The 72,089-nt window shown below is 38.6% G+C and overlaps 3 protein-coding genes and 3 long non-coding RNA genes across 6 annotated transcripts; 2 read left to right on the forward strand and 4 right to left on the reverse strand.

Moving 5' to 3' along the window:
* Positions 1–9,992: 9,992 nt before the first annotated feature.
* Positions 9,993–15,459, reverse strand: LOC148791354 (uncharacterized). Its single transcript, XR_016076611.1, has 3 exons — positions 14,960–15,459; positions 10,560–10,918; positions 9,993–10,477 (listed from the first exon to the last, which is right to left on the reverse strand). It is a non-coding gene; the product is annotated as an uncharacterized LOC148791354 (long non-coding RNA).
* Positions 15,460–24,330: 8,871 nt separating this feature from the next.
* LOC104600085 (low affinity sulfate transporter 3-like) lies at positions 24,331–28,601 on the forward strand. The gene is made up of 12 exons (XM_010262909.3): positions 24,331–24,940; positions 25,041–25,089; positions 25,270–25,477; positions 25,570–25,744; positions 25,830–25,895; positions 25,994–26,224; positions 26,617–26,743; positions 26,830–27,116; positions 27,544–27,737; positions 27,846–27,937; positions 28,059–28,135; positions 28,228–28,601. Exons 1-12 carry the CDS (start codon positions 24,614–24,616, stop codon positions 28,369–28,371), a joined length of 1,977 nt encoding a protein of 658 aa, XP_010261211.1. The 5' UTR covers positions 24,331–24,613; the 3' UTR covers positions 28,372–28,601.
* A 2,866-nt stretch (positions 28,602–31,467) lies between these two features.
* Positions 31,468–33,966, reverse strand: LOC104600084 (protein NEN4-like). Its single transcript, XM_010262908.3, has 5 exons — positions 32,988–33,966; positions 32,619–32,665; positions 32,452–32,515; positions 32,149–32,322; positions 31,468–32,048 (listed from the first exon to the last, which is right to left on the reverse strand). The coding sequence occupies exons 1-5, from the start codon at positions 33,435–33,437 to the stop codon at positions 31,953–31,955; spliced, it is 831 nt and encodes a 276-aa protein (XP_010261210.1). The 5' UTR covers positions 33,438–33,966; the 3' UTR covers positions 31,468–31,952.
* A 136-nt stretch (positions 33,967–34,102) lies between these two features.
* On the reverse strand, positions 34,103–44,170 carry LOC104600083 (bifunctional aspartate aminotransferase and glutamate/aspartate-prephenate aminotransferase-like). Its single transcript, XM_010262907.3, has 10 exons — positions 42,148–44,170; positions 41,378–41,615; positions 41,154–41,247; positions 40,936–41,039; positions 37,187–37,435; positions 36,964–37,077; positions 36,662–36,745; positions 35,173–35,343; positions 34,980–35,093; positions 34,103–34,420 (listed from the first exon to the last, which is right to left on the reverse strand). Exons 1-10 carry the CDS (start codon positions 42,297–42,299, stop codon positions 34,280–34,282), a joined length of 1,461 nt encoding a protein of 486 aa, XP_010261209.1. The 5' UTR covers positions 42,300–44,170; the 3' UTR covers positions 34,103–34,279.
* A 1,360-nt stretch (positions 44,171–45,530) lies between these two features.
* On the forward strand, positions 45,531–49,317 carry LOC148791355 (uncharacterized). Its single transcript, XR_016076416.1, has 2 exons — positions 45,531–47,903; positions 48,088–49,317. It is a non-coding gene; the product is annotated as an uncharacterized LOC148791355 (long non-coding RNA).
* Positions 49,318–56,825: 7,508 nt separating this feature from the next.
* LOC104600082 (uncharacterized) lies at positions 56,826–58,714 on the reverse strand. The gene is made up of 3 exons (XR_016076480.1): positions 58,254–58,714; positions 57,397–57,472; positions 56,826–57,283 (listed from the first exon to the last, which is right to left on the reverse strand). It is a non-coding gene; the product is annotated as an uncharacterized LOC104600082 (long non-coding RNA).
* Positions 58,715–72,089: the final 13,375 nt, after the last annotated feature.

Genomic DNA, 72,089 nt, shown 5'->3' on the forward strand with positions numbered 1-72,089 from the left:
CCAACCTCTTCATCTCAAGCTAAGCTAAGCAACCAATGGCACTACTGCCATTATCTTTTGGGGAGGCAACAAAATTTGTTTTTAACCCGGAGGGAGATGCACTTACTCCAATTTCTTAAACCATAGGATTACTTTAAGAAATTTGCCCTTGTTTTTTCTTTTATCTAATTAGGGGTGCTCACAGTTCAGTTAGCCGAACCATGGGCATTATTTAGAAATTGAACTGGTCCTATCGGTTTTTGTGTTTCTTCAAACCAAAACTGAACCGATAGCATCAGTTGACTGGTTTCAGTTTTTGATCAGTTCAGTTCTTTGATTTTTCAGTTTTTTATATTTATAACATATATTATATAAATATGTAAAACTATATTATAAATAATAAATGATATATAATATATTATAAATAGATAGTTATAAATATTATATATGTATATTTATTTGTATAATGCATATACATTTATATATAATATATAGATAATACGTGATATATATTAAAAATATATAATATACATGTAAATATATATGCCGGTCGGTTTGGTAAACTGCTGGTTTTTTTCTTGGTTAATCGTAAAAAAAACAGTCCATTGGTTTTTCAAAAAGACCAAACCGATCGATTCAACTAACCACATTTTTCGGTTCAGTTTTCTTGGTTTGATTTTATTCGATTTTTTTATTTTTTTTTATGAGCAGCCCTGAAAAAACACTTTTTGAAATCAAGTTTTTGGCCTAGTGCTCTAACGAAAGTTTTCATAGTTTTCTTTAAAATTGGCTGACAAAAAGGCTATGTTTGGTTTGAAGGAAAATGTAGGAAAAAAAGAAAAGATAGGAAAGCCTATACAAGATTTGCAAAAGTTTCCATACTTTCTTTTCCTTTCCTTACCTTTTCCTTCGAATCAAATATAGCCTAAATTTTCTTTCTTTCTTTCTTTCTTTCTTTCTTTCATATTGTGGGGGCTCCATAGGTCTGCACACGGGGAAAGACCATAACCCCCACAATCCTGGTACAGGTGCGATTCAAACGGAAGTCAAATAAATTTCTTTTGTAGGTAGTGAGGAAGACTTTTACTTGGGAAAGTGCACAATTAGACTTTTACGTCAAAAAGTTTAAATTTTATTTAACTTGGCCAATCTAAAACAAAGAAAGCGGAGCAGGTAGTGAGGAGGATGACTAATTGAACGAGTAGATTACACACAATCAGTTAATTTGGATGGAAAACGCATAAGATGTTGGTTAATTATTCCAGGTTAAAACTCCTCTTGACATGCAAATATTTTATTGCGGATCGGAACTATATTTTCTCTTCAAGTTTCAACTATATATATTTGCTTGTCATTTTTGTGCTTTGTCTCAATCAATGAATGTGTGAGTGTCCACTGTCCACTTCAATCATTGATTTAAAATTATATAGATGTATGTTTGGTCAAGTCAACATTCATAACAATTAAACAACTAAAATACCACCAGTAGTAGTTGAGATGGTCACTACGCATTCCTCTAGACAATGGACACTTGGGATCAAATTGTATGAATGCAAGCTTTCCTTAGTAAGGTCAGTGGATTAATTATATGCACATGTAATACGAATGTTCAGACAACGGGATCGAGTATAGAGTTGGAAGAAGGGAGAGGTTCGATTGGGGTCAAATCGGAGGTTGAACCATGACGATATGGTATATATATATATATATATATATATATATATATTAGGAGTCATATAAATATTATATAATATATTTTGTAATTCTTAATATATTTAAATATGGTGAATAGATGGTAAGTTTCTTAATTTTTAAAACGAAGGATTAGGGTTTAAGCCTTTTAACTTACATTTTCTTTAAAATATATGTATAATAATGTAATATGTATAATAAATAATAAAGAGGTGGATTAGTGGTACTTAAGTAATTTGTGAAAATAAGAGGTTTTGGGTTCAAATCTTGTTAATAACATTTTAAAATTTCACTTATGTATAGACTTGGGCAGTTTCATGAAATCGGGACCAGTTCATTGGTTTTCTGATTCAACCGGCTAGTCAGTGGGTTTTGAGCAAATCCGGTACTTATTGGGTACCGAACTGGTCAGAGTCTCGGGTCATTGTTCAACCAGCCAGTCCGGTTGGTTGAACCCGAGGAAAACAACTATAACATTGTTCATGTCAACAGCATTCTTTTTATTTTGAGTTTTTTCTATTTTTGTTCTTTTTAAAATTGAATAAAATAACTCAAATAACCACTTATTTTTAGGATTTCTCTTATCATCTCTTCTTATTGACTCGCCACAAATTTTCTCTCCTATTTCCCATCGACTCTTCCAATTATCTCTCATTAATCACATCATTACTCTCTCTCTCTCTCTCTATTATTCCATTAAATGAGCATGGATCCCATGACCACAACATATTGCTCAATGCTTTTGAACCATCGTTGACCCGGACGGTCAGACCGTTTGGCCCGGAAGCCATTTAAGCAATTGGTTCCACTTAACCCTTAACCCATTGACTTGGTCTGAGAACTATTGACCCAGACGGTTGAATCGTCAATTCATTCGACCCGAACAACAATTCGTGGGTAAACATAGAAAGAGAAGAACATCTCAGATCTAAGACAAGAACAACCTCAGATCCGATATCTAGGTATAGCAGGGAGAAGAAGAAAAAAAAAAGAAAAAGAAGATTGCAGAGGTTGGAGACTGGAGAGAAATCAGATCTGAGATCTACATTTCTGTTGTCGTCACAATCGCCGTCACCATTGTCATCACCGTCGCCATCATCATTGCCAGTGAAAGTTGAATCCTCCTCCTCTTCTTCCCTCCTTCCTTCCTTCCTTCCTTCCTTCCTTTCTTTCCTTTCTCTCATTCCTTTCATTTTTTTTCTTTTTTCTTCCACCTTTCTTTCTTTCTTTCTTTCTTTCTTTCTTTCTCAGCTACAACCACAACCTCTTTCTCATAAAAACTAAAATTCTAAAAGACTAGTACCAACATTTGCCCTAATAATGTAAACCGTTTGAACCATTCAACCCGGACGGTTGAACCGCTGACCTAAAACCAGTGGCCACAGCAGTTACATTTCCGATATATATTATCCATATATTATACATAAATATATATTTATAATATATAATATATTATTTATTATCTATAATATAATATATTATATATTTTTCAAGTATTTGTATTATATATTTGTAGAATTGTTTGTAATACATATTAGAAATATCAAAACAACTAAAAAATCAAAGAATCAAACCAGTCATTTAACCAATCAATTGGTACGTTGACTGATTGGTTTTGGTTTTTCAAAAGCCAATGGTACTGGTTCGGTTTAGAAAATGGGTCCATGCTTCAGTTAATAGAACTATGAGCATCTCTATGTCAATTAGATGAGGGAGGCCACCTAAAATTTTATTAAAACAATGATCCAATATGGTTCAAGAACAAAGGGGAGGACATAGCCCACCTTGCCCCTACCAAAAATAGAGGAAACACTCCCTCAAACTCTCAAGCTCACCCAGAAAAAAAATGACAAAATTATACTACTCTGGGAATAGGGATACCCAAAAATTCATCCTGGATAAGGGATTTTGTTTTACTAGGTAATTGGGGAATTTCAGTAAAAATCACTTGACACCTAAGGTGGTATTTGGCATCAATGTCATTGCTCCAGAAAATGGTGAGACATCAGTGCCACGTTAGAAAAATTGGTGCTTCAGAAAATGGTAATATGTTTGGAACCGTTTTCCATAAAAAATGGTGCTCCAAACCATGTCTTTGAAATTGGGAAGGCGTAGTCTAAGGAAATGCCGAATTCTACGTTTTTTCAATTTGGAGCTCATTGCTGCCAACGAAGACCTGACGTGGCAGTGACATGGACTTCCTATAATGAGTACCAATGCTGAAAACAGATATACAGCACTGGTACCAAATAGAAGGCATTGATTGTTGTTGCCCCAGGAAACGTTCTACTTGGCAGCAATATTTCCAAACAAAGAAAAAACACCATTTTCTCAAAAAACAATGCTCCCAACCCACAAAAAAACGGTGATATATATGCAGCATTGAGCCAAGCATATACTAAATCAATTCCCCAATTAGCTAGTGAGAGAATCCACATGTGAAATGACAACACATACACATTTGTGTGCCTCAAAAATAAAGATATTTCCCGCATGTGATGGTGGATAGTCCAAAGGAGCCTAGCTTTTTATTTGTTTGTTTGTTTGTTTTTTTTCTTTTGTTAGTGGATCCCAATAGTTTCAGCCATTAGTAACCCCTTGAAGTATCTTGGAAGCTTCTCACAATATTAAAAAATAATCAACCGACATCAGAATCTCAAGTTTAAATCCATCCACATAAATCTCCAAATCCATGTTTGAAGTGTTCCATTACTTCATTATCCACTTTTTGTCCACAAAGCATTCTATCTTTTCAAGCCTTATATTTCCATTTTCGTCTCTTTTACTTAATGGAAAAATCATCAACTCCCCTGATATTAACCTTCTAATACATTATGAGACATCTTTAGGACTGTTTTCTATTCATATCTGTTTTTCTCATTCATAATTCAATACACATTATGACTAGCTTCGATGAACTTTTTTTTCTCTTTTATAATTTCATCTTTATCCACTTTCCCAAAACCAATTCATCTATTGATCTTTTATTTATTTTTTATTAAATTTCTTCCATCCATTGCAGGGAAAAACGAAATCGGTACTGGACCTGTTGTCTACAGAACAATTGGTGCACACAGAGAGATGTGAATATACATACTAATTAGTGAGAGAATCTATGATGCATGGAAGATGTTTGGAGTTTGCATATGCACCCCACATACACATCTTCCGTAGTTGTTGATTAAGGAAGATTTGGCCCAACCTCGTAACCACTCAACACGTGGCAAAGGCAACAGTTCGGCACAACAGCTCGCCAAGGCGTGAACTCCGAGAGGAGGAACCAATGGTCCGAACTCCCCACAAGGAGCCCGAGCTCTCCCTTAGGCCCCGAGCCTTACGAACACAAAGGGCAACAAGCCGAACTGGCCTGCCCCACAGCAATTCGGGTCACACTCCTATCCGAACTCAAGACTTAACCTCGCACACCACTCCAGCACTTCGCCCCCGGAACACCGAACTGAACAAACCGTACCTGACACCGAAGGAGTCCGTATCTAGGGGCGGCGCGCACCTGACTAACTTGGGATCTGACGCTTGATAGCCGCATTCCAATGGCCACCTGCCACCGCCATCTCCAGTTACAGAGACGGCTCCAACAAGGAGCAGTGGCGGTTCTGTCCCAGCAGAGGTGATGACACCCGAACTGGCAGAAGCACAGGAGTAATCATACCCGACCTGACAGAGGCCTCAGAGTGAGTGCGCAAGGTGGTTATAAAAAGGGTCTCTACCCCCCGATGAAGGTATGTGAACTTTGCGCCATCGTTTTATCTTGCCTTTGAGAGAATACTAACTTGAGCTTCGGAGTGATCTCGGCGGGTTCCTCCCCGGAGATTCCCCACCTTCTTCGTTTCAGGCCCCCCTATTGCTCCAATTAGAGGCAAGATCATTGACAGCTAGGATCGGCCGGATTGCGCTCCATCAATTGGCGCCGTCTGTGGGATACGCTTCTAAAAGCCTCCCTCTAAAACTCTCATAACCTCTTTTCTCCAGAAACCCCAACACTCATGGCTTCTTCCAGCAACGCCGGGCGTGGCACGGAGACGAACACCACCGGGGAACAACTTCAAGTCCCCGTGGTGTGCGTCAGACAGTTCACCATCCCCCTTCCGGTGGATGGGATCCCCAGCTTGAATGCGCCACAAGCAGTGGCGCCCGCAAACCTTCCTGCCATGAGCATCCCCTTTCCTCTCCCTATCGTAACAACCTTTACTGAACCAACTGCTATCTCCCTGGCAACTAGCCAGAAGCAGTTGGACGACCTGATGCAATGCATGCGGGCAATGCAAGCCCAAATATAACAATTCCAGCAACATCAGCTCCAGCAACACCAAGTACTGCACAACATCTCCCAGTATCCCTATCAGCAGCAGTTCCCCCAACTGCCTCCGAACCAACCACTACTTCCACCTCGGCACCCTGCCCCAAAGCCGGTTAAGCCCTCCCCTTAGGGTGGACGCCGTCACCGAGGAGAGGCCTCCCAACCTCAGAACACCCACAAGAGCCAGGCCTCATCCCCGGGCCGAGGGCAAAGAAAGATCACCCCCGCCCTGCAGCTCGCCGACGGGTCGGGCACCTCGCCCGCCAAGTCAATATCCCGGCACTCCAAGCCTGAGCTCCCGCTGACAGAGAATCAGTTCAGCGTCCTGGCGGCAGACTACCAACAGTCCGGGCCCATTGAGCTCGGCAACACAGAGGCCAGCAGTGCCAGCACTAGACCCACTCAGCAACGAAGGCGCCGACGAAGTAGCCGAACTGCCACCCGTGTGTTGCCCGAGCTCAGAGGTAAGGAAGAGACGAGCTCGGACGAGGTAAAAGCTGCCCCAATTCTCTCAGTTCCTTCCCCCCTCGCATCAGAACTCCTAGCAGTCCCCATGCCAAGAGATTTCAAGCTTCCACCTTTGGACAAGTATGATGGGTCCTTCGACCCCAACGACCACATTGATGCTTTCCAGTTCCAAATGCACCTTGCCAGGGCCAGTAAATCATGCATGTGCGTGGCCTTCACCACCACCTTCAGGGGGGTAGCCCGCACTTGGTACAGGAACCTGGCCCCTGGGTCGATAAGATGCTGGGCCCAGTTCGTGCAGGTCTTCACCGCACACTTTGTCACCAGCAAACAGTGCCCCAAAACCGAGGAAAGCATCTTCGGAGTAGTCCAGAGAGAAGGAGAATCCATCCGGGGCTACATCAAGTGGTTCAATGAAGCGTGCTTGCAAATACCGCGGTGCAACTCGTGGTGGCCAAGAGAGGAGTAATGCACAAAGATTTCAAATGGCACATGGTAGCAAACCAGCCCACAACCGTGGCCGAATTCCTCAAGCTCGCGGATAAGTTCTTGAGAATAGAGGAAGAAATCAACCAACAAACCGAAAGCGAGAACGAGAAAAGAAAGAGGGAAGGCAAGCCCTCCAACCCAGTCGACAGAAAAAACTCAGCCCGGGAGCCGAAGCCGAACCAGCCGTTTCGAGCTCCCGTAGCAGTTCGGACGGATTACACACCGTTAAACACGAGGCGGACCGAGATCTTGATGACGATCAAGGACGCCCCATACGTAAAGTGGCCACCTCGCCTAAAGGGGAATCCGAACGAGAGAAATAAAAATTTGTACTGTAGTTTCCATAAAGACCACAGTCATAGTACCGAACAGTGTAATAATCTCCAGGACGAGATAGAGGGACTCATCCGTCGCGGATACCTGAGGAATTTTGTACAGCATGATAATAATAATAACAATAAGGCAGGTCAGCAAGGGGAGCACGGAAAGGATGCCCCCGAATCTAGCAGCAGGCCAGCCGAACCATCGTAGCAACAGCCTCCGGAAGAGAGGCCAGTTCGGGGAACCATCCATGTAATAGTGGGAGGTTCGGTGATAACAAGGTGTACTTCGCCAGCGGCCCGGACGTCAGTTCGCGAAGCAGCCCGAGAGGAACAGAACCCTCCAAAGAGATCGAAGACTAAAGAACCAATCTTCTTCACGGAAGATGATGCACGAGGGGTCCACTACCCCCACGATGACGCGCTTGTCATAAAACTGAGGATCAGCGACTTCGAGGTCAGGCGCGTACTCATGGATTCGGGCAGCTCGGCGGGCATCCTCTTCAAGTCAGCATTTGACCAACTACAGTTGCAGAAGAAAGAGCTAAAGCCCGCGAACACTCCTCTGGTGGGCTTCAGCGGAGAGGAAGTTAGGCCCCTCGGAAAAATAACAGTACCTGTGGAAGTCAGCACATGGCCTTGTGTGGTCAGACTCAACCATGATTTCCTGGTGGTCGCGACCCCCTCCCCATACAATGCCATAATAGGGCAGCCGATTACGCATATCCTGTGGGTAGTGGTCTCCACATACTATTTGGCAATGAAGTTCCCTACAGAGGCGGAGTACGCATCCAACAACGAGGCGGAGTACGAGGCACTGATAGCCGGACTGAACCTAGCACAAAGAGTAAGGGCAAAACACATAGTTATCTGTAGCAATTCCCAGCTTGTAGTCAACCAAGTTACAGGCAAATACGAAGCACGCGAGTTGACCATGATCGCCTACTTGGCAAAGGTAAAGGAGGCTCTGCTCAACTTTCAGTCACACTTCATCAGGAAAATACCAAGGTCAGAGAACACTGAGGCCGACTCCTTGTCCCAGTTAGCCAGCACGAGTCACAACACCATGAGAACCGTGTACATAGAGGACTTACCTTGGCCTAGCATTCTCGGTGGGACAGAGGAGGTCGCTCCCGTTCTTGAAGCAGAGTCGAGCTGGATCGACCCACTCGCGAGCTTCTTGCTAGATGGAACCCTCCCTGCGGACCGCAATATAGCCAAGAGGGTGCAGCGCCAGGCAGCCAAATACGTCATAATAGACGAACGGCTGTACTGACGGTCCTACACGCTGCCCTACCTGCGCTGCTTGCGACCTACCGAAGCCGAGCTCGTGCTCCGCGACACTCATGAAGGTCTGTGCGGCGGACACTTGGGAGGCAGTGCCCTCGCTCAAAAGACACTTCGACAAGGATACTACTTGCCAACGATGAAGGCAGAGGCCATCGAGCTCGTCAGAAAATGCGACAAGTGTCAGAAGCATGCCAACATCCACCATCAGCCTGCTGCCGACCTCAAGTACCTCACCAGTCCATGGCCCTTCGCGCAATGGGGCATCGACCTCCTGGGGCCATTCCCGCCAGCAACAAGTGGGAGGAAATTCTTAGTGGTGGTGGTAGATTACTTTACAAAGTGGATAGAAGCTGAACCTCTGGCAACAGTTACAGCCCGAAACATACAGAACTTCTTTTGGAAGAACATAGTATGTCGCTTCGGTCTACCTCGGGTACTGATCTCCGACAACGGCAAGCAGTTTGAGGATATCAAGTTCCAAGAATGGTGCCAAGATATGGGAATTCGTCAGAACTTCACATCGGTCACACACCCGCAGGCAAACGGTCAGACAGAAGTAATGAACAGAGCCATCCTCTGCGGACTGAAAGTCCGACTAGACCAAGCTAAAGGGTTGTGGGTGGACGAGCTACAAAGTGTTCTATGGGCTCACCAGACTATGGAAAAAACCGCCACGGGAGAGACCCCCTTCAACCTCACCTATGGCACTGAAGCAGTAATCCCGACGGAGATCAAAATACCCACACTGTGACTATCAGCATATGACGATCAGACAAACGGAGACGGGTTACATACCAACCTCGACCTACTGAATGAGGTAAGACACCTCGCGCAAATCTGGACAGCAGCCTACCAGCAAAAAGTAGCTCGGTACTACAATGTCAGAGTAAAGAAGCGAAGCTTCCGCGTCGGCAACCTGGTTCTCCGTAAGATCATTGTACCCAAACCCGGCGTGGGCAAACTTGGACCAAATTGGGAAGAGCCATATAGAGTAAAGAGAGCGCTCGGGGGGGCATACGAGCTTGAAACCTTAGAGGGAAAACAAGTACCCCGAGCGTGGAACATCGTCAACTTAAGGCGATACTACCTATAACCACTAAGCGAAGTGGACAAAATCACTATCAGAGCCCAAGGGCTAGGATGCCGAGCTAACGAAGTGGTGACTACGAACTAATAAGGACATCGACATCTCAGAGACTAAGTATTTACACCAAAACAGGCCGTGCATATGCAGTAACCCGGGCAAGAAACAGATCAGGCATATGGTCAGTTCGGGAGAAAGGAAACAACCAACACTTAACCAAAAGAGATTCCATTCCAAAATAAGGGAGTGTACATTTCGAACAAAAAAAAAACAAGCATATCGAGCTCATAGGCCCGAAGGTGGTTATTCTTCACCAGAAGGCACTTCGACAACACCCGAAGGTCCTGCCTCACCCTCGGAATCTGGCTCACCATCAGCGGTGTCGGCCATCTCCTAAGTAATGCGCGAGGTGGATATCGCACTAATATCAAGCTCGGGGTATGTTTTCCGGATCATCCACCGGCTTAGTTTAAAGCCCTTTCTGTACGAGTCCACCATCAGGTCATCAAAGAGCGGCGAAGCAATGTACTCGTCAACAACCTTCTTCTTGGTGTCCTCAATGCCTTGGGAAAAAATCTGCGTCCTCTCCCTGATATCCTCTTGAAGATATTCAACCTAATGTTGCAAATCCAGCCTCAGGTCCGCCATATGCTTTACCACAACTCCCATGGCCTCAGCATCTCTCTGAGACCTCGCCTGCCTGGCCTGTGCAACGCGAGCAGCCACCTTAGCCGCTCGGGAAGCCGCCTCGGCAGCACGGAAGGCCTCTTCGGTAGCTCACGCCTGCCTCGACCTCCTTTCCACCTGGGCCGCCAAGGCGTGGATTGAAGAATTCACCTACCAAAAGGGGAAGAACAAAAATGATCAAAGCAATGACAGAAGGACAAAAGCGAAGAGTCGGACAAGAAATCTGACTTACCACCATGGCATGAGTGGCAGCACGACAAGCCTCCCTGCTCTTCTGCAGAGCGTAGTTCGGTGATAGCACGCTCCTGAACTCGCCTTGGGCCCCCAAGCCTGAGGGCCCAGCTTGCGTGTAAGCGGATTCAGAGTAAGCAGGAGCCCCCATATAAGTAGCTTCGGCATAAGGAGCCCCTGCCACCTTATGGACTGGAGGGGCCATCTCGCGTTCTCTAGGCGGATCCACAGACGGGTAGTCTGGTACTTCGGGCTCCACGTCTGTGGGCACCTCGGCACGAGTTCATTTTGCAACCCGCTTCCTCCTCTTCATGCCATGAAACAAGTACCCACCGCAAGTCCTCTCTAAGTCCATCACACCTGCAAAATGAGTTCGGCATCAGGAAAAAGCGAAAGAACAAAGCAAAACAAAAGATAAACCTGAGTAAGGAACCTACCCGAACTCAAACCGGCCTCAATGAGCTTGGCCTTCGACAGATAAAGATAGCATTTTAGCCCAAGTCGTGCCCATTGTTGGAGGCCCTTCGCCGTCTCTTTATCAAGTGTAACACCGGAGTTGGGGGCGACCATTCCCCACCCGGTTTGAAATGGCCACCCCAATACACTTCGCACCCCAAAATAATCCCGCTTCCACGCCAGGACCTTGTTGGGAAGTTCGTGTAAAAGCTTAAAACCCGGGCGAGGAGATAGGTAATACGCCCGCCTATGCCCGGGAAGGGGACCCGTTTGGTTCTTAAGCATTAAGATGGAAGAGAAGATCTCCAAGTCTAAAGGGAAGCCCTGTTCGCAAAATAGGGAGATTGTCCCCACCAAGTTATGAATGGAGTTCGGGTGAAGCTGGCCGACAATAACGCCAAAGTGGTTCATGACCTCGACAAGGAGGGGATGGAAAGGCAGTCGCAGCCCCGCAGTGAGCTACTCCCGGATTATCACGATCTCTTCAGGACCGTGTTCCCAAGGAAAGCTACCCGAAGGTATAAAATAGGCGTACTCCCCAGGCAAGTTGTAATAAGTAATAAGGGATTGGAGCCCCTTAGGTGTCATAGTCGAGGGACCGAACTTATCTAACATCCGACCTCAACGAGAGGTGGACGACAAGCTACCCGAGGCGGCTCGGCCTACGGGTTCGAACTCTTCCTCGAGCTCTACCTCCGGTTCGCTAGGACCATCAGGGGATGCAACTCGGTTCGTAGAACCTGCATCGGACCCCCTTGAAGAATCGTCTGAGCTATCCGAGCTAGACATCGGGGAGAGAAGATGGATCCCAGGAAAGTACTCACCCAGAAAAATGCTTGAATGGACTACGGGAACTTGAACACGAGCATAAGACCTTAAAGGCGAACTAAAGGCTTGGACGCGAGTTGAAAATTGGACGCGAGCTCAAGAAGCAAAGCGCAGAAGTGACAAGCAACTGGGGTCCCCCCCACTATTTATACCCACAGTAACCAAGAATCAACGGCTCAGATCAAAGCCAATCTGACGGCCCGCAGTCACGCTAGCCGCACGTCTCCTGAGACCAAGACGTGACTGGCCACACGTCTCTCGAAACTGACTGCACGTCTCCTCACATTAAAGGCGGCAATAGCACGTTTTCAAATTTGAAAAGACGCCCGCTGTCGCATCTCCCTGCGGCGCACTTTTTTGAATTTTGAAATAAAGCGCGCGCTGTCACGTCTCCCAGCAGCGCGCTTTTTGAATTTTGAAATAAGGCGCACGCTGTCACGTCCGTCAGCATGTGTAGGCAAATCGGCGCGTTTCCCGTCTTTTGGGTGCTCGAGAAACCCAAAAAGTCTTGACAACGCACCTCGCGCTATCAGTCAAACCGAAGTATGGGACAAATCCACCCGCCACCTTGCGAACTCCCCGTGCCAGGGCAAGACCCTTAGCACGAGGAGTAGGGGGCAATTGATGAAGGAAGATTTGGCCCAACCTCGTAACCACTCAACACGTGGCAAAGGCAACAGTTCAGCACAACAGCTCGCCAAGGCGCGAGCTCCGAGAGGAGGAACCAGTGGTTCGAATTCCCCACAAGGAGCCCGAGCTCTCCCTTAGGCCCCGAGCCTTACGAACACAAAGGGCAACAACCCGACTGGCCTCAGTTCGGGTCACACTCCTATCCGAACTCAAGACTTAACCTCGCACACCACTCCAGCACTTCGCCCCTGAAACACCGAACTGAACAAACCGTACCTGACACCGAAGGAGTCCGTATCCAGGGGCGGCGCGCACCTAACTGACTTGGGATCTGATGCTTGACAGCCGCATTCCAACGGCCACCTGCCACCGCCATCTCCAGTTACAGAGACGGCTCCGACAAGGAGCAGTGGCGGTTCTGTCCCAGCAGAGGTGATGACACCCGAACTGGCAGAAGCACAGGAGTAATCATACCCGACCTGACAGAGGCCTCGGAGTGAGTGTGCGAGGTGGTTATAAAAAGACTCTCTACCCCCCGAGGAAGGTATGTGAACTTTGCGCCATCTGGTTTTATTTTGCCTTTGAGAGAATACTAACTTGAGCTTCGGAGTGATCTCACTGGGTTCCTCCCCGGAGATTCCCCACCTTCTTCGTTTCAGGCCCCCATGTTGTTCCAATCAGATGTAAGATCGTTGATAACTAGGATCGGCCGGATTGCGCTCCATCAATTGTCATTGGGAGATGTTCCCCATATATGGTTGGGATGTATTGTAGGTTGCCCATGAAGCACGACGCTCTGTGGGGCGCAGATGCGAATTCAGACATTTGATGGTGAGAAATAAGACCTCTATTAATTAGATGTTTACATAAATGGGGAAGACGAAAGAAGATTATGTGGTTCAGAAGTCTATGGAATGAGATTATTCTCTCAAGAGTAATAGAATTGGATCCTAAGTCTATGGAATGAGACGAAATAAGACCTCTATTATTCTCATCCCAACTACATGGGTCAGCTACATGAATTCTATATCACTATTCTGTTTTATTTAATTTCATATCCATTGTTAAATTATGAACACTTAAAACATTTGAAAAGGGGATTATTAGTGGTGTTGTGCTACTCAAATGGCCATTACGAATATGATTCAGGTATTATCCCCAAAAACCAAAAAAGGGAAAAGCATTTCTTATTTACTTGGGGGCTTGCCCTTTTTATTCCATCCCTGGCCCCTTTTGTCCCTTCAACTTGCAACAGGTTATTTCTTCCTATAGGTGCTATCAATAATCTATTTTTTTCCATCTTATCATCTATTGAAACTATTCTTAGGTTCCTTCAATGATTTCATTGACTTTATCCTTTCTGATTTTCCACTGATTCATCTCAACACATACTCATTTTTGCACATACTGTTCTCGACCGTTCTATAAAAAAAAAAAAAAAAAAATTCTTTTCGGCTACCATGCTGTAATTCTATAGCTGCATGACACCTTCAATCACTCCCTTATTATCAACTTTGGGAAAATCCACCCACGTATTATTCAATAATTTTGGGAAAATCCACCCAAATTTTACAGGCATTAATTATATTCAGATTTCAGAAAACATGTTTGCATTTATTTTGTGACATCAAACCATGAGTGGCTCACCTGTTAGTGACCCAATAATTGATCTTTCCAAAAATATTATGAAATGTTTTAAATCAATTATTTGGTGATGAATTAGGGGTGGTTACGAGTTATTCGAGTTCAGCATATGAAAGCTTGACTCGGCTCATGAGTCTTGCGAACCTAATATGATAGATAAATAATTTTTTTATTTTATATATATATATATATATATATATATATATATATATATATATATATATATATATAATTTCATTGCCACTGTTGGAAGTTGAAATAGTGACGGTGATTTTGATATCATTGTCGTAAGCGAAGATGGCCACTACAACTTCCGAATGGGGAGTTCGGCGGTATTGGCCCTTGTGTTCTCACCCAAAAAACCAGTGGCGCCCCTTGCACCCCTTACGCAATGTCGTCAGGGAGTTCGGCAGCCAAGAACGGCTATAGATCCACACGCCGGTCTCCTGTCAGATTGTCTTGATGGTGTTCCCGGATTTTCCAATCACACCACCGGCCTTAATATCGTAGTAGCAGAGGATGTAATATGTGGCGTAGGTGGAGGAGAGTTTCAGGTTTTTCGGATGCGAATGCTTTACGCACGAAGGGACCTAAATCTTTGGCGTTGCAGATGGCGGAGGAGACGAGGAGTTGATCGGTGGCATACTAAGTTTGCCAAGTTCATTTTATTCTTTCTGATGTTGCAAAGCATAAAATTAAAAGGAGAGATGTGACAAAATCAAAGGAGAGATATCAAGTCACCTCTGCATCAAAAATCTAACAACTTGGCAAACTTAAAAGGAGAGATGTGACCGTTCTTCTGTTGCAAAGCATAAAATTAAAAGACGGTCATAAAATCAGTACCTTGTCCCAGACGAGGAGTTGATCATAAAATCGGAGGCGAATGCTTTCTGTCGGAGTTTGCCCTAATGCAGAGGTAGAAGGTGTTGATTCTGTTGCTTTCTCATGCAGAGGTGACCTGATATATTTCATACATATGGAATTCTACACCTCCTGGGAAGCTCCGAAAACGTCTGTCAGTCTGTGGAGTTGAAGCACCTCCAAGGTGCCACTCTCCGCAATGTAATTCGGAGGAGGTGTTCGGAAAGCCAGATTAGAACCGAAGCCACGATATTCGCTGCGTAAGGGGCGCCACCATTGAAACCTGACCAACCCATCCACAATAGACCAGCCCCAGTTAGGTGTTTTTCATGAATTGGGTTTTATTTTGAAAATTTAATGAATATTCATTATTTCATTTTTTTTCTATTAGTGTTATCGGCATATCAATTGTCAGAAAAATTAAGGGTAGCCTAGGACAATATCTAAACAGTAAGGGTACAGTTTGCTAATTTCGTGAACAGTAGGGGTAGTTTAAGAGATTTTCACTATTTTCATTTTTTATGTATAATAGTAAATAATTTTTATGATCAATATTTTTTTGTATGTAAAATAAAAACATTTTTATATGTATAATAATAAATAATTTTTATAATTCTTAATTTTTGTATCTAAAATAAAAAATATATTTATATATGTATGATTTTTATTTTTTAGAAAAAACTTGGCTTGCAATCAAGATTGAGCCTAGCTGAGCTCCAACTTGCAAGCTTTGAACCAAGCCGAGCTCGAGCTCAAGTCTCTAACTCGAATTGAGCTTAAGCCTATCACAATTTCAGCGAGCTGAGCACGAATAGCCAAGTATTTGGCTCAACTCCTCTTGAATCCACCCCTATTGACGACTTTGGAAAAGAATTCTTTTTAAAAGGGGGCATATTTCTTTTAAATTATTTTTTAACTTAAAAATGTATATTAAGGGAAAAATGAGTAATAGTGATTAATCAAAATTTTTATATATTTCTAGTTTTTTACATATAAAATAGTAGAAAAAAAATAATTTTCTTTTACTTTTTAGTTATTGAGATTAAAACACACATACATACATACATACTTGGAACGAATCCTATTACCACCAAGATTGGGGGCTTAAAGGTTTGGGGGATGGATTACCTCTCGTTGTAGCTCTATAAATCCAAAAATGTACTTAGCATAAGATAACAAACCAAGTTAAAAAACAATTTCATAATTGAAATGGCAAATATAACCAAAAGCTTGTGTTTAGTGATTTCTTATTGTATTTTACTTGAACGAGAGAATCCATAAAACAAGTCTACATTAAATTAATAAAAACTAAAGAAAAACCTAATAACCCATGGAAAGGGGAAATAGTTTCCTTATACTTTTATATGAGAAGAAAATTGGCTCACCCCATGTATTGGTGGGCAAATTTGGGTTTTGACATTAATTTGAGTCAAGGTTGGGTTCATATTTAAGTTGGCCATTAACCTAACCCAATACATCTAGTTAACACCCCTATTTTATGAAATAAAGCTAAAAGGGGTTAAAAGAGATTTAAGAGTAAAAAATGATTTAATGGGGAGGGCAGATGTTACAAACATTGATTATTAAAGAGAGGGAGAGAAGTATGATCTTATTAGAGTTTAATGAAGACCTATGAGAGTTTTAATTTTGTCTTATTATATTTTTAATGATTCCATTTAATTGGGGAAATTCCATATTGGTACCTTGTACTTTGGGCCTACTGTCACATTGATCCCCAAACTTCAAAATGTGCCAATCCAGTACCAAAACTTCCAAAAACATACCAATTTAATACCTACCATTAACCAACCATTAAGTGGCATGTAAAAGGATATAAGTGCCTTTTAGATGTCATGTAATTTTCTTTATCAATCTTCCAAATGCCCAAATCTTTAAAAAATTTTCTCTTCGGCCAGATCCCTGAAGACTTGGGACATATTGGGGTCTCACTGGAGTAAGGTTGGGGCAAAATTACTTGAATGGTAACATTCCCAATGGTCTCCTCTACTTAATTCAGTTCAATTTAGCGGAGTTACAGGACAACTATCTATCAAGAACTTTATCAGAGAACACGAACAGTGGCTCCAGGCCAACTAAATTCGGTCAGTTGAACCTGTCTAACAATCTGCTTTTAGGGCCTCTACCGTCTTCCATTTCAGAAACACTCTCTCACCACATCCCACCAGATATTGGAAAATGTTCTCATCTAACCTATCTAGACCTCATCCAGAACCACCTCTCTGGCTCCATCCCACCTCAAATTTCCAGCATTTATTTATTGAATTATTTGAACCTATCAAGGAATGAATCACCTTAATCACACACCATACCCAAGTAGATTGGGACCATGAAAAGCTTAATTGTTGCAGATTTGTCCTTCAACGGTTTCTCAGGTAAGGTACCAGAATTTGAACAGTTTTGTACTTCAAGACCTCTGCATTTGCTGGCAATCCCTGACTCTATATGGCTGTCTCCTCAACAACCCGTCCATATCTCAGATGTCACACTCCCAATCTGTCTATGGTGATGTTAGGTACTGTTTATATTTATTCAGTAAATATTTATTGACGTGCCACATAGGTGACATCTCCGTATTTTCTTTCTTGTTCTTTTTACACACATCGAAAATGTAAAAAATGAACTTTGGTTTATGTACATGCCAGTCATTTGTAAAAATTATTTATTGAAACTTCTATAAATGGTCAGAGGTTTATTCACTGTGCGTTTAAAAATGGCGCCTAGTGGTGTCCAATTGTCATACCATTACAATTATTGTATTTCTTGGTTTTACCAGCAAATAAAATACAAACATTTATTCAATAAACATAAACGGTAATCAAACACATACTATATCTTTCTGCCTATAAAATTAGCGAACTTTCAATTTATAAGAAAGCATTTCGATTTTCTTCAAAAATTTCATCTACATGCATAAACTTGGGGGAAATTAAACCATCCACGTGTTCCATAGTTTTATTAGTGCGTAGCGCTTAAATGTTTCACCAGTCACCATCAATGGTTTATCATTTACGGAGAAGTACGGATTCTGAATTCCAGCCCCCCCCCTCCCCCTACTACTAGCACTCTCCCCATATAAACCACATCCGGTCCCCTGTACTATGGGGCTATAAAATTCTGATCTGCACTCATTGATCATTCTCCCTCAATCATTTATGCAAACATTCATTGGCTCAATTCCATCCCTCCATGATGGTGGCTTGCAGTGACAGCCTCCAAAACCGAGTCACTAATTTAAAAGAGATCTTTCGGAGCTCAAGAACTTGATTCATCAATTGGTATTCCGCTTCATTAATCTTTCGGCCGTTATTCTCAATTATGCACGTAAGAATTATGCTTACACCATATTAGTTTGGGCGCTTGGGCTCAAGAAGATGATTAACAGTGATTTATTTTAGAGGATAATTTTGATTAAGGTTATATATGGTTTGAAGGAAAAAGTAGGAAAAGAAAGGAAAATGTAGGGAAACTTTTATAAAGCTTGTATAGGTTTTTTATGTTTTTCTCCCTTTCTCTATTTTTTCCTTCAAACCAAACATAGCCTAAAAGTTTTAAGTTGTATATGTCATTACTTGAGATAAGTGACGGATTATTAACTGTAGAGATTAAATTGGTACATTTTAAAATTTTAGATACTAAATTATCATATTTTAAAGTTTAGAGCAAAGTAACACTAGACTCAAAATACAGGGTATTAATATGGAATTTTCCTTCAAAAATAAATATGAATGTATACGAAAAAGGAGAGTAGGAAGAGGCATATGTGAGTTCTGTGGTGAGGGTGAGAAGACCCCTCACCATAGAATCTGAAAATATCATATGAAACACGTATTAACATTAACAAAAGGCCCAAAAGTGAAATTATCATATGCAACACATTTTGTAGAGCCCGTGGGCTGTCCCGGGTCATGCCTTCCTCCCTTGGGATATTTTGGGGGATCGGCTCAGAATGGCCCATGACCCAAGTCTATATGGGCTCGTGCCATGCCACGGGCTGAGGGCTAATCTGTGGGCCAAGCCTTGGACTAGACCGGGCCAAAGCTATGAAAAGTTTATTTAAAAAAATAGAAAAGATCTTAAAATTTTTATTTTATATGCATTTTGATTGTACAATTATTTATTTTATTAATATATTATATATTAAATATATATGGGTCATGTTGAATCGAACTGACACACGGGCCATAAACAACATGACACACAGTCGTGCCATGCCATGCCAATCCACAAACCTGAAACCCCGGGCCCAATACAACCTACACAATCGTATCATGCCTGGCACTACAAACAAATTGCCATATACCAATGATCTATCTTATTGACAGCGTATCTTCATCGCTATACATATGTAAATAGCGAAGGATATTGTTCCCTTCATGCCATCGTACCGGGCCAATCCAAAATCATGTCGGGCCCGATTTTACACCTCTAAGTGAAGTCCATATTTATCGAGTCCACCCCTCCGAAGAGCTCGTGACCAACATTGAACAATTGAGTAATAGATTAAACTTTCCAATAAATCAAATCCAAGTAATGCTGCAAGCCTATGTTTGATTTGAAGGAAAAGATAGGAAAATCGGGAAAGGAAGGCAAAAGTAGAAACACCTATACAAGATACGTAAAGACTTTCTTACTCTTTTCTCTTTTTCCTTCAAACCAAACACATCATTAAATTTCTACAAAATAATAAATTTGCCATTATTAAAAGGGAATGGGATCATTGGAGCGAATTTAAGGTATTAGGATCATTTAATGAAATTAATTAAATTTGAAACTTTGGGGTGTTAAACCCAATGCCACATGACCGTATAAATTCAGGTGCCTGGACTGTCAGTACGGCTTTATCCGATCAGAATATAAGAAATTCAACCGATCTGAATATCTATCTGTTGGATAATGTTTCAAATTTGATTTCGATCATCTTATTGGGTGTCCACTATCTTATTAATTGGACAGAGTAAAACCAAATTGGTTGGACTTTGTCCATTTACTGGGTCCATCCTCAAGTATAAGAAGCAGTAACAGCAGGGTTTTTCCTATTACCACCAATTCACGCCACACAGTATCTTGTTGCACTGGAGCGCGTGCCAGTGCAACCACAACCACCACACCAGGGGATGAGATTTGACAATCCACACGTGGTAGGTCCCCCTCATTAACTATTGGCAATATTGTGCCAAACCATCTCCACCCTACATTTTAAGCACTTGTATAAAGAAGACAATGACATGATAGTCTTCTTCTCACCCATGATAGTCATTTAAATGTACGTATCTGAATAATTGTTTCTTTTGGATAGGCATGAATAATTCATGTTAGGGGTGTTTTTATACAGTTTAGACCGTCAAATTAAATTAGAATTGGCAGTTTGGTTTGGTCTAGACTTATAAAATGGTCCGGTTCAATTTGTGATCATTTCATTTCAAATCTTCATTTTTATTTTTAGTTTCAGATTTTGTTTTCTGAATTTTAGGAAATAAATGTGAATTGTAATAATCAAGGAATGTAAACATTGGAACTAGTGAGAGTAAGTATTTATGCATATTGGGTATCGGTGGGTCCCAGGCCATATTCCAGATGTGTATATGATATGTATTATTGTGAATTTTTCAGACATTAATCTTCAACTCATCATTATATTTGATGCCAAGGGAATGCTACTGCTTCCCCTGGTTTACTCCAAGTAGTGGGACCACAACTCTCATAATTCCCCTAGTTTGAGTACACGTGAAAAAAGAATGATCCCACTAATTCCAGAGTACAATGGACGATAATTCTATATATTATACTGAAGAGTCAAATTATAAAATATGCCTTGACCGTTTACCGTTCTCAGAAAAGAATCTTTAAAAAATGGGAGGTGGGTTTAGAGTTGGCACCTCATTATTGTAGGGCATTCAGAAACTAAATAATCAGACTAAAAAAAATAAATCATGAGACCAAGCGAATGTACATATATATGACCATTCCCTCTAATCTATGGACTGTCGCATCATTGCTCCCTGTTATTGAAGACGGGCTTAAATTTTTGGGAGTGACGGCTCAGTTGAGAGTCAGAATCTTTAGGCCAAAGTACAATTGGGGTGGGTGTGGAATTGATATTAATTGATGGGCGGATTTTGGTGTAAAGAGTGGGGTTTTTGATATTTTGAATGTTTATATATATATCTGCATTAGAATTGAGAAATCTGAATTTGTCTTGTCTGTATTTTTTCGTAGATTCTTTTTTCTTTTTTTTAGGTTCTTAAGGCTACAAAGGGGGTAGTCATTAGACATGTTCATGGGTTGGGTGGCCCGATGGGCCAGCTCGGCCCCGGACGGGCTTGAACATACATTTGAGCCCGCAGACTTGACCTCGGGCCAAAAAGCCCAGCCCGTAATAACCCCGAACGGGTTAGGCTCGGGATTTTCCAAAATAGCCCGATCCAACCTAAAGGTTAAACCCAAAAACCTTAATATCCTAACTCCTAAGTAACCCCTCTTCCTCATTCATCTCTTTCGAGTTAGTCGAACTGTCGAGCCTCTCTTCTCTTCATAGTGACTCGCATCACATCCTCACACTCTCAGGCAACCACAGAACCGGCGAACATTCACCGACGCAACCAGTAAACTCCGACAGACCAGCGGTGAGTCTTCTCTCTCTCTCTCTCTCTCTCTCTCTCTCTCTCTCCTCTTCTCACTTCTTCTCTCTCAAATCTCAAACACCGGCAAGGCCACAAACACAGGCACCGGCGACGGCGGCGGCGAGTCCTCTCTCTCTCACTCTCTCTCTCTCTCTCTCCCTCATACGTGAACTGACTTCACTTTTCATTGTCAAAATCTTAGCTCACCAGCGAACATAGTCACCGACAATGAGTCCTCTGTTAGGTCGGGCTACGGGCTTCAGACTTTTTATCAAGGTCGGGTTCGGGCCTAAATTATAGGCCCGTTCGTCGGTCCAAGCTCAGGTTCAGGCCTAACAAAATCATGTTTATGAAGAATAAAAGCCCGGCCCAAACCCAACCCAGCGCAACACATGAACAGGTCTAATAACCATACCTCTCCCATAGCCCATTTAATGGAATTTAATGGCAGGTCTCTATTCAGATGATATGTTAGAGATCCTACCAGCTGAACCACCATCAGTTGGTGGGTGGGAATACGGACACATTGAAGTAGGAATCATTTAGTAAGGAGCCTTATAATTGGCCTGATCAGGTAATCTTGATGTTGTTGCCTAGCTTCCATTCCATGGAGTAATTAAATCGTAGAAAGGTAGCCTTGGTGGTAAATTATATTAACTGCAGGTGCAATTTTAGTTTGACATCTCGACTAGGTACGTACTTTGCCAACCTTTTTCTTAAAAATAAAGGGAATTGAAATATTCTCTCCTTTGTTATGGATGATCAAAGAAATGTAGCAAAAGATGTTACATCAAATTATCTGTCTCCAATTAAATTTATATTGCATATATTCTATTTCATTCTACTTATTTAATTTCATATTTTTAAGACATTTTTTCATAAATATAATCTAGTTTCATCAATCAATCAATACTATGTCATATTGACAAGAACTCCTCTAAATTACTTAGTCAATCTATTTGAGATAATTAATAGTGATAAATCTTTTAAATAAAAGGAAAAAAAAAACAAATTTGTTGATTCATACGTAAGAGGCTACTAGACAAAAGATTATCTGGATTTGATGCTTGCCACTATAAGTGTTGCAAAATAATTAATATCCATGTTTTTAACCATTCCAGAAAGAGTCAATATCCTAATTATTTGCTGTCTTTAGTGCCCGTTTGGTTTGTAGGAATAAGGATTTAGAATTGGAATCGGAATGGGCTATTCTAATTCCAACTGTTTGGTTGGGTGGAGTTGGAATCCCATTCCTATTATTGCTGGAATGGCATTCCCCCATTTGAGGGAATGGTCATTCCCTGCCCCTCCCTTGGGAATGAAATCTCATTCCTGCTGATTTTAATTCTCATTCTCATTCCTTTTTGAACCAAACAGGCTATGGGAATGGACCATTTCGATTCCGATTCCGGAGGATTTTGATTTTGATTCTGATTCCGATTCCGGCTATGAACCAAACGGACCCTTAGTTTTGAAAATCTTCATGACATATGGGGTGCCTACAAAGTAAAAACTGATTTATTTGGATTAGTTGAAATAATATTTTGCAGATTTTATGATTATTGGCCTTGGCACGTAAATTACAGTTTCAGCGACTACCACGCCTTTAATGGGAAATCTTTTTTTTTTGACATCAATGCCCCTATTTTTGCATTCCGTGCAACTTTAATTGCTTGTGAGGGTATAAAATGTAATTTGAAGTACTATTTTATACCTCATCCAATTTACTTTCATTAATAGTCATACCTTTAATGTATTTTACCTCATCAATAAATTCCACTAATTAGATCTATATTCAATACTTTTAACAATATTAAATTCATATTTTTTTTGAACTAGACCCAAAAATGGAACCATTCCTCTATTGAAGTAGTCGTTAAGCAATTCAACCATCTATATACCCATGATGTCATATATAATAATAAATTTTTTAAAATAGATAAATAAAAAATCTTAAAAATATAGAAAAATTAGGTATATCTCTAATATTTTATACTAATAATATTAAAAAGTATGATCAACAACAATTGTTTTTATTGATAATGGAAATCAAATTGTTTTCTTAGTTGGTGGCTGACCAACATTTCATCCTTTTGGGACAAATGTATCAACCCTTAATGCCATAATTAAATAATAAAAATTAAGAAAAAGATAAAAAAATTAAAAATTATAAAAAGTTGCAGAAAATAATAAGTATAATAAATAAGAATAATTTTTATACATAAAAATTTTAAAAATTTAAAAAAAAAAATTGGTCTTAAAAATACCATCATCATAAAAAATTGCCACATGCAAAGCAAGTCTTTACCAATTAGACACATTGAATAAGCACTCAATAAATTATGTAACTCATGTCCCATAAATACCCCTACCTACCCTTAAAGTAACTCAAGGATTTAAATATGATACCAGAAAAAACTTAATAGCAATCGAGTGATTTTCATCAAAATTCACCAAAAGGGGGGCGGGGGGTTGATTGATCAATATCATGTCTTTCCAGCATCATAGGTTCTCCATAATTCAAATAAACTTCTAGGGTGTTAAAATATTATTGAGTTTTGTGTCAACATGTCCAGTGGGCCACTTTCCACTATCTAACATTGTCTTACCACAATCACAATTTTAATTTTTCTTCTTCAATAGAGTTGTTGCTAAAACTGCTTGGGAAATATTCAATACTAATGGACAATGCATGGGCTGCCGATCAATATTATAAATATATATGCACCATTCTCCAACACCCTATCTCAACTCAGAGCCTAAGTCTCCGGTGTTTCATGTTTTCAACTATTCTCACATCTCTTCTATGGCTCTGCAGCTGAGAAAACTTGGTCTCTAGCCTTCAATGTTAACCATTGAATCCATATATCTTTTTCACTACTTGCAGAGCCATTAAATGCGCGGTCCACACAAATAGAGCCTTAAATTTTCTTCAGCATCTCTGGTAGGACGGCATACGTAGCTCTCAAAGTTCCCCCAAACACTTCAAAAATCCATGTGCTCTATGGACAAGGATGCTTGTGATTTCCAAGAGCAGCTTGACATTGAGAACAACAGTCGAGCTGTTAGGACTCATTGGGTGCTGAACGCTCCTGACCCACCAGGTTTAGGCCATGAGCTCGTGGGCACAATTAAGAAGACTGTTTTTCCTCGTAGAAACAAGTCATCTTCTTCATTCAGTCAGAAACTTGGATCCCGATACGCTGTGTCACTCTTGCAGGGCCTATTTCCAATCCTTGAATGGGTTCGGAATTACAAGGCAACTAAGTTCAGGAATGATTTGATGGCAGGTTTAACTCTAGCAAGCCTCAGCATTCCACAGGTACACAAACTTGATAACAGAATTCTGTCCGGTGTTTTGCTACTACTGCTCTATTTTGTGTTATTGTTTCATCAATACTATGATTCCCAATTTCTTGCAGAGTATTGGATATGCTAATTTAGCAAGGCTTGATCCTCAGTATGGGCTCTGTAAGTAGCTTGTTCTAAGTTAATGATGTTTTAATTTCTTTCTTTCAATTCAATTTACGAAGGCATCTTAACAGAGCTAATTTAGTTTAAGCATGAGGGGCTGGCTGTCTACAAAACTGCAGATTAGGAGCTTCACCATGGGTTTAATATGAGTATGTGATTTGGGCCTTTTCTTTTCAGATACAAGTGTTCTCCCGCCTCTTATTTACGCTCTTATGGGGAGTTCAAGAGAGATAGCCATTGGACCTGTGGCAGTGGTTTCCTTGCTAATTTCATCCATGATTCCGAAACTAGTAGATCCCGTGTCTGATCCCATTGCTTACAGAGACCTTGTTTTCACTTCAACTTTCTTTGCTGGTGTCTTTCAAGCAGTGTTTGGATTGTTCAGGTGGTATTCTTGATCAAGTGTTATGTCTTGATATATAGTTCTGCCACCATGTTTAACTCAGGAAACAAATTACTTCGTTTGGGATTCTGTAGGTTGGGTTTTCTTGTGGATTTCCTCTCACATGCTGCCTCTGTTGGGTTCATGGGAGGTGCTGCAATTGTCATAGGTCTGCAACAGTTGAAGGGACTACTAGGAATCAATCATTTCACAGACAAAACTGATGTCATCTCTGTTGCAGAAGCTGTGTGGCGATCTATCCATCATCCAGTAAGGAGATATTAATACTGTTTTCTTTTATGACATCTAAGATACATCATCCGATGTCAACTTTCATCTGCTTCTTTTATACCAGTGGTCCCCCCTCAACGCTGCGCTTGGGTGTTCATTCCTGATTTTCATCCTAATGGCCAGATTCCTGGTAAGCAGCATCCTTCCTCCTAAGTACCTTCATCATTTACCCTTGCTGTCCATGATGTTTTTATTGAAATTAATATGAAAATCCTTCTATGTTCACAGGGCAAAAGGAACAAGAAACTCTTCTGGTTACCATCTATTTCTCTTCTCCTCTCTGTTATATTATCCACTCTTATAGTCTTTCTGACGAGAGCAGATAAGCATGGAATCAAGATACTAAAACACATAAAAGGAGGCATCAATCCAAGTTCAGCTAAGCACTTACAGCTCAATGGCCCAAATGTCGGAGCAGCTGCCAAAACTGGGTTGATTTCTGCAATTGTAGCTCTCGCGGTGGGTGCTTTTTAATCATGGTCCTGCACTCCAGTAAAGAATACTTGCCCTCATCTCTCTTATTTTCTGTCAAACCAAACACAGCATTAGTGATTTGGGTGGCCCCATGAAGTAAGGGCAATGGAAAGTAAGATGGTATATCAATATTTCTGCTCCCAAAGTAGAAATAAGGTAATTAGGTAGTTTGTGATCCAGTTACCAGGCTTCTCTATTCTAATAACTGGACTTGGACAGTTGGACTAGAATTCTAATTAACAAAGCCAAAGAGGGTCTATTTTATATTATTCCTGCACTCATTACAAATTCTCCTATATTAAATTGCATGCTTTCTTGTAGTTCAAAAGAAAGGAAAAGCTCTATGCTGTAACTTTTTTTGTAACAATTACTTTTAGGAAGGCATTGCTATTGGGAGATCATTTGCATCCATTAGAGGGTACCATCTTGATGGGAACAAGGAAATGGCTGCCATGGGCTTCATGAACATTGCAGGCTCCTTGACTTCATGCTATGTAGCAACAGGTGATGAGTGTTCAACAATAGTATAACTAATCAGATGGGATAACCATTGGACACCGAGTACCAACCGTTTGATATAAATACTGCAGGTTCATTCTCGCGCACTGCTGTTAATTTCAGCGCGGGCTGTGAAACAGGGGTGTCAAATATCGTCATGGCAGCCACAGTATTTCTATCACTGCAACTGTTTACTAGGCTCTTATATTACACTCCTACTGCCATCCTTGCTTCAATTATTTTGTCCGCGCTTCCTGGACTCATCGACTTCAATGAAGCTTACAATATCTGGAAGATCGACAAACTAGACTTCCTTGCTTGCATTGGAGCTTTCTTTGGAGTGTTGTTCGTATCAGTGGAGATCGGTCTTCTTGCTGCGGTATCATTTTCTTCAATTCCCATTAACAAATAAAACAATATGAACCTCATATTGATCTTTGTGGGTGGGGTCAATGATTCCACCCAAAACATCCACCTGCAATGGTAGGACCTGATGCAGCATATATGGATGATTGTGTTCTTTTATTTTTAATGTAGGCAAAAGTACTGTAAGTGGATATACCAGTAGACAAAGGCAGGCTACCCTGTCAACGTCCAATTCGGTGGCAACTGGGATTTAAGATTACTTGAGGTTGAGGGTTAATTTTAGTTGATTTTCTTTATTTTCCGGATTGAAGTAACACCCAGCCAACCTCTTGTTGGCATAGATTTCTTCTAATACCAATCAGAGAGTCAAAATTCGATCCGTATCTTATAGATGAGCATTTTTTTAAGATTGTGGGTTGATCATGGTAGGGACACTGCAGGTAACCATATCCATTGGGAGGATCTTACTGAATGCCATTAGACCAGGCACGGAGGTTCTCGGAAAGCTTCCTGGAACTGATGTTTTCTGCAGTACCAATCAGTATCCTATGGCTGTCAAGACTTCAGGCATCTTGATAATCCGCATTCATTCTGCCTTCCTTTGTTTTGTCAATGCCAATTCCATCAAAGAAAGGTAAAATTCATTCTCTGTCTGTTTGTGTTCTGTGTGTGTGTATGAGAGAGAGAAGAAAATTTATTTAATTACAGTTTTACACCATTCTGTTACTTGTGCTTGTATCAGAATAATGTTGTGGGTGAATAAGGAAGGGCAAGGAGAAGAAGAAGATAAAAAGGCCAAATCGAGGACTCAAGTATTAATCCTTGATTTGTCTGGTAAGTTCTGCCTATAATCTATATATATCGTCAGATACCCATTTCGGTTTATTACAAAATGAATAAAATCAGAATTCAATATATTTCTGAGTGGCCAGATTTGGGTTATATGTGGTGACAGACTTGATGAATATCGATACATCGGGAATCCTTGCATTAGAAGAGCTTCACAACAAGTTGGTTTCCCTGGGTATACAGGTACTTAATTCACGTCGCAACCTTGTAATTTATGATAGATGATGTTCATTTAGTATAATTACTACAACCCACAACCATTATAATAAATGCAGTTAGCAATTACCAACCCATGGTGGTACGTGATTCACAAACTAAAGTCGGCCAACTTTGTCAACAAAATTGGAGCAACGTCGGTCTTCCTCACCACCGTCGAAGCCGTGGATGCATGCGTTACCTCTAAGATGGTCAATCCTTAATTATTTGGAGCGCTCCAAATAGTTATGTATTTGGTGGTTTGTGTGTATGTATGTATGTATGCAAGGAGTATCTGCATTGTAATTTGTGTGTGATTGTGTGTGTAAAGCTTAATTTATATATATGTTATGTATTTGGTGGTAATTGTATGGATAATCACATGTGTCATATAATTAAGTTGAAATATAATACCACCCAATGCTCTTTTGTTGGGTGTTCTGTTTTGTCTCAATTTGTGGGCTTTTTTAGGTCCTGTTCCCTTTTTGGAAAGTTAGTTAGGTAGTGTTTGAGAACACTTAAAAGAAGTACTCATTTAAATAAGTACTTTTAAGACATGGGATCGCACATTAAGTGATTTTTAAGTATTTATGGGTGTTTGGTAAAAAAGAGGGTAAGAAGTATTTGTTTTTAAAGAAGCACTTATTTAAAAAAGTGACTTCAAGTTAGTTTTTTTTTCAGTATTTTTTAAAGAAATACTTCTCCAAAAAATGGGACGAACCAGCCCCTAATATTTTCTTGTAATACTTAAAATACCCCCACTCTCATTCTCTCATTTTTCTCTCCCTCTTTCTCCTTGTCTCTATCTCTCCACCAACACAACGTCGACGGTCGATGTACCAGTCAGCGATCGGTGTACCAGCTAGCAGACGGTGTACCAACGACGTCAGCGACTGGGGTACCGGGCCATCGATGACAGAAACAGTGCTGACCTTGAAATGGGATCCACGTGGACTCTCAATTAAAATATGTATATATATATATATATATATATATACGAGTAAAGTGAGGGCTAAAATTGTCATTTGTGTCAATATAAGCACTTATGGGAAAAGTAGCTTACCAAACATCCCCACCCCAATAAATGCTTAAAAACATAATAAGTGAAGTAAAAAGTGGGTTACCAAACAACCTTAAGCGGTTGTTAAAATAAATACTTCTAAGAAATACTAACAAGTACTTAATCATCAAATAGGGTCTTACCCAAGTAAATGCATTTATCCAGTTAAATGTTCTTTCATTTCCTAGGTAAAGAAGGCAATGGCCGTTTTTATCATAAAAACCATTATTAAAAGTGTCAATTTTGTCCCATCCAAATATTAGCACCTTCCCCTAGGTAGGAAAATTACTTATCCACCTAAAAGTTGACCCAACATCAACAACAATTGATCCACGCCAGGTTAAGAAAAAAACATAGCGGATAACGCTTCCATGGGAAGACGAGGCAAAGGCCAAAGGGAGTGAGGAATGGAGAAAACAATATCCTGGGCCCAGGCCCAACCCGATGACGGAAGCCCAACTTCTCTCATCCAAGCCCCAAAAGTTCTTGAGTTTTCTTCTTTTTTGCACCCCTCTTGCCCATTGATTTTATTTTTAGTTACACCAAATTTTTAATTAGTATCATATTAATTTTTGAACCTGGATCCATTCCCCCTGTATGTCTGATCACTCTTTTGCATACTACAATCTTCCAACACTTTGTATTGATTATTTTTTTCTGTTTTTTTATTAATATTGGGTGGGATCAGAGATAGAGAGAGAAATCTCTTGTATCTAGGTTTGGGGCAAAGCGGTCTACATCCTCCCCTATTTTCTTTCAATTATTTGGGTTATTTTAATAAAATCTTAAAGAGGCCAACCCTCTGCTAGAATAAAGTTTGGAATTATATATATATATATATATATATATATATATATATCATATTGACTTTATCTGTAATGACAAACTATTTCTCCTTTTTCCTTTGATAATGTTTTCTTTATAAAAAACTAAAGAAAGCTAGGAAAGCACTATAATAGTGGTAAACGAAAGAAATAGAAATAACTGTAATTAGTTTTGGATCACATGGACATCCTAGAGGCTCTTCTATATTAGGGCTCTTCATGCGTTGGGTTGGGTCGGTTTACTAGTGTTTTTCCAATCGATCTGATCTGGCTGGTTTACCTAGAAATGAAATCGAAACCGACCCAGTATTAAGTAAAATTGACCTGGTCGGTTTTGTGAATGATTCTCTCGGTGTGAACGGTAAAAGATTCAAGTCTAAGAAAGCAAAGGTCGAATGCCTAGAAATTAAAAATGATTTGATGGATTAAAACTGATATTTTATATATCAGAAATTTTATATATAATATGTATATTTCTGTAATAAAGCTGTATATATATTATATTATTATATATTATATATTATATATAATATATATCTAAGTCAGTTCGGATCGATTTGAAAACTGAAACTGAACCGAACCATCGGTTTATATTTTTTTGTAACCCGAAACCGATCGATGGTGAAGAAAAATCGGCCAACTCGAATTGGATCGAACTGGATTGGTTGGTTTGATCAGTATGAATCTTGTTATGAACAGCCCTAATCCCGATGAACAGCTTTTAGATGAGTGGCACAACAGTTTCATGTGAAAAGATCACTTGGAGCCGTGAAAAGGTCTAGGCCCACTTGCTCCTCCTACCATATTTGAAGATGCAAATTTCAACTTTGAACTGCTCACTGTCATAATCATATTAGTGGGATTTAAAGGTGAAGTAGATACAGAGACCATAAAATGCTGGCCACATGATCCTACAGTCATACGAGTTCGGAACTCCTTCCTCTCAACCAAAATCCCTTCAGATCCGTTCCAACATGATCCGTATCGGCACGTCTCATACACGATGGATCCCACACCCGTCTTATGGTGATGAGATATGCCGATTCAGATTTGCTCCTCATAGAATGCTCTTCACACCATCTCACAGGTGACACACATCATGTTGGAATTCTTTTTTAATAGGAGATCCCATCACCAGTCGCACATGAGGAATATCTCATAACTTTTGGGGGTATTTTTTTTTTAGATTTTGAGGGGGAAAAGTTGGTCAATAAGATTTTGGTTTCCACTGATCAAGAATCTTATGGTCTTTTTTCATATTTGTGGGACCAGAAAAAAGTGGATAAATAATTTTCCCACTTGAGAGAAAAGTTGCCAACACTTTGGGACAAAAATGCCCCTTAATAATGGATTTTAGGGTTAAAATGGTCATTTGTCTTATTTACCTAAGAAATAGAAGAATATACATAAATGCACTTACCTGGGCAAGTGTTTCCTAAGAAAAAATTATCCAAGTAATTATATTTACGCAGATAAGGAACTTACCAAAAATCTAATGCTTGTTGTCAATCATGGGATGACATACCCTGGGGTGCAACTTAGTAAAAGGGGAGCTATCCCAGGTGTGTTTATCAATAATAAATAACGATTTCATTTCTCAATACAGAACACAATTGAAGGGTAAATGAATGAAAATATACAGAGGAAACATCTAGGGAGAGAATCACATATTCACATTTCATGAATTTGTGACTTTGGTTCAGCACGGAGCACCAAGCTCTATAGAGAGTGAGAGGAAATCTTAGCACGAGTCTCTAGTCTGTATTATATTGAACGAAGCCGATGTCCACTTCCAATTTGAGAGAGACGCTCACCAGAGATGACACAAGGTATTTCTGCAATTTTCATCTTCCTCTCCGATTTGACAACTGTTGTATTGCTAACAATGGAAGGGGATGAAATCTTGAAGCCTCTTCCTTGTTCATCTTAGTACAGAATGAGAATGCTTGAGGAAGTTACTAAGTGGTGGTTTCTCGTAGGCCTTGCATGGGAGATCCTTTATTACTCTGTCCGTCATCTGTTATTTCATCGAGAATTCAACTTTAAGCATTAATTGTTAACTGAATAGTATTTTAGCTATGAAGAACCATTGCTTATTGAAGAAGAAGAATACGGACCTTTCCAAATCTTCCAGTTACGTAAGGAACTGCTCTGTGGTGCCCAATAGAAGTAGGAGGAGATCTTCTGCTCGTTTCTTCCCCATATGACAACCTTCCGTTGCTTCTGCTCCTTGTTGTTACAGTTGGGGAGCCCTGGGAATTACCAGCCAACACATTTGGGAGGCTTGACTCCTAAACAAACCGGTCGGTGAGATTAAGATTAATGGAGTTACCTTGTTCCAAGTTACTTTACAAGGAAATTTAAAACAGACCCAAAAAAAAAAAGCAGAAAGTAAAATTGTCCATATATAATATATTTACCAGAAACAAAACAGTTGCACAGTGCTTGAGGACCTCCAGGTTCATCCGGACATCTTCGAGGCTCCTGTCAGGCAGTTGCCGCAGTTAGAATTTAAGGAGAAGTCCCACAGTAATAGTATTGTTTGCTTCCTATATATGTCAAAGTTGTAAATGTGCATCCATATTACCTGTGCTTTTGCTGTCCAAGCCCAAAGTACGCAGCCAATGTCGCCATCTAAAGAAGAGATGAAGAAGTCAAGCTCGACACTTATTAATTTAAGCCTATATTTATGGGTATTAATGAAACAAAGCGAAAAAACTTGAACAACCATAAATATTTTGAATCTTGTGCATGGCTACTGACTAGCTAAGGGGAATAAACATTACACTACAGTCGTTCATTCTTTGCTTCCACTTTGCCCACATTTTCATTCTAAAAATAGGATCAAAGTGCAACATTCAATTGGGTTTTAGGCCCATCGTCGTTAACCATTTTCTCATGTCAGATACTGATAAGCAATTAAGCATGTATGTGGTTAATTAGACGTCAGACCTACCTTCATGTTACCAGCTCTCCGGCCGAATTTCTGAGTCAGGATTCCCAAGGAATCCATCACACCGACGGGCACGGGAGCAGGGCGTCCAATGTCAGCGAAAGCCTCCTTGATACGGGCACAGTCGAATCTCTGGATGTTATGTCCTGCCCATATTCTACCATTCAAGATACCAAATATCTTATCGGCGACGTCCTCGAAAGTGGGTGCAGTCGCCACCACTTGGCGGGTAATCCCGTCACTTCGCCCTGACCTCAGTGCAACCGCAGAGAGGTCTCCGGGTCTTATCAGAGTACAATAGCTTTCCAGTTCAATGAGCTTCCGTGGGCAGACCACAATTGCTCCGAACTCTAGCACCCAGAACCGTTGTCCAGCTCTGCCGGGCACTGTCGTTTCTAAGTCGAAGAACACAATCTCTGCCGCACCTTCACCGCTGGAATTAGGAACCGCCATTTCTTTCCCGCCCCTGTTGTCGTCATCATGAGGTTACTTATAAAATGGTCAAGGAGACGAGGACGCAGAAATGGAAAGCAGCATCGGTGGATATTCTTCTTGAGTTAGATTGTCTTGCAGTTCAAGTCAAGAGTTTGATCGCAGGAAGGCGTCCTTAGCTTAGCTTCTCGGAGATGTATTGTGCGAGAGGAAAACCGAAACCAACTGCAGTTAGCGAGGAATAGCGACAGCAAACAAAAAGAGAGGCATTTGGTTTAAAACAAGATTCCAGCTTAATTACTTGGCCCATTTGGTTTCCCGGCCGCTTTTAGTGAGGGCTGCTCCTGGTACATGTGAAGCAACAAAAAAAATACTTCTTCCATGCAGGAATCGATTCCACATCCACTCGCGAGTGTTAACTTTCAAAGGATGCAACATGAATCTGTACATGCACTCCAGTCCTGCCAAAAAGGTTTCATTTGGCTTTCTTATCAGAACTCAGGGGATCTTTCATGGGAGCGGGGAGCCAAGGAACTCACTCACCGTTAATATTGCCTGACAAGGGGTATTCAGGTAAATGCACAAGAGATGTGAATCTTTAAACTTGGGATACACATCTAGCATCTTGAGCTTGTGACTTTGTAACGATTGTGAGGCTGTGAGCATTCGTTATAAACATCCCAAAATTGGAAGAGGAAGAAAAAATAGAAGACATTTTTTAACTCTTGGACTAATACAGAGAGATTAATACATACGCCCTTACAATTATCTAATCTCATTCCAATCATAATTAGTACATAGTGCATAGACTTGATACAAAGACATCAATAGTGAAAACAATTCCATCAAAGGAATTTTTCCAATCAAGCAGGAACAGGACGCTTGAGTAAAGCCATTGCTCCCTTGATTCGCTCCATGGCTGCTTGCAGTGTGGAAAGGGATGCCGCATAGGAGATACGGATGCAGTTGTCATCTCCAAATGCATCTCCAGGGACGAGTGCAACCTGTGAAATCAGCCACCAACCAATTCCTAAATAACTCAAGACATTGGTTCAGGCATATATTCCGAAGCCTGATGAACTAGGAAGGAATCTCAATATGAAAAACACTGAGGAAGCAACATCTGGATTTAATAGGACCCACTTACAGATTCATTATATTGACCCAACAGGATGAGTAAGTGACAGGATCATCCTCAATTGGATCAATTTTTCTACCATAGTAGACCCCTTAAGATGCAAATAAATCAGTCCTAACTACTATCCTATTGCACATTTGCCATGGAAAGCAATAGATGACTTGTTACACCTCTCATTGTTATTGTTGTGGTGGCTCAGTTGGCATGTAAACTGAGTAGTCCCAGCTTAGATGCGGCTTCGAGCCCCACTATTGGCTCTCACCACCTTTGAGAAGAGTTATTAATGTTGCTAGAAAAAGTAGTGTACTATGCCAAGTAAAATTGAAATACGGCCCCCATGGGGGCAAAAAGGCGAGTGGTTCAATACCAAAAAAAAATTATTGTTGTGGTCATTTATCATTATCAAATAACAATACAACCAATACCTGTGCTTTATCCAGCAGATATCGACAGAGGGAATCAGAACCCTTGATGAGACCAAACCCCTCAACCTCTGCTCCATAGTAGGAACTGAAATCAAGGAACAGGTAGAAAGCACCCTGCAAATTCAAAGGATTTTCAACTGAGAGACAAGTTTTTACATACATGGCTAAAAAGGGACAGAATACAAATTGCTACCTGGGGCTCTGAAATCTTGACACCCTCCAATTCTTTAAAGCTCTTGACTAAGAAATCCCGCCGCTCCTGGAATGCTTTTACCATTGTAGAGACTGCCTCCCCTCCAGCATACCCCAATCCTAAAGCAGCAACCCCTGCTTTCTGAGAAATACTGCTAGCACCAGATGTGAACTGGAACAACATCATGAATCAGTGAAACCAGGAAAATTTTGCATTGTACAGGAAAAGACTCAAAATAACCAAGCAGGACTTGTCACCCTCTCAGTATACCTGACTGAGGTTCTGCAGAAAGTATGGCTTTAGCTAGGTGAAAACTAGAGAGAGACTAAGAGAAGCATAGAAAACACTATACATGAGAAATGTCTGCACTTAAGGAAGGGCAGAGCCCTAGTTAACCTTTTTTTTTCGGTAATTGCCCTAGTTAACTATGTCATATAGGTGATGGATATATATGTGGCTGGGTCCCCTGTGAGTTTCTTCTATGCAAAAATTGGCCCAAATCCAACCCGTGTTTTAAAAGCATGCAAGGGGCAATTTGCGCCTGGGCGCAAGGTGCAAGGCACAAGGCAAGGCGCACACCTTTTCAAAGCAAGGCACAAAATACAAAAAATCCAAAAAATGCAAAAATTAAAAAAAATATATATTAAACATAATATTAATAAAAATATAAACTTAAATTTTAAAATAAATATTTTAAAAAACCTATTATCTAAAATTAAAATACATAAACATAACATGTAAAGTGTATTCAACTTTAAATTTAAAAATAAAATCAAACATATAAAACATTTTCAAGCATGTAAAACCCACGATTTCTTTTTGTTTCCTTGATTGCATTACTTCAAATAGCTAATATGATGTAAAACATCTTGCATTCTTGATTCTACAAGCTGCCTTTGTACCAAGCCCCCTCGAGGAAAGCCCAAACAAATCCATGTTGGGGTCTTAAGGTAGGTTCGAAAAAGAATAAAAAGCGCAATAAATAAAAAACATGCATGCCTAGGCTGAAGCACAATGCTCACAAGGTGCACCATGCATGTGCACCTTTTGAAAGTGCTGCGCCTGGGGCCTAGGAAAGGCGCATACCTTAAAATGTGCCTTGCCTGAGCGCCTAGGCATGCCTTTTAAATCAATGTTCAACCCATAGAACCATTTGGAAAGTTGACCATAAATCTGTCTCCAAAGAATGCAATCAAAGGTATGGACATCCGCATCCATTTTGGAAAACCTATTATTTTCTTTTATTTTTTCCGGCCAAAAAGTACTCAGAGTAGGATCCATCAGATGGCTGGGGCCTCCTGATCCCTGAATGCATCTCACATGCTAAGGGATCAGACCCACCATTTGATGCAACTAATCCGATAGATCTTATACTCCAGAGAGCAGTTAAAGAATGTCATTACTGCTCTAGACAAGCCACTGAGTAATCAAGGTCACTACAGTTGGTGAAATCACAATAATAGGTGAACATTCAAAATGAGATGCATACCTGGCTCTGGATTTTCCCACATGCTGCAACAAAGTGTTTTGGACCAGCTAGGTATCCAAGACGCCAGCCAGTCATCGCAAAGGCCTGTAAATGTCCATCTTCAATCATTAATACTCACAAAGGCAACTTATCCATTTCAATCCAATTTCAGGTCACCAAATTTTGCATAGAGCAAGAAATGATACAGATAAGTTTTAAAAGTTAGTGCTCAGCTTGCAATGGGTATTGGTCACTGCAAAATCATGACAAAATCAAGGTAAGAAGCCACAACAACGTATGAATACATAACACAGGTAAATTACCTTGGAAAAACCATTGACTGTCAAAGTTCTCTCCCACATGCCCGGTAAAGAAGCAAAACTTGTGTGAGTTGCTGGTGCATAAATAATATGCTCATATATCTCATCAGACAAAACCTGATAGACAAAAATAAAAGAGTATTAGTTAAAATGTTAAGGTTAGATGAATAAATAGAGAGCATAATTTTGTTCAATTTTTACTAAGGTTATTGATTCATGATCCTACCAGAAGCCTAGGATGCCTTGCTACAATATCGGCAATCTCCTCAAGCAGTTTTCTCGGATAAACAGATCCAGTTGGATTGGAAGGGGAACAAAGAATCAGCAGCCTTGACTTTTCAGTGAGTTTGGATGCAAGAAGCTTTGGGTCTAAAAGAAAATTCTCAGATATCTGTGTCGGTAGAACTACAGGTGTTGCATCCGCCAGCCTTGCCATTTCCGGATAGCTTACCCAAAATGGAGCTGGAATTATAACCTGAAGCAAAAAAAAATTATTGCGATACACCTTTTTAGGTTTCAAAATTTTATCATTAGAATAGTAAACTTTAAATTTAATAAAGAAAAGGTTTTACAAAGTATGTATGCAGCACTAGTTTTCTTCATAATTTTACATATTAAGTCTCTAGGTCTGTCATCGTGGTTTTGACTGGAAAGGATGCTCAGATACAAGCAATAAAACTATGTCAAGACAAACCTAGAAAAGTGTGATCTTCAAAACATATTCTCTTTGGTAGTCAGACACCCTACTACGTGGATGGTTTGGGAATGGATACATTCTTTTACTAATATTTCACTTTCCATTTTAAAGTGGTTGAGTTTCTTGCCTCATCAAATGGCTATTATTAAGTATTAATACTAACAATATTCAATTGGGTTACACACATAGTTGTCAAGGCAACACCTAGGCAACAAGGCACCCTTGGAGGCTTGCCTCATCTAATTGCCAAGTAGTTTTGTACATTGTGCTATAAAATACTTTTATATTCTTAATGTTTTGAGATTGTAATTATAAAATAGACATTATTAAACTAAAATACTCATTTTGTGTGTTTATATACTAATTTCTTTTTTATTATTTTCTTATTTGTTAGGGTTTAATCAACACAAACATTGCTAAATGCTGTATTGGACCAATAAAGTACGCTTCTAGGAGGATGTCTGGCTTGGGGACACTCCTCTTAAAGACAGATATCCACCCATCTATTCCTTGTCCCTCAACAAAAGGAAGAGTGATTTCTTCAGTGCTTGTTAACGAAAACTCTTGGGATCTAGGATTAAGGAGAGGGTTAAGGAAATCTGAAATGGGCCTAGTAGATGATCTTATCTCCCTTCTTAATACTGCTTTCTTGGACCTCTCTTGTTAGGACAGTAGGATTTGGTCAAAGTCTCCTTCTAGCTCCTTTACCTATGCCCCCTTTTTTCTGCCCTCCTTCAATCCTCGCACCTAGGAGGCTCCTTTCCTACAAAGGAAGTCTAGTGTAATCCTGTACCCCCAAAAATAAGAGCCTTTTGCTGGGAGGTGGTGCTCCAGAAAATCAATACTCTAGATAATTTACAAAAAAGGAGGTCGAATTACTATCTCTCCCCTCATATTTGTTGCCTCTGTTTGGGATATGGTGAGATAGTAACACATCTTTTACTTTCTTCTCCCTTTGCTTCTTGTGTGTGGAGTTGGTTTTCTTCCTTATTTGGCTAGGTGGACCCCTCCCCCGGATGTGACAAGTCTTTTCAACCCAAGTTTTTTCCTACTACTAAAGAAAAGGGGAAAAGTGATGTGGAGGGCAACAAGTGTAGCCATTCTTTGGCCTTTATGGGAGGGAAGAAATAATAGAATATTCCAAGGAGCACAAAGATCAAAAGAACAAATCATTGACTGTGTAGCCATTAAAGTCATACATTGGCTGAAAGTTAGTGACTTATTTAAAGACTTTTCAGTGGATGATATACAAAGGGGTTGGTCAACAGTGGCAAACTCTTCAACCAGATAGCCTATTCTTCAGCCTTATTGGACACCTACAGCACAACAAAAGGGTAAAATTGAACTTTGACGGAAGCTCCATGGGTAATCCAGGACCCTCGGGAGCTGGGGGAGTCTTCAGGGATGGGGAGGGCAGAATGGTGGCACTATACTCTGGTCCCATAGGAGTGGGAGACTCTTTGAGAGCTGCAATTTTGGCTCACCTACAAGGCCTAAGATTTGCCAAGCAATGGAGATTTCAGAACTTGGAGGTGGAAGGGAACTCTAAACTGTTAATAAGGTGATTGCAAACAAAGAGGTTGGGTGTATGGAATTTTAGACAGCAAATAAGGGAAATAATCTGCTTGGCAAGGGAAGCTGGAGTAATTTTCAAATGGGTAAGGAGGTCAGCAAACTATGTGGCAGATAGCTTGGCAAAGCAGGGGACATTTAGGGAAAACTTTTTTTTGGGCTGTACTGTTATACTTGAAATTGTTTGTGGTCAACACTCTTTGTCTGAGTGGTTGAGAGTGTAAGATGTTACCGTTTCCAATCAAAAAAAAAAAAAAAAGTCTTCAAAACCAGAACAAATAAGTAAGGAAGAACTTAAAACTTTGTCTAATCAACTCATTTTCTTCTCTATATTTTTGTGAATTTTCTTTTCTTTCTTCTTTTTCTTCTCATGAATATGTTGATTTTCTATTAAGAAATATGGAAAATATGGAAAGTATACTTTTCTTATGAAAATTATGGATTATTAAGGAAACTACCCTAGGATACATGTTTTTTACTTCAAAAAATTCATCGCCTAGGCAACAAGGCACCCTTCCCCCCCCCGTTGCCTAGCCTCACCTTAGCAATCTGAAAACTATGGTTATACAAGTGCATTATTATTACTATCATCATTTTACAGATTACTAGAGGCCATCACTTGGTGCAGTGGTAAACTCTCAGCCTGAAAAGCATGAGGCAATAGTTTCAACTTTCAAGCCTGAGAGTGGCCACTTTGTGGAAAAGAATGCCAAAGGTTAGGTCTGTATCCAGTCTATCCCTCGCAAGATCCCAAACAGCCAGAAACACCAATGGGTGATGGCCATTGTACAGATTACTATTTACTAACAATTTTTCTCTATACCCTTTCCTCACTGTATCCAGTCTATCCCTCCCAAGACCCCAAACACCCGAAACATCAATGGGCGATGGCCATTGTACAGATTACTATTTACTAAGAAATTTTCTCCATACCCATTCCTCACGTCACGTGACATTGCAATGTTTAGTATCGGTTAGTTAGATAAAGATCCATTGTCTTCTATCAATCATCCCAAGGAATTAACTTTTACCAAATATAGGAGATTTAGACAGTAATTCTGCCTCGTTTGCCCATGGTAAGTATTGGCAGAAAAGCAGCGGTGAGTATGAAGATAGAATTAATTAGTCTCAAATGTTTAGTTATTAATTTAGTCTAGAAAAGTTTATGTTAGGAGCTGAATTCAGAAAGTAGAAAGAGGCAAAACAATAAAACAAGAATAGTAGGCATTGGAGCCCTTGTAAAGGGCAAGCAAGATGTTAATCTCCAGACCTGATACAAAGTGTCTGAGATGAAAATTTTCTGAAGTGCAGGCAAGTCTGTACAGTTTATTTCACAAATTATGAAATACATTTCTAACATAACTTAGTTCATGTAATATATAGCAAACACAAATAGAAATAAGTCAATATACATGAAAGTTTATATAATATGATAAACTAAATTTCATCTAAGAAAGCATGTTTTTGACACAAGGTATGACTTTTTTTTTTTTTTTGATAAATGACAGAAAGTAAGACTTGGTATTTGCAATAGTCACTCACAGAAAATGAATTGTCCTTGTAATATGTATCATAGCAATATACCAACAACAGAAGACCATATCATGAAAGTTATTTCTCTAGACGCAAAGCCCAAAGTTGACTTCCCAGAGATTATACAATATCTGTCAATAGAGAGATGTTAATGAAGGTATATGCTACTTCACCTCATCACCAGGAGAGCAAACTGCAAGCACAGCTTGTAGGATACACTGTTTGGCTCCATTACTGACCAAAATCTGATCAGGTGTATAAGTCAGTCCATTCTCCTCTAACATTAGAGAACATACGTTAGAATCTTCATGGAAAACAAGCATCAAAAATCCAAAGCAGATAAGTAGTTTGAGCAATGCAAAATTTTATGCTTACAACACCAAGAACTAACCTTTAAGCTTATGACAAATAGCTTTCCGGAGCTCCAAAGTACCTGCATTTGGGGTGTACCTTGTGTAGCCCTCGCGGATTGCATTTATTCCAGCCTAAATTTAAATAAACAAAAAAAAATAATGTGGGAGAAAATAGAGAAACTACATGGAAACTACTAGTAATATTAATAAAAATGGAATATAAAAGAGAAGAGGAACAAACTAGACGTAAGTTATTAACAACCTCTGCAATTACAGCCGGGGTATCAAAATCAGGTTCTCCAGCCGCTAACCTTATAACCGGTACCCCAGCTTGTGCAAGTGCAGTTGCTTGGTCGGTTATAGCCACTGTCTTTGAGGGCTTAACAGAGTTTACTCTAGGGCTCAACGAGATGTCGATCTGCATTTTCTCGGGGCTGCACTCTGCTCTTACCACGGCAGACGTTTTAAATGGCTGCACGTGCAACCTTTGCCCTAAGGATCTATGAGGAGAATATAGAGAACATGAAACAGTCACATATGCAGCTTAGTGAAGAGAAAAAAGTATAAAAAGTACTAAGGCGAAGGATCAACAGCATAGTGGCCTATGAAGTGGTGTTTTGAGTTTACGTCAAATTTTCACAAAGAATTTCTTATAAACTTCTCAAACAAACGAATTCAACAAGGATTTCTACACAATAAAAATTGGACTTGATTGAAAGACTCATGTCTCATTTCCTCGTAACATAAACTAAATTCATGCTATAGTGAGAAAATTTATTTTCCAGAAAGGTATAACTTTGACTGTTTTGCTAAGTCAACCGATGCTAATAAAAACAGCACAAGAAATTAGAGAGGGTAGGAGAAAATTAAAGACAAACGAAGAAGGGGAAACTACCAAATGAAAGGATTTGGAGAGCAAAATTCATTCTAAAAGAAATATGAAAAGAAGAGTATAGAGTAATCAAAACGAGAAGTAAAATTGTGTGTGTGTGTGTGTGTGCGCGCGCGCGCGCGCGTGTGGGGGGAACATACTTTAAGGAGAGGCTGTGGAGATGAGAGGAGAAAGAGAGAGATCTGAAAGGTTCCCGATCGGAAGAAACTCCAAGAGGTCGATTTCGATGACGACGAGCTGGTGTGGGAGTAATGTTGGAAGAGCAGGAACCCTGAATCGAAGAACTAGCCATGGCGGGCGATCAATTGAGTTGCACTGCGCCGTCCTCTGATTTGTTGCGTTTAAAAAGGAAAGGAACAGAGAGAGAGAGAGAGAGACGGCGGGGTTGGTGGGAAAGAAAAATAGAGAAGAGAAGGGGTTTGTTGGTAATTGGTAAGAAGGGAAGAGGGATGTTAGGTACGTTGAAGAGCAAATTCCAATTCAAATACTGATCCTGTCCTCAGTACTCAGTCCTCACCAACAACCATGGAGATTAGAGAGAGACGGGATCTGCTCCTCACACTCGGGCGCCTCAGGATGTGCTTGTGAGGCGCGTGTCATCATGTCATCCAGCTTCGATATCTGTCCCATTTAGCAGTTTCGATTGGAGATGTACCCATTTTCCATCTTTCAGCCTCTAAGTTCTTACTCGAGTCTTCTTTGACACTCAACTACTCCAGGCCCAGGCTGGCAGGCTTGTACATTTTGGTGGGGTCTGGTGAGTGGTGATACGGCAGAACCTAACACGTGGTAAACGTTGTCGAGACTTGAAGGATCAAGACCATCATTGTAAGGTTTCCACGTAAGAAAGAGCCAACACAAAAATTAGCTCCACGATTGGAAGGTTTTCCACTATGCTACCGGAAACACATGATACCACCCAAATATGTACTTAAACCCCAAATTCTGATTAAGCAGTTCACCAAGGCCTCTAGGTGGTACTAAAGTAAAAGTGTTTTCAATCCGTTATTAGTCATTTAGCCTGGTCATTGGACCGGTCCCGGTCCCGGTCCGGGACAACGTATAACCTGTCTGACCGGGCGGTTGAATTATTAACCCATTAAATGGGTTTTTGGTTTTTTTTTTTTTAATGATGACATAAGTTTACTCCTTGACCCCGATATTTGACTGCTGAGGCGGCTGGATTTTAAAACACTGGTGGGATATGATGAATTTTGACAGCGACAGGCACATCTCAGCGTGCATTGAAAACATCTTCTATAATTGTCATGAACAAGGCTGGGATGGGCTGTGGGGTGTATGAGAGGAGCGCTACGTCGGGTGTCAATGCCAATTCGGACCTAATGGTTGATGTGTCCTGATCATCGTAATCCAAAGATAACTTAACACAAAGTTACAGCAAATAAACAGTAGAAGATAAACGGGAAAAAAGTGAAAAAAAAGGTTATATTAGATAAGGGCAACTTTTAGGCCCTAATATCAATAAAAATAATATATTTAATAAAATTTTAAAAATAAATTAACTTTTTAAAAATAATATAAAAGAAGCAAAATTACTATTTATCTTCTTTTTCTTTTTTAGATTATTCACCAGAGCCGCCCGCCACCGCCTCCGGCACATCTTCGACTGTCGTCTCCGCCTCTGGCTATTGTCTCCGACAGCTGCCTCCAATCTCCAACCATCGAGAAAGCATCGCTGATAGTCGGACACCGGTAAGTAAAAACATATCAAATTACCGGAAACCCTTCACTTAAGTAATTCGGTGGTGGAACAAGTACGTGTTGCCATGATTAAAAGAATGAACCACAGATCTTGAAGCAGGAACCTTGCCATTTCTTCACAACCCAACCAGATTGCAGATGGGACAATCTATAACCCAGAAAAAAGGAGCCAGAGTAAGCTTAAGAGATGGAGCCCCAATTGGAGCCTGCAACAGAAAGACAAAGGTAGTTAAAGGAAGAAAGATTTGAACAGAGGAAACAAAGAGAATCAGATCTATGAAGAGGCGGATTCCAGCTTGGTGAAAGGAATCCGATACATGATATTAGCAGAAAGGCAACTTGTTGGTGTTCGACTATCAGCGATGCTTTCTTGATTGTCGGAGACGACAGTCGAAGGCAGCTGTCGGAGATAGACAGTCGGAGACGTGCCGGAAGTAGCGGTGGGTGGCTTTGATGAATAATCTAAAGAAGAAGATGAAAAACAACTTTACCCCTTTTTTATATTATTTTTTAAAAAGTTAATTTATTTTTAAAATTTTATTAAATATATTACTTTTATTGATATTGGGGTCCAAAAATTATCCTTATCTGATATAACACCCCCCGAGGGCTGAAATTGAACATTATCCCCTCAGCAAACAGGCTACCTGCATTACCCTTTGAGGCTAGCAAATGAGCTGCTTCAATTTCATCTTTGGGAACAAATCAGGAGAGACCAGACATTAAGAGAGTAGTCAAAAGAATTCATATTAAGGACTATTTGTTTTTTCAGGAAAAGGAAGGGGAAAAGTTGATCAGCAAGAAAATAGATTCTGTTGACCAACTTTAATAGTTTCTGTTGACCAACCTTTTTGTATTCTGTTTTAGATAAATTGTGACCCATGTAGTAGAGTTATTTTTTTTAGGTCATCTCTCAAGTGTATAAGTAATTTTTCCATTTGAAGAAAAGTTTATAAAATATAATAGGATAAATTTATTCATTGTAACAATGGTGCACTTATTTTCAAGGTTTTTAAAATCGATTCAGAGAATAAACTGGTTAGGGGTCTGGTTCTTGGATTAAATGGTCCAATTATTCAAACCAAACGGTCAGCTCATTCTAACAAAAAAAAATTAAAAAAAACATAAAAAATTGTCAAAACCATTCAAACGATTAACCGCCCAAGTCAGTAGTTCGCTGACCAAAATCAACGGTTTTTCCGGTCTATTCTGGTTTTAAAAACCATACTTATTTCCCGCTGGATAAGTGCCCTTATTCAAATGTCTTGTTAAAAATGAATAGGTCCTAAAAGGTGTTAGGAAAAAAAACAGCATTCTTGTATAGCAAAGGACTTCAACAAATCAACAGAGATGACCTTGCAAGGGCCATATTTCGCAAACACAAAATTCCCAAATTCATTGTTAATCAAGAAACCAAAACCAGAGACTTAGAGTGATTGCCACCAATTTTAACTTTCACCAGCCAGGTTTCAAAACAATCGATGAAACTTTCCTATTGGAGCACAAAAAGTTTGTTGATTCTTGAAGTAAAATTGTTTTCACTTCACCAACGTGCCCACAGATAGAATAGTAGAGAGAGGAATAGGATGCACATTCCATTAAAAATAAAATCATTTCTCGCCTTCCATAAATTCCATAACAAAACAACATAGTATTTAGTAACAGAATCATCAGCAAAATTCAAGTGTTCCTCTTGGTCCAATCACCACTTCCACCATTTAGAAAAAGAGGGGGTTGTGTTTGCATTCCTAGAATATAGAGACTGAATTTGCAGCCAAACGAAGAAGCTTTGGCCTGGTCACAAGATAGAAGAGCATGAACGAGTTATACTTTCTGTAGCATTTCCACACAGAGGGTATATTGATTACTGTGACTAATACCTGGTTTACATGATTATGACTTCTTGATTGCAATGTGACTAATACCTCGTTTAAATAATTACGACTTAATTGCAATGCTATTAAGACAATACTTCAAATGAAGTGCTTTGAAACCTTTTAGAGACCAAATCTTCTTCCATTGTTGTTCAGAGTATGAATGAGCCCAAATAGTTATGGTTGTTTATCACATGCCCAAACATGTTCGAAGATAAACCAAGGGCATATATGTTTGCAACCAATGCCATTTTCTCAAAAAAGAAACAGCACCACATAGGAAATTCATTGCTAGGGAAAATGATGCCTTTTTGGATGGGCGTTTTTTTTTTAAAGACATTTTTTCAAGACACATCTTGGAAATTGAGAAAAACATAGCCTGAGAAATGCCTTTTCGGGCATTTTCTTGCTTTTATATCGTTGCTGGTAACTGTTTGTTAATGTGGCATTGAAAATGCCTAGGTGGCAGCAATGGTCCCAAACAAAAAAAAAAAAAGTCATTTTTCTGAGAAAACGACATATACCAATGCAACATCAGCATGGGAGAAACAACATTGGTTCCAAACATTACCCTAGTTATATTTAAGAACTAGCGGTGCAAGTTGGGTCAAGGTTTTTAAAATCGGACCAGATAGGGAACCATTTTGGAGTCCAGTTCTTAAGTTAAACGGTTCGACCATCTGGTCCAAGCGGACAGTCTGCTCTGACAGAAAAAAATCAAAAAAATTTAAAAAACAAAAATCATTGTCCGGATCAACAGTTCGATAACCCAATCAAAAGTTTATGGCCAAAAAACGGTTTTGGGGTAAAATGGAATCAATCAGATGACCAGTTCCCAGTTTTTCCGATACAACCGTCTAATCTAATATGGTTTTGAAAACCATGAAAACATCTCCCACTGAATTTTTTGCAAGAGATATAATCTCCTCCAAACCCGAGCCCAACCCTAGCCCAAACCATGTCTACTCCAAGCAATGAATCATTGACCCATTAAATTGGTTTGTGATGCTTTTGTATTATTTTGTGTTTTTTTTTAATTTCATTATAATGATGACATAGGTTTCTCTTGAACTCATGGGGCGCAAAATGGATTTTGGTTGTTTACCACAAGCCCAAGCAAGTTACTTTCGAAGATAAACCTACTTATACTTGATAACTTATCAAGTATAAGTAAGGGGGTGCAAGTCGGGTCAGGTTGAAGTCAACACTAACCGAAGGCAAGCTATGCAACCCCAACCCTGACCTTAACACCAGACCAATTTGAAGTTTTCAAGTTAGGATTGAGTTGAACTCGGGTTTGTCCAATTAGTCTATTTCCTTTTTCCATTTTTTTTTATTTTCTAGTTATCATGCTTTTGAAAATTTTTGCCTTTAAACTTATAATTATTGACATACATATAGATATTATATACTTAAATAAATGATTATATAATATTTATACATGATAAATCAGATTTGGGCTGGGTCAGGTTGGAAAAGACCTCAACCCTACTATGAAAATGGTAATTGGTGTTTGGTCCCATAAACAAATTAAATACACTTTTTATCCATGTGGTTAATTATTGAAATGTAACAATTGATAAATAGCAAATAATTAAAGGGTAAATTTCTTAAACAATGTTTATGGTTTAGCGAATTGACTAAATGCATCCTTACTGTTTGAAAATTGTCTAATGCTACCCTATTCCTACTGTTTCCGACAATTGACTAAGTTTTATTAGTACCGTTAAACATAGACAAAATGGATGAAATATCTATTTTATCCTTGAACTCAAACTTACAACCAGAAGTTAAATTTACCTTTTTGTCCCTCATTTTGATGCATATGTGGGAGTTCACTAGGGGTGAGCAAAAAAAACTGAAAAACCGAACCAACCGATAAACATGTTTTTCTATATATTTATGTATATTATATTTTATATACTATAAATTAATAAATACACATTATATATATAAATATATATTTATAATATATTATATATTATTTATTATTTTATATATTTTTTTATAATAAATATTATAAAGTAAAAAAAACCGAAAAACCGATGAACCAAACCATCAGTTAACCGAATCGATCAACCGATTAACCGACTGATTTCGATTCGATTCCGATTACCAGTTTTCCAAAACCCAGCACTACCAGTTCCGTTCAAGAAAATGGCCCACGGTTCGGGTAAGCACCCCTAGAGTTCACACAGTTCAAAACGCCCAAAGCACCGTCGTCATCGCCTGGACGGCGGTCGCTACAACTTACGAACGGCAGAGCTTTGGTGAGAGCACTAAGGACACAAAACCAGAAGGTAGTCTTTCCTTTCCCTCGCCATTACTCTCTATTTTTTCCCTCACTTGTAGAGGAAAAACAAAACTTCATTTCTTCGAGAAGTAGGGGTTTTTGAACTTTTAGAAGCTTTGTTCTTCACGGACAAGAGAAAAACAGAGTTACAGTGCTTGAAGCTTTGGTTTCTGTCATTTCTTACCTTTTAGAGAGAAAGGGTTGGAGCAAAGGTGGAAGCACCGGTCAAGGCAAGGGTCTGTAAACCCCTCCAGAGAGCTTTTCAATTAATAGGAAGAATCGTTGGGGTCAGGTTCAGCTTCGCCATCGTCATTTGCATTGACCCCCTCCGGCACCAGCACCTTCATGGCAAAATTGGCAGTAGGTTGGAGATCTCTGAACTTTCAAACTGGTGCCTAGATTTGTTGAGTATCGATCAAGTGATTAATATAAACAAGTTACTCGCAAATCCGCCTGCTTCGTATAGATTGAAACCCCAACTGTGCTTTCACTCGTATATCTAGCGCCGTCGACGGTTGATGGTTCGAAGCAAGATGGAGGTCTTGAGCTTCGAAGCAAGATGAGATTTATCAAACTCGGGCCGCAAAATTTGAAGTAACAGATTTTTTGGCTCCAGAAGTTTAACTGAAAGCACATCAACAAAAGGACAAAATCGGTGAAGAACAAGGTAATCATGGCTCCAGACGTTTGATGGACAACAAGATTTTAGTGTTTGGGATAATTCGCTACAATAAGATTTGAATAATCGGTGTGTTTCTTCGTATTATTGAAGAAATCAAGAACCACTTATTTATTCATTTCAGATAAGGCGGAGGAAGTAGAGCTTCGGTGACTGATAAACCTTCGACCAAGTGTGATTCACATAAAGTGCATCCAAATTCCAATGACTGGGAAGCATACCATCGGCCTGAGTACCAATTCAGACCGAAAGTTGAATATCGCCAGAAACAACCGAAGCAGAGGAGCTCGAAATCGAGGTGTTCAATGACAAGAAATGGGGAACGGTAGTGGAAGTTACATGAGGAGAAGGTTTCTCTTTTAGAACATAAAAGGGTAATTTTGATGTTTTTGATGGTTATAATAGTTGCTTGATTGTCGGTTCTCTTCGCCGCGCCATCAAGTGCCATCCATCGTGCCTACAACCGCCACTCTGGTGTTTAAGTGTGTGTCATGGGTGGGCTATGCATGTATTCTTGTATTGGGGGATTACTAATAGTATTTATGTAATTACCTAGTATGATTTGTCATCTTTTTGATGTATCTTTATGTCACTCCCCCAAAAGCTTAACGTACTCTTTGGGGGGAGGTAGGTAGTCGAGTGAATCAAGAGCATGTAAAGGTTAAGTATGAGATCCCCTCGACACTGAATTGTGTGTTTATGCTTTCCATCCATTAATGCAATACAAATAGTCTTTTGCTAATTCGTGTGCCATTTTTGTTGCCTTTTCTTGTGTTGTTGCTTGTTACTTAGGCTTATTCGTCGCATTCGAGTGCCGCACGGAGCCCCAACGACTAGCCCCGTGACAGTTGGTATCAAAGCAGGAGCTCTTACACATACACATTGGACCCTGTCTTCACCCCTACTCCAGCACAATGAAAAGCAACTGTGACATTGCTGATGACACACTACACGGGTTGCACCAAGCCCATGACACCAATGAAGCTCTACTCGACAATCCTACCAAGACGCAAGCCCCAAAGGGCCGAACAACTAAAGCTAGCAAGCGTGACAAATATGTTGACCAACTAGCTAGCATGGACATGCACATCCTACGCTGTGAAGCAACAGTAGGTGAGACTCGCGACCGGGTCGAAGAAATCCATCTCAACATGGAAACGGTAGAGAATGTTGTGGTGGAGCTGGAGAGCTGCTTTAGTGGAGCCCTCTGAGACATCCAGAACATAGTGCAACAGTCACAATCCGGCCCTTCCCAAAGCAGCCTTCAAGGCATGATGAACAACTTCCAAGCGTAGTTGGATGAGATGAGGGCCGAGTTGACAATCATGAAAAGAGCTATGGCCAATTCCGCCAACCCTTCATTTGCTCCATCCACCCACATCAAGGTGCGCCAACCAACTCCATATTTTGGTGCTAGTGATGCTCGGGAGCTTGAAAACTTCTTTTGGCAACTTAAGCAATACTTCTTCGCGATTGGCATCCACGATGACCAAACACAGGTACATACAACCGCTATGTATTTAAATGATATTGCAATGTTATGGTGGCGTAGATGTTGCATGGACATTGAACGTGGCACTCGGACCCTCAACACCTGAGTCGATTTCAAGAGAGAAATCAAGCGACGGTTCTTCCCCAAAAATGTTGAGTACTTGGCACGAAGGAAGTTGAAGAACCTGAAGCACCAAGACTCATTGCATGACTATGTCCAAGAGTTCTCAGCCCTGACCCTTGAGATCTCCGACATGTCCGACAAAGACCTTTTGTTCAACTTCATGGATGATCTCAAACCCTGGGCAGAACTCGAACTACAACGGCGTAGGGTGAAGGACTTAGCAACAGCCATGGCGGTGGCCGAGCAACTCGTTGATTTAAGGAAGTCAGAAGAGGAAGACCTCCATCCACATAGTCCGCGTACCAACAACTTGAGTGGGGGAGATTAGAAATCAACCTCTACATAGGAGAAACCAGTGCCCACGAACAAGACCTACAATTACCAACAAGGGAAGAAGCCACAAGGAGGCCCAAGCTATCAGGGCCACCGATTCACTAGGAGACCTACTCCTCTTGCGCCTTGTTACCTTTGCAATGAGAATCATTGGACTAGCGACTGTCCTGTGCGAAAGAAGGTCAATGCCCTCATCGCCAAACTCAGTGATGATGAAGAGAGTGATGAGGAGAAAACCACAGCGGCGCCAAGAGTAGGCGCCCTTCAGCTTATCAACGCCATGATTAAGAAAGAGGCCACATCCAAGCGGCCCACCAAAGCCCACAAGGGGTTGTGTTATGTAGACATCATCCTCGGCGGGAGGCCGACCCAAGCCTTGGTGGACACTGGGCCACCCACAACTTCATTTCGCTTGCGGAGGCAAAGCGACTCGACTTGACCACCGCCAAACAAATAGGGTGGGTCAAGGCTATCAACTCAGGGGCCAAAGCAGTAGAGGGCATGGCTCGTAGAGTAGAACTCCAAGTTGGACCATGGAGAGGACCCATCAATCTATCTGTTGTACCATTGGATGATTTTCAGGTTGTTCTTGGAGTGGAGTTCCTCACACAGGCAGAAGCAGCACTTATGCCATACATTACCAGCTTACTTATCTTGGATGAACACTCCCCTTGCATGGTTCCTGTATCATCAACCCTGCAGATACTTGGGAAGCAGCTTTCAGCCTTGCAGTTGTACCAAGAAACAAGCAACCATGCAGTTGTACCAAGAACACTCCCCTTGCATGCCAAAGCCGTTTCAACATCAACACCAGTGCCAGTACCAATATCAGCAGCAACACCAGTGCCAACATCAGCATCAACAACGACACCAACGTCAGCACCACGAGCCGACAACACCGAGGACTCCTGGAAGACCCAAGGCCGTCTCCAGCCACAGCCAGTTCCACTATGACCATCATCGGGGAGAGCGAGTACCACCAAGTACCCTTAGGTACCTTGTCCGCCACCACAATGATCAAATCAACCCTCACAGAAGCCTTGTGAGGAGCAACCCGTGGGAAAAAAAATCATCAGAGGGAACAACACACGAAAAATCCAAACTTTCATTTTGACCTAGCCTCGGCCGCAAACCTACCTAACACCAAAGCAGAACAACCAAAATCCTACCTTGAAGCAGCCAGGCAAGGACTTAATGTAGGGACTAGCCATAGGTTTTCCCACCATCCAGAACACCCTAAAGACTTCCACCCATCATCATGCCCGGGTCTTGGAAGAGATAAACTTCGTGGAGCAACTGAGGAACCCTCCTTCATCAATAGCAAATCTGAGTCTCAAATAGAAGCTAGTCTTCGAGGACGAAGACTGAATTGATTGGGGGAAACTATCACAAGTGTTCTCTTCGCCGCGCCATCAAGTGCCATCCATCGTGCCTATATCCACCACTCCTACCTAACACCAAAATCCTACCTTGAAGCAGCCAAGCAAGGACTTAACGTAGGGACTAGCCATAGGTTTTCCCACCATCCAGAACACCCTAATGACTTCCACCCATCATCATGCCCGGGTCTTGGAAGAAATAAACTTCGTGGAGCAACTGAGGAACCCTCCTTCATCAACAGCAGATTTGAGCCTCAAATAGAAGCTAGTCTTCGAGGACGAAGACTGAATTGAATGGGGGAGACTATCACAAGTGTTCTCTTCGCCGCGCCATCAAGTGCCATCCATCATGCCTATAGCCGCCACTCCGGTGTCCAAGTGTGTGTCATGGGTGGGCTATGCATGTATTCTTGTATGGGGGGATTGCCAATGGCATTTATGTAATTACCTAGTATGATTTTTCATCCTTTTGATGTATCTTTATGTCACTCACCCAAAAGCTTAACATACTCTTTGAGGGGAGGTAGGTAGTTGTAAAGGTTAAGCATGAGATCCCCTCGTCACTGAACTGTGTGCTTATGCTTGCCATCCATTAATGCAATACAAGTAGCCTTTTGCTAATTCGTGTGCCATTTTTGTTGCCTTTTTTTGTGTTATTGCTTGTTGCTTAGGCTTACTCGTCGCATTCGAGTGCCGCACAGGGCCTCAACGACTAGCCCCGTGACATGATGGCATAGTTTAAGAAATTTATCCATAATTAAATACACTTTTTAGTCAAGAGGTTAAGAATTGAAGGTAGGGTTTCAATGGATGAACCCCATGTGTTTGAAAAAAGTCTCAAATGGGACATGTGCACAAATGCATCCCATGCCTTGCTCAATGTGCACAGGCACCCATGCGGGAGCCCTTTGCCCATACTTGCTCTGCCCACCTAGTGCACCATTTGGCTGCCCTGCCTTGCTGCCCAATGCCCATCTACCCTAGCACTTTGCTAGGGGTGATCATTTCATCCCCATCCACATAAGCCCAGCTTGAAAAATTCTAGGCTTGGACCTAGATTTTGTGTTTATACCTTAGCTCTGGCCTAGGTCTGCATATCAAAATTTTCAAGATTGGGTCTATGCCTAATACTTCAAGCCCAACCCTGAACCGACCTGTATATATTTAAATATGTATATATATAGTATTTTATATATAAAAGACAAGCTAGAAGAGGCCAGGTTGGGCCTAGACTATAGCCCTTATCATAAGTGTAAAGCCCAACTTGATCTATATAATCACTCATACACTCTACTCAATGCACTTGTCCTATCTAATAACCAACCCACCCCGTTGCCCAACCCAATGGCCTTGACCTATCCATCCCCTTTGTAATTAATAAAGCAAAATCAAGGAAACCCATTTTTTTAAAAAGGAAAGATATATTAAACATCAAGTGAAAAATTAAATAAAAATGTTAGCATTTTTGGTATTTAGAGTCATGTATTAGATTATGAAAATTATGATCATATTCAAGTAATCATATTAGCTTTGCCCTCCCCCCCTCCCCGAGAAAAAAATGCTATGAACAGTCAATTAAGGTGGTGTTTATCAATACGAACAGGCACATTGTAGTAGGGTGTCAATTGGATTGGATTTGGTCCAATCCGATCCAGTTCAATGTGAATCCATTATAAATGGACCAGGTCTAATCCAATCTAATGAATGCTTTGAACCAATTTGGACCAGTCCAATTAAATGTCTAGACTGTCCAATTTGTTTAAATTTATTTTGGTCTAGATTGGTTTCAACCCAAATTCTGTTCATTGACACATATATTCTCATCTTGTATCAATGGATCAGATATTGGCTTAATCCAACTCAGTCCAATATAAATTTGTTACAGAGGGACCAGGTCCAATCCAATCTAATAAATATTTTGGACCGGATTGGTCTAATCCAATATGTCTTATTAGTCCATCCAAATTGATTTTGGACTGGATGGAGTCCAATCCAAAACTGATCCGTTGACACCCTTATATTGTAGTTAATGAGCTATCTCTTGCTCACAATCTAAAGTCTGTCATTCTGTCGGTTGGTATAGGATTAACCTAACGGATGTAACATTTAACAATTAATACACATGCAAACAGATAATTCACTAAATTATAGTGGTGTTTGGTTCCATCACTGTTTTCTGCCATGTTGGAGCCACATCCAGTTTTGAGAAAACAGTATATATATATATATATATAACTGTCCTTTTTAAAAATGTCATTTTTGACTTTTTTTTTCTTTTCTCAAAGCAATTTTTAGTGTGGTGACAGACATGGCTCTTACATGAATAGAACCAAACAATATCATGCATAAACATTTCCCCAAAAGTCACATAAAAAATGCAAATAGAAAAAGAATGCACAATGGAACCAAACACCTCTTATATGTTTTTTCATGATTTATTTATAGTAATTCCATACACGTATTGTAAGAGATATATAAGATACTTTAATAAGAGAGAGCAAGAGAAATAACATCTAAAAGGCCTATCAGTAGTCATGGCATCTTATTATCACCGTTAACCCAAGTAACATAGTGTTGGCTCTTAGTTTGTTACTTTAGGGGGTGTTTGTCAAATTTACATTACAAACTAATAGGTATTGTTGGCTATGGAGCTGTGTTAAAGAATCATTTGAGAGATATTTTGGTTGCTGATTTTGGATGGTTCTGAACCAGCTTCTTCTACTTTGTATGCAGGAATGGCAATGGGCCTGGTTAAGGCACGGACTATATTCTTCAATTCCAACCCGAACTTTCAAAATAATTCCCATCCCAACTTTAATCTCTTTCGAGGAAAAATTTAGCTTTCATCACTAATCCCTGACAGAGGTGAATTCCCCATCAGGTAGGGGTGTCAACCGATCGGTTTTAGATTGGATTCAATTCGATCCAAATTTTATTAAATCGGATTGGACGGTTCATTATAATTATTGGGTTGGGCTAGTCCAAAATAAATTGATCCATATATATTCTTATTGGTCTGAATTGAACCTAAACTAAATTTCCAATAATCCAATCATGAGGCCAAACCCTTATCCAATTTGAAACCAATCAAAACTGAAGCTGGCATAAAATCACTTTTATGAAAGTACTTTTACGAAAACACTTTTACAAAAGTAATTTTATGAAAAGTACTTATACAAAAGCACTTTGGCAGAAATAGTTTAATAAAATCACTTTAATAAAAACACTTGCAAAAAATACTTTTAGGAAAGCACTTTTGTAAAAGTACTTTTACACAAACACTTGTGAAATCACTTTTACTAAAAAAAACTTTTACGGAAGTACTTTTACAAATACACTTTTATGGAAGCACTTTTTATAAAAGTACTTTTAGGAATGCACTTTTATGAAGGAACTTTTACAAAAGCACTTTTACAAAAGTACTTTTATAAAAGCACTTCTACAAAAGTACTTTTATAAAAGCACTTATACAAAAGTACTTTTATAAATGTACTTTTGCGACCACTTTTATAAAGGCACTTCTACAGAAGTATTTTTATAAAAGTACTTTTATAAAAGCACTAGTACTTTCATGTTTATGAAAGCACTTTTATAAAAGTGTTTTTCAATGCCAAAAGGGTATATTTATGTGAATTTTAGATTTTCTTCATTTTAATATATTTTTATAATTTTTTATATATTTTTTGATATTTCCAATCCAATCCATTTACATTTTAACGGATTGGATTGGATTTGGACTGGATCAGGTTAGACTAAATCCAGTCGAATTGACACCTCTACCATCAGAGACCCAGCCTCCCAAATTTTTTAATTAAAAGTTTGTTTTTGGATAAAAGAATTATTTGAAATAAAGGCTTAGTTTGAAAAAAGTACAAATGTATAGTACAAATACATACAAAATAATACAAAATACAAGATTTTGCATTGTACATATTTGTATGTATACTCCTTCCAAACTGAGCCAAAGGAAAAAATCAAAATACAAATAATATTTTAAATATATTTATATATAATATAAATAATATTATATTTATATATGTATATATACATATATTTAATACAAATAATATTTAATATATACAATCGGGCGGGGCGAGTTGGAAACTTCACTCCCCATCCCGATCATGTTGGGGAGGCCAGATACCCAATGGGGACAGAGGCAATTGCTTATATGAAAGGACTAGAGAGCTAGTCATTGCTCCTATGGTGCTTGAGTAGAACTATTTGAATTTGGTTGCAATGGGCAAGGATTCAAAGATTGAAGTCAAGTCGGATATCTTCTTTCTAGATAAAAGCATCTTAAAATTGGCCAGGGATTTAGATGTTTCTTTTGCTTATGTAAATGGGTCTACTAATGGCCTAGCTCATGCTTCAGCTCAGACAGATCCATTAGAGTTAAGCAGGTTTGTTGGTAACCTTTAGCTCTGATTAAAATAAGCCTTTGTCGTATGATCATGTTATAGATACTATACAATATATGTACTCAAAAAACTATCATATTAGTAGTTGTGAAAATATGAATGGTTTTTAAAAAAAGGAAAAATCTAAGATGCAAAAAAGATATGGTATGGAAAGAGTTTTGACCAATCAAAACCCACTCATGCATTCTGATAAATAACACTTTATTCCTCATCACATTTATGTCAATTTATTGGTCAGTTGTTTTTTGGATATCATGTCTTTTCCATATGATAGTCGAACCCTTTAAAAAACACCAATTTATTTCTATTTCTTAAAACAAAAAAATATGTTGCGGTTTTTGGTGATTTCAGAAAAAATGAAAACAAGAAGCATTTATGTTATAGAACACCCTTAAGAGATTTTGGTCCAAAACACAATGTAATAGTTTATATGGGAAAAATTGACGAAGCGGAAATGATATGATAGCAAAAGGACATTGATTAATCAAAACTCACTTGTGAATTTGATAAATAAACACCTAATTGGTTATCACTTTTATGATATTGGTTGATTGGTTACAAGTTTTTTTCGATATGTATTATGTCTTTTTTTTATGATAATTGAACCCTAGTTTATGATAATCTCATCTCAAACATTAGAGGCCTAAACTAAAACGAATTGACCTACAAATACATTGTTCCACTTAACAATGTATATAATTGGCATTGATGCTGCAGATACAACACCATTTTTTCAGAAAACAAGATCCAAATACAATAATATTTCTCAAGTTGTAGTCGTCCATTCAACAACCAATATATATATATATATATAAAGGAAGTACATCGATCTCTTTCAACAATTCATCCATAACTCCGCCTTCTTCACCTTGGATATGCTCTCCAGAATGGCGGCAGGTGAGATGTGTCCCATCACAGTCACCCTCTTCGTCTCCAAGTCTATACTGAATGAAGTCACCCCTTTTATTATCATGAAGATCATAAAACATCACGTTAATTAACAAATATATACCAAGGATTAACCAAGAGGAAAAAGAGATCAACTCAGTTGCTGCAGGGAAGAGAAATAATACCTTCCATCTTGGATAAGTGTTTCCTCACTTTACCAGCACAACCTTGGCAATGAAGAGAAACTTTCATAACAACCACCTGCCTCAAAAGTAAATTGTGAAAGAAAAAGAAAATTGCAGTTAAGAAGTTAAAATATAACAAAATGGAATTAATTCGTTATTTTTAAATCTTTAATTTTTTTTTTCATTTTAATTTCTCTTCATCTCTTCTTCCATTTTTTAATGGCGTTTCCCATTCCCTGTGTAAAACATACAAACCCATGTGCAGAGGGAGTAAAGCCACCTACTACCTAATGTTGTGTTTGGTTTGGAGGAAAAAGGTAAGGAAAAGAAGAGAAATTCCTTCCTTTTCCTTACTTTTCCTTCAAACAAAAAAACAGCCTAAGAGATTTCTTGAATTAGATGAAAAAAATAAAAGAGAAAAGGGATGTGATGCCGTAGGCATGCATGCTTGTAGGACATGCATCCTGATTTGTGAGATAAACTTAAGATTCTGAATTTGCTAAAAGATCGACTTCTGCATGACTTTGGAGTTTCCATTCTCAATTTCCCAAATCCCAACTACAAGCTACTTAGCCCTTCTCTTAACTATAGAAGAAGAAATTAAGTAGGACAGAAAAGGCAGAATATTCCTTTTATTTTGTTTACATCTTCATCGAAGAAAACAAAATACTCTATGAATTAAATATAATTTCTGTGATCAAAACTGACAATGTGGGGTGCCAGCGTTGAAGCAAGGACCCAACCCGTGACTTCATATGGTTGCAGAACTCTTTCCGACAGTCCAACAGTAGGTAGAGAAAGAGGAAAAGAGGAGAAAGAAATATTCTAAATAGGTGGTTGTTGTGAACTACTCTGACCTGAAAGGCCTGATCAGAGGAAGCTAGTGAAGTGGGTATGGAGCAAGTGCTCGAGGACCTTCGTTCGAACTCTCGTTCCCTCCGGATGGACGACGACAAAGACAGTGGCGCTGGTCTGTTATCACCCAAAGAAGACAACCTCCGGGGCTCAATGAGCCGATAGTACTTGGAGTTGATCAACATAGAATCATCAACCAACGATCTGTCCGGCCTCCTCGGCACGACCACTGATCGGGGATCTCCTGGCATACACACCGCCGTCGCCCCGGGCGACTGGCACATTAAACCCCTCATCTTGTTGGTCGTCTTCATGTTCATGGCTGAGATTCTGACACACACACGCAGAGAGAGAGACTGTGTCTGTGTGTCCTACAGTCCTCGTACACTGCTGGGTAAGAAGAACAGAGTAGTTAAATAGAATTTGAGATGGAGCAACATAAATCCTCTAGCCAACCCGGGTGTCAGATTTATCTGGTGAGTGGTATATAGCCAAAATGCATGGGTTTTTGGTTAAATGACTAAAATACCCTAATCCTTTTTTTGATAATTATTAAAAATTGATAACGGATACAATACGCACGTCAAAAGGTTAGAGGCTTTTTTTTTTTTGGTACGGGAGTGGACTCATTGAAATGAGCAAGAATTCCAAGATTAGGCTCAGTTTGGAAGGAGTAAAAATGCAGATATATATGTAGAGCATAAAATCTTATGTTTTTATATATTTGCATTTATACTTCTTTCAAATTCAGTCTGAGGCTCAATTTGGAAGAAATACAAATATAAATATATAAAATGCAAAATTTTATATTTTATATATATTTATATTATACATATTTGTATTTGTCCATACTAAATTTAAGGCTTAATTTGAAAGGAGTGCAAATGCAAATATATAAGATATAAATACATATAAAATAGTAGAAAATGTAAGATTTTACACTCTACATATTTATATTTGTACTTATTCCAAACTGAGCCTAATGGAAATTTAGATGTTTTGATGGGTTTAGCATAGTGATGGTCAAACCGCAATAAGATTCGCTCCTCCAGATTCCAGGCGCCAGAAGTGCAGAGCTTCTGCAAATGCTGACACAAGCCTGCCCCTGTCCCCCCAGAGGCCCAAACTCCATTATCAAGGCCCTTTCCCTCTCTCGGGCCACAGGCCCACACTGCATGGTCATGGTCTCCTGTCCTATGTATAAGGCTGTTAATGTGTCGGGTCTGATTTGCTACAGAGTGGAACTGGTCCCAGCCCAATTACAATCGGGGAACAAAACTCAGTATCAGAATTAAACCAGTTATTAATTGGGATAATCGAGGTCTCAGCTGATTATATTTGACATCTATAATTGCGTATAACATGACAACTTTGGAACGTCATCTTTGATATATATAATCCTAATAAAGATGACAGTAGACAGTAAACTGTTTATATATTGATAAAAGTTTATAGAAGAGATACCTTATATAGGTTCCGACCAATTGACAGCTCCACCTAGGGCTGTAAACAGAGTAGAATCAGGAAAAAATGAAAAAATAAGAAAAAAAGTCGATTCAGCAAAAATCCGAATCCAATGAGATTAATGAAAACTGAATCTAAATCTAATTGGATTTGAAGTTCTTGAATTGAATTTGAGTCCAACTGGACTTGGAACGGATTAAAGTTTAATTGCACTATGTTTCCTATTTTTAAAATAAAATAAATTAAAAAGCTAATTACTTTTAAATTTTATATATAGTACTATGGGAACCCGTGCAGCCGTGCAATCTATTCATGGGCTTTGTCAATTGAGACTAAATTAACATGAACATATAATACTTTCTAACTAGAGCTGTTGGTGGCATTTTATGTATGTGATCAAATTATCTTAATATATTTTTATTCATTTTATCATTTATTGGAGCTATTCTTAGACTTCTAGATGGCTTCATTCTTAAACCTATCTTTTTTGGTTTTTTCCATTCATCTATCATAACATTTGCATTTTTTCTTCTCTATACAATATAGCTATTTTACAACTGTTTTAAGAATTTTTCTTTTAATCTAACTGGTATTCTTCTATTATATAAAAATTCAGATGCATCCATCCATTTTGCTCAACCTGGTTTAGTCTTGGTGACACTCTCCCCAATCTCTCCCTTGTTGTGAATTAATGAACCAAGGTACAAAAATGGTCACAATAAATTATCTTGATCTCCAATTCTAAGTATATCTTGATTTACACTCCTATTATTATTATTATTATTATTATTTATTATTATTATTATTATTATTAGTATTATTATTATTTTTATATTATTATTATTATTATTATTATTATTATTATTATTATTATTATTATTATTATTATTATTATTATTATTATTATTATTATTAGTCCTACTTATTTTAAAACTTCTGCTTGTTTCTAGGGAATTTATCTGTAAGATTAATTTTGAATGATCTTAATTCAAAAGATTTCAATATCCACACAAAAAAATTCAAATAGCTATACTCGAATTGAGGAAGGATTGTAGCTTCTCACTGTATAGGCTCACCAACGGTTCATGCAAAGAGACTGAATGAAAATCCTGTACCCTTTAGCTCATACAACAGTACTGGGCTAATCAGCAATCGCTGTGTCATGCATTTAAATCGCTTCCTGAGGATGAATACTCAAGCAACCGATCGACACAATTACTAGCACCTACGTCTGCAGGTATAAATCGTCATTGCACACCTCAGAGTTAAGAAGCTCTCCCTAAATTTGTAGGATTGGCCCTACATCCATACCCTGTTAGTTGCAAAATAAAAATGTTTAGGATCCATTAATTTCGTGGACACAATTGAATCAAAATTGGAATTAGAATCCTTTGAAATCGGAATCAGCTGAATGGTTTATTTCTATACCCTATTTGGTTCAAATAAGAATTAGAATCAGTTGGAATAGAATCTCATTCCTAACAGAAGGGAAAGAATGACCTTTCTTAAGGAAATAACATTTCACTAAGAATAGAAATGGGATTCCAATTGAAGTGGGCCATTATGATTCCAACTCCAAACCCCTATTCCCGCGAACCAAATGGGCTCTTATGATTTCTATATTAATTTTAGAATAGCACCATTTAACATGAAACCATTTTTAATTACTTGTGTAATATTTCAGGAAGAACCTGATCCTAAGGACCTAACCCATTACATTCATATCAAAGTAACCTGTCCAAGTAGGAGCAGATGACAGATCCAAGTGGGCTGCTCTCATTGACATGACATCCCCAAGACATGATGCAATAACTCTTTTATATATGGTGCCATTATAATCTCTCCCGTTATCATTAAACATAGTTTGCAGAAGAGCCATTCAGCAGCAGCTGAATTGCCTGAACTAAATTGCTTGTTGGTTCATCTCTTAATGTTTAATCAAATCAGCAGAATGTAATCTCCTGAACTGCTGGAAGATATGTTGGGATGATTATGCTATCCCTTCAATTGGTGGAAAGCATGATCATCAAAACTTCCATGCCTTACCTTTGAAATTTATTTCTACTCTTCTGTGAGGGACCATATATATATTATCAGTACTCTATCCACTGGCTACATGAACCCTATGAGAACAGAGAAGCTATGTACTTTTCATTTGCATTGGTGTACCTGTACCACCAAAGCTAGAACAGGAAAAACTACTCCTCAGTTGTCACAAAGGACCACTTCATTGAATAAAAGAAGTTCTGTCAGCATTTTGGACGTTGAATGCAAACAGTTTCTGCGTTCCTTCTCAAGCTCCTCGATTAAATCATGCGTCTAGAAGGACAAAATTGGCTACCCGCAAGATTGCTAAATTTGTTACTACTTGTACGAGAGTGAAAACATGGTCCCAAGTCCTTGAATTTCTCCTTGACACCGTTATCCAAGAGATGTAAACCGAATTTTGTTGATGGATGAATTTGCCCCAAGGACCTTCTAAAACAAAGAGAAATAAAAACCGCATGATCTAGGTCAGGATGCTGCATACGGTACCATCACCTATTCTGATGGTTCAGCTTTAGCCACACAAGCTATTGAACAATTCCCATGTCCCAGTCTCTAGTCTCTACCTAAGGACAGTTTACATTTGTTACCAGCTCTTCGGCTTCGTGTACATATCCAATAAACAAAAAAGAACTGATCAATTTTGAGATCCTCAGCTTACAATGAGGAAGAAATACAGTAATTAATTAATTAATTTTCTTTGGTTCCCTCATTCTATGGAGATTGGGGTAGCCCGCTAGCCCATCTCCCAACCCTGGTGCAGGTGGGATTCGACTACAAAACTCTACTACAACCAGCAACAGACCTTACCATCTAAAAACATTTACCATGGATTTTGTGCAGGGGCTGTTTGAAGAAATATATGCAACTTAGGCCAGCTCTAATCCAAGCCCAGACTATCCTCTCCCAATTTTAAATGCGTTGGGATTGGGAGTTTTTATCCTCAGTCTGGTCCTAGGCCCAAAACCCCATGTTCAAGCACAACCTTATCCCAATGTTAGATCAAACCTAAGCCAGTAAGCCCAATCCGACCATATACCTATAATACACATTTAAATACATATCTACCTACATACATATATTTAAAATATATAATTTACTATTTAAAAATTTAAATTATTGATAATAAGTAGTTCCATGCAACTTTGTAATACATTGGGCCTAAGCTCAATGGACCAACCCGAATATGTCAAATTTTAGTTAAGGTTGGGCCCAACCTGGAAAGATCAGGATTAGGCCTCAAGCCTAATCCATATGATTGGGCCTAGATTGACATTAAACCCAGCCTAGCCTGTCCAACTTGCACTTCTAATTTTCTTTCTTGATACGCTAAGTCTCAATTCTCAACAGCGTAGTTGATGTGACATCAATGTGAGATTTACATGGATGCACCAATACAATAAACAAACTAGGGGTACAACTTGGATGGCCTCAGGTTGGGCTTTTTGTCAAAATACGAATGGGCCGGGTGCAAAAGCCCGAAGCAGTGTAAAATACTAACGCAAAAGCCCGAACCAGACCTCTAACTGATTCATTATCCGATTTGATTTTAAAAACTTTGCCTTTTACCAAAAATAATGGTGAATTATCTAATTGATGTTCATCAAAATTCACTAAGAGGGAATTGATTGGTCATAGGAATGACACCGGAGCAGGTTAATAACATATAAAATTTGTAACGATATTATTGTAAATATATAAAACTATTTTCAAATTTTAAAATATAAATAATATTTTAAGCATATTAAATTTATATTCGATTTCACTCCAAGGGGCTATACAAAGGTGTGGGTGTGTGTAGGGTGTGGGGAAGCCTGTCCCAAACCCCATAAATCCCCAACCCAGTGCAGGCAGCATTCGATTCGATATCTCTGTTATAATCAGCAGGAGACCTTAACAACTAACCAACGTTTCTAAGCTGTTTCCATACCCAACCTAATAGGGGAGACCGGGTCGGATAATGATGTCTTTCTAGCATCGCAGATTTATCCTTTTAATTGATGTCCTCCACTTCTAACAAATTATTATTTTTCTGATAATAAAAAAGAAATACCGCGTTGAAGTTGCAGTTAGGAGTTAGTAGATATAGCAAGGAACTGGTAGTTCCACTTCCACCCTTGACCCTCCCCACTTGCTTACTGCCAAAATAATTATTTAACAACATTTCTTCCATACAAGATGGTTTGATTACAATAAAAAAGTGGCTCAAACGATTAATTTAATTATTTAGCGTACTAGCGGCAATTTAATAATAGACTAGAATATAAAAATTGACAAAGCTTCACTCCCTGAGACGTGGTGGTCTCGTCTTTCTTGTTCCAAGGAAATTGAAGCAATGCTATGCCCCGAAATTAAATCAAGCATGCAATTTGAGGAACATTAATTAATTAATTTCCAGTGTATAATTTAACTCATGACATTGTAAATGTAATAACAATCCATTGACGCTAGTGAATGTCGTGAGAACTCCAGAAAATAGTGAACTTCATATTTTGATTCTTACACGGGCAAGCCTTCGGAATATATAATTCCTGAGGAAGCTGTCTAGTGTCTTGGATTTCATCCAGAAAATAGTAATGGCTTAAGTTGCACTCAAAACGAAAAGAAATAGTAACGTCTTACGAGGATGTATATTTCAGATCTCAATGTATAAAAATTATACATTTGAGTAAGACGATAATCATGCCTTTTCAGTATGATAATATTATAGAAGAAAATAAGAAGCTTGTTTGATTCATATTAAAGCAATGTCGTCTTAGACAAGAGGGCTTCTTCCCTTCAAACGTGTGGTTACTGATTAGGCATCCCACTCGGAAAAAGGGGTGGGTACATGGATTTTTAATTCAAGTTAGAAATCAAATTAGAATGTTAACTCATACCCTGTATATAATAACAAATTGAATCTCTAGTTTTAACTTGCTCAAATAGAAAGCCGAAAACAAAAGCTTTCAAAATTTCACATAAAGATGGGTCCTTTTTAAATTAAACCTAATTTTTGTCTTCCAACTTATTTAAAAATGCAAATTTAAATACTTCAAGACTTACCACTTAAATGGTAGTTGTGACTTCCCCATATTAGGCAATGGGCTTATTAACTAGTTAATGATGATAATATTTATTTATTTGAAGTAAATTATAATAAGCATGCATATGTTAATTCTAAGTTTCCAACTTTGGGAGAGAGAAAAGAAAAGTAGAGATGACTCCAAATGTAACAATTTCATTATCCATATCAACCATCCTCTTAATTCAAATCGACAAACTTGGCATTATGTTTTTAGTGGAATTAATATTAATTAATGCTTCTTATTCACAATGTAAAAATTAATGCATGTAAGCCATGTGACCCTTTATGGGGCTGTGTGGGCATTTATTATTGTTGCCTTCCTTCCACAGCCATGAGATACTGAGATATTCCATCTCTCTTCTAATATTTTGGTTTCGTGGTCTGATAGATGTCTTCCGACTGAAAGGCGACACCTCTACCTCCCAAGGCATAATTTATACGGACCACATCGGGAGATGCTCTTAATACATGGCGGGATGTGTTGTGACTTGTGGGGTAGAGATGTGAATTCAGTTAGAGACTACATCTCCGCCCCACAGTACATTTTCGCCATGTATTTGGAACATCTCCTGATGATGGTATCAGAACTGATGATGTATCATTGGGAGATGCTTTTAATACACAGCAGGGATGTGCTGTGGGGTGTTGTGGGGCAGAGATGTGATCTCTAACTCTTAAGGTATCCTTTCTACATGTCCAAATATTTCGGGCCCTAGCTCGCCCACACGAATTTGGATTTCGTTCTCCGTTGTTCTCACAGCTCCCTTACAGCTAGACCTATTCATGGGCTGGGTAGCCCGATGCCTCGAACGGGCTTGAACACGGTTTTTATCCCACAGGCTTGACTTCGGGCCTAAAAGCCCAGCTCGATTTATTTTTGGGCCAGGCTCGGGATTTGTCAAAAAAGCCTGGCCCAACTTTTATATCCCCTTTAAACCCTAATAATCCTAAATCAACTAACCCTTCTCAGTTCTCACTCATCTCATTCTCACCCTCAAGTTTCAGCCTCTTAAGTCTCAACTCTCAAGAACCGGCAAACCCTCTCAGAGGCGAACTCAACACCGACGCCACCAATGAACTCCAGCAGTGATCTCTCTCTCTCTCTCTCTCTCTCTCTCTGTTCCATCTTCCCACTTCTCAATGTTCTCATTCTCACCAGTGAACACCGACACCACAAGTGAACTCAGGTGAAATCATTCTCACCAGTGAACACTGATGCCACTAGTGAACTTAGGCGAACTCAAGCAAACTCACGATACAATCTTTAATAAAAGTGAAAAAAAAAAATCTTTTGTTAGGTTGATCTTTGGGCTCGGGCTTTTTATGAGGGCCAGGCTTGACCCCAAATTGTAGGCCTGTGATCGGATCGGGCGCGGGCTTAGGCCTAAAAAAATCCTGTTAATGATAGTAAAAGGCCGGCCTGACTCAGCCCATGAATAGGTTTATTTACAGCTGTACGTTGAAAATATATTCCTACTACTTGTATGATACCCAAATGACTTTAACAATCAAAAACCCAGAATTTGAATGAAAATCTGGTTACGATGATATCGATCGATTGTTTTTTATGAACGCTGAAAAGTCCACCATACACCAAACATCACTCAAATAAAGACTTTTTTGATAGTTATAAAGAAAGACTTGAAACTGTCAAAGTCCACGCAAAGAAAAAGATCCCTGAAACCCAGTTATACTGGTTTGATTACTCTGTGTCGTTCAAAGTCTTTGATAAGCTAGGGTACCTGGTCATCATTCTTGCGCGGTTGCCCCGCATTGATATCGCAATTTCTATGAAACTCTCAATAGCTGTTTGGATGTCTGCTACGTAGATTTGATGCATTATATTATATGGCAATTTTCCCGGTTTGTTTTAATATTCAAAGCTGACTGAACAAGGTCCAGTTTTTCTGCCTCCTCTCTCTCTCCCTCTCTCTTGCGTGGATAAGCATTAACTAATTAAGGCGATGTTGGGCACCGTGTCCACGGGATGAATACCCGTTCTGCAGGGAATGGACGGGACCGGTTCAACTTCGTCACATTTCTCTCAAAGATTGAAATCCTATTCTGTTTCACATTTTAATATTTTTGTTAATAAAATATTAATTATTTTTTATTTAATTTTTTAAAAATTTAATATTTTATTAATAAAATAATATTTTAAATTTTTAAAATATATTTTTTTAAAATTTTTAATTATTTTACTATTGTTTTTATAAAAATAATATTTATTAGTTAATATTAATTTATTGATGCATTTTTCAATATATTTATCATATAAAATGCAAAAATTAGATAATTATGATTAATTGTGTATATCAAGGTTTTCAAATCGCCGTTGATTCGGATGGTCGGACCGTTCTACCCGGGAACTGTCTAGGCAAGTGGTTCCGTTATACCCCAAACCTGGTTTTTGGCCAAAAAACCGTTGACCCGAGCAGTCGAACAATCAAACCGTTCAATGGATTTTTACCATTTTTTTATTTTTAATTATTCTTTAATTTGTTTGTTAGAATGGGTCGTCCATTCAAACCAAACAATTGGACTATCGATCCAGAAACCGATGGTCAGAACGGTTCCATTTCTGGGTCGTTTTTAAAATATTGGTGTAGATCATTCATAAATGTAAATGAAATACATAAAATCAAAGTATAATATGAACTACAGAACACTACTGTGAGTGTGGATTAATCCACTCCACACAATTTGTCTAACTTCAGAACAACTATAAATTATAATGTAATGTGAATTAATTCCTACCAAAAAGTATAATGTGGATCAATTCATACCTAAATGACACCCCTCATCTTGTAATTGCAAATCCAATCTTATACCCCATCGAGAAGACAAGACATGCAAAACTTAATACCTTCAACTTTTCAAAGTCAATGATGCAATTTCTATCACATTGGAAAGGGTGTGATATTGGAACGACTCTAACAACTCAGAGCCTGAATGTCAGCTGATTGATTACTATATATACTTTTTATGCCATATCATTGTTGAATTCTTCTAAATAAAAACCATATAAAATTCAAATACGGAAAATCTATATAGACAAATATAAATTTGTAAGTTAAATCAATTGTTCATTCACAAAATGCTCAGATTAAAAAGCAAATCAGAAATAAAGAAAAGACATAAGATTAAGGCAAATAATCACGGTGTCTACCAGGTAATATTTTTCGGTTCTATGCTAGGTCAGATGTCCATACTCTTGTATCATTTAAGACACCAATTTAACAGATTTGTTATTCTGTCGTTTTCACAAAGTCACACCAACACAAATTCACACATGATTCCTCCTACTTAGTACGGGGTCATTCAATAGTATATATTTATACAAAGGGATGATCTTTCCTTTCGTACTAATTATTTTAAGCCAGTTTTAAATACGGGGTGGTCTCCCTTTCGCCTGCCAAATGGTAATTATTGTCATTAATTACTGATTATTTTAACCCAGTTTTAATTACTGATTATGGGGTGGTCTCCCTTTTTGCTAAATGAAAGTCTTACTAATTATGATTAATTACCGATTATAATTATCAACCATTACTGATACTAACTATTACTGACTATAAATACCAAATCCGATTTTATTTATAAACCCAGTTTAGATAAATACGGTTATCTATTTATTTTAACCCGGTTTTAATAATTACTGATTATTACAGTAATTTAATAATTACATAATTAGTGATTATAATTAATAATTACTATTGTTATAAATATTGTTAATAAAAAGATATTTACTTTAATTTTACTTTAAATTAAAATTATAAATACTGTTAATAAATTTAGTAACCTAGTTTCAATAATTACTGATTATTACAGTAATTTAATAAATATATAATCAGTGATTATAATTAATAATTACTGTTATTATACATATTGTTAATAAATAGATATTTACTTTAATTTTTCTTTAAATTGAAATTATAAATACTGTTAATAAATTTAGTAATTATTGTTATTTTAAAAATAATTACAAATGTTATGAAAAATATTGTTATTGATTATTTAATAAAATATTATAATTACTGACTATTACTGATATATAAATACTGTTAATACAATTTAATTTTGGTAAATATTAATTTAATGAATATTGTCAATAAATTCTATTCATAAATTTAATAATTACTGTTATATTAAAATAACTAAATAATATTATTAAAACAATCATTTCTGATTATTTAATAAAATATTATAATTACTTATTATTATTGTTAAATGTTGTTAATAATTAAATATTTAATAAATAATGTTAACAAAAATAGCAAAAATAATGTTTGTCTTTTTACTTATTGAATTTCTTTGGTTTAAATTTTTGGGTTTTGTGCTTTGAAGATTGTTACATAATGTTAATTAAAAATGTTATTTGCAGTTAGCTTAATGAATTGCTTCAATGTTCTAAATATCGACACGGGCCAATGCGCCCTATGTCGGTGCTTTTTTTATATATTTTACTTATTTTTTTCAAAATTGGCTTAGAGAGGCCAGTTTACGGCTTGGCTACCCTCTGAACCAGTGGCTGACCCGATACAACCCCTATAGGGGCGTATTGGGAAGCCACCAACATAATACGTATCGATCGATACAGGCTGATACATGTCGATACTTTGAACCTTGAATTGCTTTGGATTACATTTATAGATTTTGTGCTTTGAAGATTGTTATATATTGTAAGTTACAAATATTGCTCTTTGATTTTTTTTTTTAAATTTGATAATTGTTATACCTAAAATTGTCAAATAATGTAACAATAACAATTGTTAAATAATTATAAAAATTATTGAATATAAATTAAAATAAATTACCATCATTAAACATAAATTACCAATATTTATAACAAATTACTAAAAATAAATCAAAAGAAATTATCACAAATTAGTAGACTTTAGGATGATAATTACTTCAAATTATGAAATAATATAATCCTAAATACATTAAAATAATTTGCCCAAAATTATCATAAATTAGTAGAAATGTCCAAAAATAGGCACAAAATTCCATAAAATCGATAAATTGCTATAATTTACCAATAAACTATCATAGAATAAATATAATACATTAGTATATATTTACCAAGAAATTACCAGATATTAGTAGGAATTATATAATAGAACTAGTTTCCATTAATTGAATAATAAACTATCATATAATAAGTATAAAAAATAAGTATATATTGACCAAGAATTCTCATAAATTAGTATAATAGAAATTACCAGAAATTAGTAGAACTTAGGGAAAAATAATCATTAATTTCCATAAAATATGATAAAATAGATGAAATTAGTATAACTTTGTAAAAATAACCATTAAATTCCAAAAATTGGTAGAACTTAGGATGATAATTACTTCAAATTATCAAATAATATAAACCTAAATAAATTACAATAATTTGTCAAAAACTGTATTTTGTTTTCCTGTGCATCAGACGGGTTGCCGCTAGTAGTGTAGTAAGGGAAAAAAAAGAGGTGAATGGAGATCACAGAGGCCTAGAAGTATAATTTGGTCGTCAAAGACTTAAGACTTAAGAATTCGTTTATTATATAGTTTGTCATTTCTTTTGTCTTACTGAATTCTTGAACTAATAGTAATTAAGATGGCTTCATATATAAAATTATTGCTTAATTTATCTAATCTGTCATTATTTACTCTATATAACCAAGTATGAATACAGAAAAATATTCCATGTCAGCAAAGAACACGTATGGGCTTTTAGGATTGACCGTAGGCCATGTTTGGAGTCAATGTTATTTTCTGAGAGATGTATTTTTTGAGAAAACAGTGCTGTACCATTTTTTAATTGAAGTGTACAGTTGCTGTCTCATGGAAAATACCAAAAATAGCTTTGTCTCAAACCATACTTTTTCCGATTTCCGAGACATGGTGTGAGACAAAACATTTTTCGAAAAAAGAAAAAATCATTTAACCAAACATCAGTTTCAAAAAATAGATTTCATATGTGGGCACTGTTTGTTAACAAAATGGCATCAGCCATCAGTACCAAACGCTCGCTAAGATAGAAATCATACAAGTACAACAGATGAGAGATTTAAAAAGGATAAATGAATAAGATTGGAAGTTTCAATTTACTTTTTACTTTGAGGATTGATATCGATCCATATAAAAAGGATTGTTCAAAATTGGAGAACAAGATTTTGCTAGTGTGAGAGATTACAGTTTTATTGATTGATGGAATGAAAATTGTTCAAGCCGGTAATGCTGTGAGAGCACTCCAAATAGTTTTGTCCAAGAAAGACAGCATTTTTTATCCAGAGGGCTGTCAATGGATCAGGTCCGATTATTAATAGGTTTTGTAAAACAAGGACCCAGAACCGAAACCAACTATTAATCGGGATAATCAGGCCTGATCCAACCCATTGGATCCGAAAGTACCTTCATCACATTATTTTTTCTAATATTTCAAAAACTCCGGACCCTCTGCATATGTTTAGGTTAATGTTTTTAAAACTGGACTGGATCGAATGGTTGGACTAGAAAAATCAGGAATCGGTTACCAGACTGATTCCATTTAACCCCTAAAATGTTTTTTTGGCTAAAAACCGTTGATTTGATCTGGGAATGGTTTTTAGCCGTATTTTTGGATTTTTTTTTTTGTCAAAACGAGTTATCCATTCAAATTGGATAATTAGACTGTTCAACCTGAAAATCGGAACGCAGAATGATTTTCTGTCTGATCCAGTTTTAAAAACCTTGGTTTAGGCATTAAGAATCTTCTTCATGAGATTATTCATCGACATTCAAGGATGTATGCCTTTTTCACGTGTTTTTTTTTTCAACAGTGAAAACAACGTTGATTTAGTTATTTTTCTAATTTTCTTTGGACAAAAGTCACAATGTATTTTTTTTTTTATCATTTCTTTGGCCAACTGCACATCAATGTCCCAAAATAAAGGGGGGACAAATATAAATAATAAGGAAAAATCCATTAAGGTTGTGTTTGTTTTTTATGTAAAAGTATATTGATGGAATTGAACTCAAATAATTTTAAAATGAGTGAACTGTTGAGCTTTTTAAAATGTGATAATCAATATAAAAGTACATAAAAAATCAATGTAATATTTATATCGATTATCGATATAAAATTCAACTGTGTGTGTGAAGTTTACATCGATTTTAGATGTAAAATTTACATCCCAACCAAACACATGAAAATGCGGACCGAGAGTGGAGTTTTACATGTATCCATATTTACACTGAAAACAAGCACAGGTTAAAGAAAACAAAATGAGAT

The sequence above is a fragment of the Nelumbo nucifera genome, chromosome 5 (genome assembly GCF_055504915.1).
Source record: "Nelumbo nucifera cultivar China Antique chromosome 5, China Antique-T2T, whole genome shotgun sequence".
In the NCBI taxonomy this organism is placed as follows: domain Eukaryota; kingdom Viridiplantae; phylum Streptophyta; class Magnoliopsida; order Proteales; family Nelumbonaceae; genus Nelumbo; species Nelumbo nucifera.

Bases quoted from the DNA above. Each gene is read 5' to 3' on its own strand.
- LOC104600085 (XM_010262909.3), top strand. From the start codon at position 24,614: ATGTGCTCTATGGACAAGGATGCTTGTGATTTCCAAGAGCAGCTTGAC. The intron at 26,225-26,616 runs GTGGGTGCTTTT...AATTACTTTTAG, and splicing joins CTGCAATTGTAGCTCTCGCG to GAAGGCATTGCTATTGGGAG. The intron at 27,738-27,845 runs GTAAAATTCATT...TGCTTGTATCAG, and splicing joins GCCAATTCCATCAAAGAAAG to AATAATGTTGTGGGTGAATA.
- LOC104600084 (XM_010262908.3), bottom strand. From the start codon at position 33,437: ATGGCGGTTCCTAATTCCAGCGGTGAAGGTGCGGCAGAGATTGTGTTC. The intron at 32,666-32,987 runs GTAGGTCTGACG...TCTCTTCTTTAG, and splicing joins GGAGAGCTGGTAACATGAAG to ATGGCGACATTGGCTGCGTA. The intron at 32,049-32,148 runs GTCCGTATTCTT...ATGAAATAACAG, and splicing joins TAACTGGAAGATTTGGAAAG to ATGACGGACAGAGTAATAAA.
- LOC104600083 (XM_010262907.3), bottom strand. From the start codon at position 42,299: ATGGCTAGTTCTTCGATTCAGGGTTCCTGCTCTTCCAACATTACTCCC. The intron at 41,616-42,147 runs GTATGTTCCCCC...TTCTCCTCATAG, and splicing joins CTCCACAGCCTCTCCTTAAA to ATCCTTAGGGCAAAGGTTGC. The intron at 41,040-41,153 runs GTTAGTTCTTGG...CTCTAATGTTAG, and splicing joins TATTTGTCATAAGCTTAAAG to AGGAGAATGGACTGACTTAT.